The sequence below is a fragment of the Homarus americanus genome, unplaced genomic scaffold (assembly GCF_018991925.1).
Source record: "Homarus americanus isolate GMGI-L3 unplaced genomic scaffold, GMGI_Hamer_2.0 scaffold39618, whole genome shotgun sequence".
In the NCBI taxonomy this organism is placed as follows: Eukaryota; Metazoa; Arthropoda; class Malacostraca; order Decapoda; family Nephropidae; genus Homarus; species Homarus americanus.
The window spans coordinates 414,591-486,679 of record NW_024716984.1 but is presented as its reverse complement, the minus strand read 5'-3'; the positions used below and the strand labels follow the sequence as shown (position 1 = coordinate 486,679).

Genomic DNA, 72,089 nt, shown 5'->3' with positions numbered 1-72,089 from the left:
AGGTAGCTAGCAGGAGCACCAACACACCCGCCACCCACTCACACTACTGGAGCAGAGAACACACACAAGCCTCACACACCGCCAGGCACTACCACCACCCTCCAGCGTCGCCACGGACTCCCACCCACAACTGCTAACATTCCTCCATCACCCCTCCATCATTACTGATTCCCCTACATCACCAACGAGTACCTCTCTTCATCATCACCCACCTCGATCTAAATGATGAATGACATCTACAAGTATTATACAACGAACACTTAAAAATTAGCCTCAGTTTATTTCACCTGAAGATTAAATACCTTAACACTACCTGGGGGGGGGTCAGGGTAGGGTGTTTCATCTTCAGGTGGTCCCATATAACACTTACTCCCATTAAATTGTTGACCATTTACCTGGCAACACTGAGCAACACAGACACACACGTCAATTAGGCTGTAACAACTACCTGGTGATTAGTGTTCCATCTTGACCTTTATCTGTGTGTTAACTATCATGTGATAATGTCTGTATCATTATGACACACACACACTACTGTACACTGAATTGAACTTTAATTATTATAAATTCACATAAAACAGTTATATGTAAATTAACTGAAAACTCAATACTGTACAACAATGAGTAATATTAGCTTTTGGGGGAAGATATATGTCACATTTACCAGACAAATAGTCAGTACTGTAACAAGTTGTGTAAATAATTCAACAGAGGTAAAATAGAGTACAGTACAGTATAATTATATAAAATGTGTTATATTCTTCCAGACATACAAACACTTAGCTTAACCAACACTTCAATGTTACAATAAGAAAGATGAACATGAAATTGTTAGTACAGTATAATATAGTGTACTGTAGTACGGTACTTAGGTGTAACAGTAGAATGAAATATACTCTTCTAAGTAACTTGCAAGTCTAAATAAAACAAGTTTGTGTACACTTACTGTAACACAAAACACATATGTACAGTACTACGTTTTACCTCTCATGTCATATACTGTACAGTACCGTATACAGTATCAGGTTCACTGAACAAATCCCCTAAAAAATATTTACACAAAATATCCATTTCAAGAGGATGAAACACTGAGATTTGCTACGGTTATTGGCCTTCAAAATTGCATGTTTATTGTTTTAATTTACCCAAAAACTTGTACCTGTACAGTATCTCTTAAGTGTAAATAACTGAGGTTGCTAACTATTAAACACTACAGTACAGTACTACAGGCTGGTAAAGGGCATACAGTACCAGTCAAAACAGATGAAGGTCCTGTAAAGAGGCCCTTAAGTTTTGAGAGGGAGGAGAGAGCAAGGAATACCACAGCTTTACAGTCATAGTGAGAGTACAATGCTGGCCAACACAGTCAACTCCAAGCCTGTTAGTTTGATGCACACAAGATCACTGTAAACAAAGACAACAGGCACAGCCAACTTACCAGCTCTGGCACTTGCATATGTCCCTGTAAAAAATGGGATATGGCAATGAGTGTAAGCATAACATGCAAACGAAAAGCGGCACAAAGTGAGCGAGCCTTGACGTAGGTACACAACTCTTGCAGGTTAATGTTGCTAACTACTGTACAAAGCGTCAAGTATAGAGCTCAAACTGCCATAACATTATAAGCTAAAATAATCAGTACATACACATTTTCTATAAATATCATGGTGAACATTTCAATCAGAATCCTTATTTACATTAAACTATTCCTCTAAATTAAGATACAAATGTTGAATACCATCCTTACTCTGGTTAAATATCAATCTGTGAACTAACTCTTTTTATAATGAAGGAATAACTTTTTAAACAAAAGTTTAAGTGGACTTAAATAACACATCTTAAACAACCACCATTACAAACAAACCACCAATGATAAATATCACCAAGATACAGCACTGTACAGTACTGATCAAGAAAATTTTACCCAACATTATTAAGAAATTATTGCACGTTATTATGCCTGTACTGTATAACACCACAGATCTCACAACACCCCTTCCTCCCCCCTTGTGATATTCGCCTAAAAGTGCACATAACACAAGACAAAAGCTAGTATATAGCGACTGTAATAACTGATAATGCCATCTACGTAAGGTGAAATCACTGATATTTCAACACACATCAGAGATTCACAAATTTATTTATAATCATTTAACGTATAAAGCAGAGGAAGCAAAATAATTTCCTGTAGCTTATTACTTAAACTCTAAACACAGGTGATGTCTGTTAGCATGGCCAACTATACTGTACTACTGTAGGCAGCAAGAGAAGCAGAATATAAGGTGTTGTTACATGACCACAGTGACATTCCTCTGACCATGTAGCTACAGCGTGAGTGAGAGTGGGTAGCTAATAAAGGCATGGCTACCTGTTAGCTACAGTACTGTGCTGTTATCAACAATACTGCCACATATAAGGGACATCCTTGCCAACGTTGCTCTGGCTATCACTGGCATCTAGTGTTACATCACCTAGGTAACTCATAATGGATGCTTAAAGATGACACTGAGAAATACATCTAGTATTTGTTAGAGGGAACTGACCTTGTATACGTTCAGACACGAGCACTGTAAATTGGCAACACTGTAGTTATTAAACAACTTAAAAATACAGAAAGGCATATAAGAAACTTTATGGCATTAATAATGAAAGATTGATCCCAAAAACCCATTTTAAATCCAAACATAAACAATATCAGGTGATTCAAATATACAGTACGGTAATTATAAAAAGCCTATAGGTTGCAGGATCCCAGGACCCTGACATTGATGACCAAAACTAATTCAAACATTAGTTCACCTTCACATCACAGGAGGAACAAGTTAACACTTATGGTTAAAGGACAAGATGTTCATTATCTGATTCTGCCGTAAAGCATCATTTTGTGGGTCGACAATGAGTTCCAACTCGCCTCAGCAGAGATACAGTACAAGTTAACTTTTTAAAGCTATATCAGGTTTACAACTCCTTAAAAACTCTTGTGAGTACAGTACTGTACTGTACGGACAAGACGAAAGTGAAACATTCGCAGAACTGAGAAAGACAGAAACAACCAAACTACAGAAGTTGACGAAATAAGCTTCCAATTTTCTCCTCACACTTCTTGCTAAATCAATCATCTCTAAAATGAAGACACACACAACTTACTGTGTCAGACCAACTAACACTCACAAAGTTTACAATGGAAACCTCACAAGAAGTTGCCCAATCAGGAGTCTGTATGACACTCCCCAGTTCACAAGGTACAGTAGGCCTATATGAACTAGGAACCCTACAAGTGTTGACACAGCCTCTTTATATGGAGCAGCCTGGTCCTTCTATGTGTCCCCACACAGACCAAGGAAGGTTATGACCTTACAACAAAATCCTTCCCTGACTCACATACTATCAGCAGTTCTACCAGACAACTGTGACAACCTAAGGCAGGCAAGACACCAGAAAGCCTGTCAATATACAGTACTCACTCTTGGTAGTGAAGGAAACACAAATAAGAGATGGAGCTTTATTCCCAACATTTCGTCACAAAACGTCATGAGTCAAGAACAAAGCTCCACCTCATAGTACCGGTAACGTTTCCTTCACAGCACACTACCATCTGCCCACTATGAACAATGTCCATACTCATTCTCTACACTTTCTGCAATATGAAGGTGACCTCAGATCTTTACACGAATGGCACGAGAGAAAAGAAGTTCACACCAAACCATAGTCATGTACAGTCCCCCAAAAAGTATCGTTAGCCACGGGGTCAATATGATTCGAGGCTTCCGAGCAATGTTACTCGACCTGTTTCCGAATGGTTAATAGTTCTGCATCTGTGACCTTTGAGCATGAATGAGCATATAGTACTGTACTGTATATGTTTCTGAACAATACAATCTCAATACAGTACTGTATGGCTTAATGGATTTCTTGTTATATTGAAGTATTTAGAATGCAATATAAGGAAGACTCCCTCCCCTTATCCTACCCCAATCTCAAGCTGTTGCTGATATGGTGAGCAGGCAAACCAACTATAATGATGCACTGGGGATCATATCAAAGTATTTCATCTAGTGTTTCAAATTGCAGCGACGGAAAACCTAATGATAATTTTGGAGGACCGTACAGTACCAAATATAACTCACCTAATCATCCCCAGAAGTCCATATGTCTTTCAATGTTACTCTCAGATTAACAGTTAAAAGCAAAAGGCTTCTGTATTATTTAATGTTGTTAAACAAAAAATCTAAAGGAACCTGAACAAAGATTTTTGTAACAAGAGACAGACAGCCACAAGGCCTGTCGGACCAATCCTACCTCTACCCCCCCCCCTCCTCCCTCAACCCATTTTCTCAAGCAAAACAGGAGGATAGTTTGCTAAGATTCTTTTTCGAGCAATATGAATGGAAGGCAGCTAAATGGTTCACCAGCCCCACCTAGTAACTCTCCACTGAGTACATTTGAATAAGAATGGGACTAAACTACTGACTAATTTTCTTAAAACAGTAATATCCCCGTTAGTCGTACTTTCCTATAGCCAAAATTGAAATTTTCTGAGGGGCACATTTTCTGGAAAATTTCAATAATTTTTTTTCCGATACCCGGAAAATTCCGGGTATGGGGGAGTTTTTTCCGGGTTTGAGAGATGAAAATCAGGCGCATTTTCCCTGAAATTCCGAGAACATTTTTCCGTTACCCAGAAAATTCCGGGGACGAGGGATATTTTTCCGGCTTTGAGAGTCGTCTCGTTCCCGGAAATCTCTCATTCCTGGAAGTGCTCTGCACCAATTGTTCCGGCTAATGGGGATATCACTGTAGTTATAGTCAACAACATCATAGATCCTGGTTATAGAGTAAATGAGTTACCTAAGACAGACATCAGCCTAATGAATATGATATTGTACAAACACATACACAAAGGTACACTGATTTTATAACTCCTGATAAGAATTCCCATCAGGTCAGTACTGTACATTGTTTAAGTAACATAAACAATGTGCAAATGAATGCCTAAGGGGGCAAGTTTTAAGTAAAAAAAATTATACTAAAGTTATAAACATGATGAATGTCCCATATTTGACATAACAGACTAACTGTTCAATAAAAAATGGGGAAGTCTTGAAGCCGAATCATCACTAATTGAATACAGTATACTCTATTATTTTACCTCTTTTTCACTATCTGGAGGTGATATTCACTTATCTGAATGTTGGTCCGATTGAAAATTCAAATCATGTGCCAGGAATCAGCTAGAGCAGATATAGTGCTTAGTGCTACCTCAGATGCATAGAACATACAGTTGCTCAAGGTGCAGGACATAATTTGTGAATTTAGGGATAAAGACAACGAGATCCTTCAATTGTTTAAAGATCACGGCATTGTTCCTTTACATAGAGACTGTTAATTTTCTTACATTATTTTGACCAGCGAGTTCTGATATGATAATCATGTATTGTGGAACCTACCAACACAGTAAATCACTCCGCCACCCGGGGTACATAGCTCGGATGCGGCCATATCATCTCACGTCCAGAAAATGCCTCAAATTTCACCATAACATAATAAGTTAAGGCTAGGTAGGTTTGTTTGGTCAGGTTGGTTAGGTTTGTTTTTCATACCCACAAATGTTAAGTAACGTTTATTTTTAAAATATCCAATTTTTAACATATTTCCACAAACTACAGCAGTGTCCACTATAATATAACAGTGAAAATCTGGTGTTTTCATAATTTTTTTCAATCAATTTCACTCATTGGTTAGTCCTATATAATTACCCAGATTTTGACTAATCGCATCAAAACCCATCAGAAAAAACACTTTTTTCTTCTTCAAATTCCATGGTTGCTGTAATATGCACATTTACCATATTTTGTTTATTTACCAATGTTTTAATCATTTTCTCTATTAAATAATTAATATTCATGTATAATAACACCAAACTTCTGGAGTTGTCTGTATACAGTAAGTCCTCATTTAACATTGCCCCCGATAACGTTGTTTCGTTACGTCGCTATTCTTTAGATACCCATGATTCGGATAACGTCCCGCCGATTCAATATAACATCATCATGGACCACTTTGTACAGCGCATCACCCTCTCTCAACTTGGTGCGCTACGTTCTCACCCACGGAGCGTCATGGCGTCCCTAAGCGTCGCCAGTCTGTGTTAGGCTTCCACAGCGTTCGTGTGTGTTTAAGTGCTTTTGCTCTTAATACTGTACTCTAACCATTCAAAATGGCTTCAAAACGCCCATCAAGTGCTACTCATGCTAGTGTTGTGAAGAAGCAACATAAGACCATCAGCCTTGCAACGAAAATGGAGGTTTTAAACTGGGAGGAGGAACCTCCCGCCGGGTCTCAGTGACTCGCCACCCTTCTCCGCTCCACTATCCACCACACACTCGCTCCACCACCTCCGCCCATCAGTGAGTACAATACAAAATTATTTAGTTTATTTATATACAGTATAACCTGCCACAGACTACCCCAGGCTGATATAACACACTGACTAACAACCTGTGCAGAAAAAGGTGAGAATTTAGTAATGTGTGTAATTATGGTGTTGAGGGATAACATTTGTAATATTATTCAAGTAAATATTCCATAAGAAGAGCTGTAGATCACTTGACTTAACCTCTTGAGCACAATTACCTTTGGCCTGACCCGACACCAGACACTATACAGTACTGGGGCTATAAATTCTTAGAAAACTCGAGGTGTATTTGAATTTGGAGTCTAAACTGAACTCTCATTGTTTACATTATGAATACAGTACCGTTATTACCTAATAGATTCTACTACTATAAAGACCATCAGGTGCACCATGCTAAATACTGATAGTCACCAAAATGTTGATTTTGTCCAGTCTTTGTTCACCAAGATGTTTCTAAGACCGACTGGCACACTGGCTCACCGACCCATTGGCAATATGCAACTCCCGATAGGCCAGTCCGTCACTGGGTGAAGATATGTCATAAACCCTGATTAGCTGTACTTAAACCCTTGTAATTACTTTTAGAATATTTTCATTTTACACAAGTTGATTTAGTCACTTGTAGTTTTCATTTATAAATTGTACTTTTTTAAGAATATTATCTAAGGCAGAATATTTTGTTTCAGATACTGTGATGTCTACTCTTCAGACACATTTACTTGAACACAATGATGTGAAGGAGTTTAAATGTGAGGAATGTGGGAAACATTTGTCACCTAAGAGTACTCTCAAGAGAGACATTCTTGGACACAATGGTATAAAGAAGTTTGAATGTGAGGAATGTGGGAAATGTTTCTCCCAGAAGGCAGGGGTAGAAATTCACATACGCCCGGTAACCCGAGGCGACCAAAATATCAAAAGGACGACAAAATTTTACTATTTTGCTAGTCTGGAATTGCCCGATGGGCGAGTGGGCCGATGCCAGTAGTAAGACACACTCAATGTGTATAAGAGCTTCATATAGAGAATACACTATTAATGCTAGGTAAACTTTGTTGCTGTAAAAAATATTGAGAGGTGATGCTGTATCTAACAAGAAATGTGTTTGCTCTACAATAAATTCATGCTATGGCGAACTTGGAAGCAGAAGCTAGTTGGCATTGGTACAGTTGGGGCCAGCATTATGACTGGGTGCAGAAATGGTTTAGTAGCTCGATTGAGAAGAGATCTAGAGAAACCGAAGTTGGAAGGCATCCATTACACTGCACATAAAATTGAACTCGCTTACAAGGATGCAGTAAAGGATGTTCCACTAGCCAAAAAGGTTGACTTACTACTGCTGTTGATAGATAAGTGTTGCTCAACTCTGACGAGATATTCTGATATTTTATCTTGACTAAAATGGTTGGTAGTTTTGATTCATGTTTTAAATACAGTATATATTCTTTCACCACTTACAGATACAGGTGCTCCTATACTTAAGAAACGTTCAACTTACAAACTTTCAGAGATACAAACATCATCACTGAAGGGGGTTACCTGCCAGAACAGGTGTTTAATGCGGATGAGACTGGATTATTTTGAAGATAATTCCAGATAGAAGAAACATTACCTAAGAGGAGAAGAGTGAGCCAGGTTTTAAGGCTGTATTAAAGGGTAAAGCTGTACTAAATATTCATAATCTTTTAATTTTTTACAATACCTGTATGTTTGGTATCTACAAGAGTAAAGTTGGACCTACAAACAAGCCTCAGGAATGTAACTCATTCATAAGTAGAGGAGCACCTGTACAGTATACTGTATACTATTTTCTATACAAATGCCATTGAATTTCTGTAGAGGTATATGTAATATATTTTATGGGGCAAAGGGGGCTCAGGAACGTAATTCTTGTATTTTATATATTTCTTATGGGGAAAATTGTACATGTGTAATTTATATTCGTGTAAAATAATAACTTACAATTTGTCACTAATACTAGCGACTTAGTGGTGACGAAACGGATTGGTGAATTTATAATTTTACACCGGTCTTTCTTTCGCTGTTACAGTATTAATATGCATTTCATAATGTTTAGAACTTTAGACAATTCTTAGACATCCTTTTTCTATGATATTTCCACCAGAAATTAAGGATAACCGAGATCTTAATTTTTCAAGATTATTACTTTCTCTCATTCACAAGTGTCGCCCTGTCTTGTTTACATCTGGTGGAGGAGGTCTGACACCAGCTCACGCATCGCTCCAGACCTCCGTGTTCGCTTCTTAAGCGTCTACAGCGCATGTGCGGGAGGTGAAGTGGGAGTTTCTTATTGGATATAGCGATAGAGTATTTTTATTTGACAAGATTTTTTTTGTTTTAGCCAATGAACAATAAGTGGGTGGGTCGGGAGCGGAGATTTGAGTTGGAAGAGCTGTGCGGACATTGTGAGAATGATTATTTTGTGCCAATTGCAGAGTTACACCAGAAAAATAGTGAGGCAATATCTTTTTTTTATAAAACACGGTGTATTACAGAATATAGCTCTTTTTCACAGTGTAATAACCAGTGTACACTGCGTGAAGAACAACATTTTGGCGGTGCCACAATAGTTTTACAGATTAAGGCAAGATGTGGGGGCATGAAGAACAGGGGGGGGGGGATTAGGTTAAGTTTTATTGGTTGGTTAGGTTAGGTTAGGTTAGGTTTTATTGGTTGGTTAGTATTTTATCTATTGATTTATTAAGAAACGAAAGAAAATCCGACTCTCTCCGTTATGATTGTTGGGTTGGGGAGGAGGGATCTTTATATATATATAAAAGAGTGATTTCAAGAGGAATTGGATATCAAATTCGTTCGAAACTCATCAAAACCACAGAGAAAACCTATTTTTAAAATAAAAATAGACAGGTAGTAGGCAGGTACCAAACAGGGAGGTACTACCGCCTGGGAAGATATTGGAAGCATAATGTGTTGTCTAATGGTAGACCCTGTGTGACCAAGTCCCAGGTTGATGATCTGCTTCATTTACACACAATTGCAGGGTCTCAATTGTTTCTCTTACTAATAGCAACACAACATACATACTGTATATTGCTTCTCACTATTGACTTATTTTTTCGGTTTTGTATTTATTTATGGTTATTATTATTATTTTTGGTATTTTATTTTCATTTTTAGAATTTTAATATTTTTTATGAATTATTAGAATAATAATAATAGTTATTATTATTATATCCCCCCCCAGGCCCTGATGTGGGTCAGTGACCTGTGCCCTGGTGGGCTAATCCCCGTAAAAAAAATATATATATAAATTGACCAACGGATTTGATATTGGTGACGAAATGGGGTGTACCAGTACATTATGCTCCTTCAGATATAACATTCTTCAGCAACTCGTGTCAAAATAGTAAAGACCACCTCTAACCCGTCTACAGTAATATGTCTTATATCTGAACATTACTGAAATATAATTAAGACTTGAGCCGAGACAGTAATAATAACCTGCCTCACATAACAGATTAAAGATAACGTCCAGGACCCAACTAGACCTTTCTCTTTCTCTCAAAACCCATCCTATTTACATCTATTAAACCATCTCACCTGTGTTCCTCTCTTGTTAAACCCCCCATAAACCGTGTAGAGACATGAGAGACACACAGACATACCTGGTTTACTCATATTGTGGAGGTAAGTTTGGGATCACCGCCAACGATCGACACGACAACTTGTTATGTTTATACTGACACGTGAAGACTGTCGAGCGCCGCCACCCACACCCACACACCCGCAGACCCACACACCCACAGCCACACAGACCCACACCCACAGACCCACACACACACACAGACCCACACACCCACACACACAGCCACACACACAGACCCACACACCCACACACACAGACCCACACACCCACACACACACACACCCCAGCCCACACACACACACACACAGCCACACACACACACAGACCACACACACACACACACACCCACAGCCACACACACACACCCAGCCACACCCACACACAGACCCCACACACACACCCTGGCCAGACCCCACACACACAGACCCACACACACACACAGCCACACCCCACCCCACAGCCACACACACACACCCAGCCACCCACACAGACCCACACACACACACACCCACAGCCACACACACACACCCAGCCACACCCACACACAGACCCACCCACACACACACACAGCCACACACACACACACACCCAGCCACACACACACACAGACCCCACACACACCCCACACACACACACACACAGCCACACACACACCCCAGCCACACCCACAGACCCCACACACACACACACACACACCCACAGCCCACACACACACACCCAGCCACACACACACACACAGAGCCCACACACACACACACACCAGCCACACACACACACACACCCAGCCACACCCACACACAGACCCACACACACACACACACAGCCACAGACCCACACACACACAGGCCCCACACACACACACAGCCACACACCCACACCCACAGCCACACACACACACACCCAGCCACCCCACACACACAGACCCACACACACACACACACCCACAGCCACACACACACACACACCCAGCCACACCACACACAGACCCACACACACCCCACACACACACACACCACAGCCACACACACACCCAGCCACACACACACAGACCCACACACACCCACACACACCACACACCCACAGCCACACACACACACCCAGCCACCCACACACCCACACTCACAGCCACAGACCCACAGCCACACACCCACACCCACACACCCACCCACAGCCACACACTCACACACCCACAGCCACACACCCACACACACACCCACACACACACACCCACACACACGCCCACATAGGCCCACACACCCACACCCACACACGGGTCAGATGAGGCTCCTTTAAGTTATCCTCTTCTTGGGCGAGGTCAACTATCCTTAACTCTTTCACAGCGAGAGGTTACCCTAAGCTGAATAAAATCGTCTGGCTGTAGTCACAATCAAATGGCAAGTGCGTGACACGCGGTGAAAGGGTTAAATACTTCACTTTATCCTCTTCATGAATGATCGGTCTGTTTCCCAACCAGTTGGGCGATAGGTCACGTTTGTCACGCACTGTTGGCAAGTATTGGGCATGACCCAAAGACCTTGTTGTCCAGTTTTAGTACAGGAAAAAATCGGAGTACCTAAATAAACTTTTTTATAGACTGAAAAATGGCGAGCGTCGCCAGCTCCAGGTAGGGGCACTCGACTGAGTAGTGACTATTGAGATGTTTATACACCTCAATTAGGTCTCCCAGTGCCCGTCTGTAGTATAAGCTAGGTAATTGCAGGCACTCTAATCTTTCTGGGTAGCTGAGGTGCCATACTGCAGGCACCAGTGAAAATGTCCAAAGGACATTTTCAATCAACTGGCAGTCTTAGCATGACAGGAAAATAGTTCTTGGACCTGTGGTGCATTTATGCAAATTTACTGTAATATCATTTTGTAGCCATTAGGTTTACAGTGTCGCCTGTTTTGACCCAAAATTCGATTTTGTTCAAAATCTCAGTATAGTATTACTAAGCATGCTAATTCCGAATTTGTAGTCCACGATTTGATTGCAGTGTAGTGGACGTCTTCCCTACAAACTGCGTAGCAGCCACCAGCTGCTACCGTCTTCCCTAGCAACCAAGCGTATCCGCATTCCAATGCCGCCGTATCCTAGCAACCGAGCCAAAAGACCGGCGACTTCTCGGGTTTTCCCAACATGACTCATAGCGGCTGCTGGGTATATAAGCTCTGTCTCTCCATTGAGAATTCAGTCAGACCATTCTTCTTGAACAAGCAACACCTCCTCCTCCGCCGCTGCCTGGCTGCCTTAGCTCCTCCTCGCCTGCCTGGCGGCCCTCGCTCCCGCCAGCGAGCATGGCGACCCACCAGCTGTCCTTCTCTGAGCTTCCTCACCAACCAACTCTCATTCTGCCCAACTTCCTGAACAAGCAACACCTCCAGCACCAGACTGTCTATAATATAACTTATATTATATAAGAAAACCACATTAGAGTTTCCTTCCATCCTGAGTGCTAGACAACATTAATATCTCGATACCCCTACAATGGTGACTCCCGGAGATTAGCACTCACACAGGATGGAGGAGACACTGATCACGCTCCCAGTCTTCAAGCAGACACCGGCTCCTCTTCCTGCCCCAAGCACCACATCCTACGACCCCAGCACACCCGTCCTGCCCCAGACGCTGACCCAGGCCCCCACACCCCAGCAGGCGCATCTGACGACTCAGTACCTGCCGTGACGGAAGCACACAACATCCATCGCCTCCAGACCCCCCTCTTTTCTCCCTCAGGTACTCCCTGCTAATGTCCTGCACCCTGCTGCTGTCGTGGACCCAGCTGCTGTCACGAGCCCTAATCCGCTTCTGCTGACGCAGCCTCTGCTCCTGACCCAGGCCCACACACACCCCAGCAGGCGCATCTGACGACCCTGTACCTTTCGTGAGGGAAGCACAACATTCATGCCTCCACACACCCTTTTTCTCCCTTCTCCCACAGATAGTGTGTATCTAGACAGTTGTATTTCAGCGATCGGCTCATCACGCCATCGCCGTTGTCTCACATGAGGCATGCACCGCCCGGTCTGCCTCACATGTGCTAAGCAACTCTACAGACAACAAGTCTCCTACACCGCCTGGAGGGAAGGGGGAGTATTGTAGTGGACGTCTTCCCTACAAACTGCGTAGCAGCCACCAGCTGCTACCGTCTTCCCTAGCAACCAAGCGTATCCGCATTCCAATGCCGCCGTATCCTAGCAACCGAGCCAAAAGACCGGCGACTTCTCGGGTTTTCCCAACGTGACTCATAGCGGCTGCTGGGTATATAAGCTCTGTCTCTCCATTGAGATTCATTCTGACCATTCTTCTACAACAAGCAACACCTCCTCCTCCGCCGCTGCCTGGCAGCCCTCGCATCTCCTCGCCTGCCTGGCGGTCCTCGCTCCCGCCAGCGAGCATGGCGACCCACCAGCTGTCCTTCTCTGAGCTTCCTCACCAACCAACTCTCATTCTGCCCATCTTCCTGAACAAGCAACACCTCCAGCACCAGACTGTCTATAATATAACTTATATTATACAAGAAAACCACATTAGAGTTTCCTTCCATCCTGAGTGCTAGACAACATTAATATCTCGATACCCCTACAGCAGGGTAATTAGTGGTCTTAATGGCACTTGGAATATTTTAATGCATTTACCTCAATGCTAATTCTCAATGGCTTAAGAACATGTAGACAGAATATATATTTTTCTCTTACAATTAGAGTTTAATGGGTTTAACTAATGAAGTACTTCCAGAATAACACAAAGCACAAAAAGTTACCTCAGAAACCCATACCTGGCAAGTACCTACAATAGTTTGGCTCAGGTGAATTCAGTGGGTTTGGGGGCCAGTGGAAGGCTGCGCCATGAGTTTGGTGGTTGACCTGTAGCCAACCTCACAATGCTACCTGGGCTGTGGGGGGAGCTGGAGGTAGAGTGGTACCGCTCTTGCCTCGCAAGCAAGATGTCACAGGTTCGATTCCCGGGCCGGCGGAAGTTGTTTGGACACTCTTCCTAGTCCCCTTGGTCCCTGTTCACCTAGCAGCAAAGTAGATACCTGCTGTAAGTCGAAAGTTGCGAATTCGCATTCAGGGACAAGTTGTTGGAACTTCCAATAACTTGCTCAGGCATAAACCATTGACTCTTCAGGCTTCTATGCCCTCGACTCTTCAGGCTCTTACGCCTCACTCTTCAGGCTTCTACCCTTAACTCATGAGACATAAGGCAAGCATGAACTTATCATGCTTCCCTGTTGGGCGCTGTAAACGCTTCTGCGCTTCACCTTGCACAAGGATGTAGGGGGGTGCCCAATAAATGAAAAAAAAAACCCTGGGCCGTGGGTCATCCACAGATTCCTCACTTTCGCTACTACTTCTGTGATACTCCACGAGTATAGTAATTTCCCTTTCACAGGCAGTTTCTTCCTTCCTCTTGTCTTTGGCCTTGCACCACAGCCAGTGGAAGTGGTAGGTTCAGTGACATCATTACTGGATGAGGGCGCACATCTTGCCTCTATCGTGATTGCTTTTTTGGAAGGCGTGGGTGAAAGCATTCCATATGTCCTTGCCTCCAGGAGATAAATAAAACATTTTGAATGCTGCATTCAAAATGCTGTGAATTCCAGAATGTATATCGCACTCCTCTGCTAATCATTCGAGAATGTATGTCACAATGTAGGAGTTAAATGAGCTCACAGTCATTGCCATTACACCACTCTGAAAATTTTGGCAAGAGCTCACAGCTCTTACTCTTTAACTTGAGTCTATATCCTCTTGTGGGATGGGCATCCACTTGCAGCTGATTTGGACCTCTTGACCGATAAATTCTTTTGACATTGATTTCATGCCATTAATTATGACACTCTGCTTGTTGTAAAAGTCTATAATCCAAACTGGGATGTTCTTTACCTTTGTATACACTATTATTTGAATAAGATATAAATATTTTCAATTAAAACTCCAAAATAAGGAATAATACAAATTTTAACTATAAGAGTTTTCAAGCAGTTTAATTGACATTATATAATTTAAAAACATTTCTCATAATCAACGAGGACACGCAGTACAGTACACTGGTACAGTACTGTATAAAGTAACAGAAAAGGAGTAATGACAGTACTCCAGATGGGAAGCACTTCACTCTTGAAGATCGCATGCAGGGACGGACCATCTAGATATCTGAACGACCTTCTTATAAGACCCAAAATTTATTTGCCTGATTTACCTTCTTCTCACAATGGCCCGAGAACTTCAGCTCATTGTCAACATACACACCTAGGTCCTTCTCACATTCAGTCTCAACTAGTGCAGTTTCTTCATCTCGTTGGGACATATGATACTTACCGCTGGTATGCCCCAGGTGCATCCTCTACACTTCGTGACATTGAATCTCAACAGCCATTTCTTCGACCATTCCTGAGCTCACAGAAATCCTTCTGCAGCTCTTCACAGTCCTTCTTGGTTCTTCCCGAAATAACTTGGCGTCATCGCAAACATTTGTATGGAGGAGTGTACAACGTCAGGCATGTCATTTATGAAACAAACAAACAACAGCGGGCCCAATACACTGCCCTGTGGTCCCCCGCTAGGACAGGTACTGATGATGATTTCGTGCCATTAATCACCACACACACACGGTAATGCAGAGGGAACAGCATAAGAAGCTCCTGCAGGACTTGAAACGGAAGAGGAGGAGTCAAGGAGGAACGGGGACAGGTGTACATAGGTTATATTCAGGGGGAGGGTAGTGGAAGCAAGTGTGCCGACACAGAGCCAGGGGGCAGCAGTTCACCCTCCACCCGGGGGTTTCTTTCTTAACTCAAGCAACACAAGCTCCCCTCCTTGTCTTACTTATACTTCTCTTGTCTTAGTTCCTTCAATTGTTCTTTCTACTTACTTCAGTTCAATGGTTACTTCATAACCTCAGTTCTTTGGTAGTTTGATTGTGCAAGTGTTACAGTAACGTAGTTGGTGTGCTTTGAGTGAAGTATTTTTACGTCCTTAACGTCCCTTTGAAACGTTGTTGTTCGTTATCAACAGTCAGTGAGCCTTCCTCACTCACACAGGTCCCTATCGCAGCCTAGGCCGTGTCTGTAGCGTGGATGACGCATCCACTAGTCTGGGGCGATGTCTGAATCCCGACCGTCAGAAGCTCCACTACCACCTATGGGCCCCATAGCTGGCCAATCTTCCCCTAATGCTTTGCCCACGTAGACCCCAGATCATCAAGCCCCACAACTACCAGCCCCCATCATTGGTGGACGAGTCCATAGCTCAGTAGGGCTATTTGTGTGGTTATGTTATTCCATCGGAATCCTCGGAGTTTGTTAGAAGGTGCCACGTGGTGATGAGACTCCCATGGCGGCCGCTTGAGTATTGGCCCTGGGGTATTGAGTGTTGTACTGGCAAGTGACACTGGTTTTAATGGTGCTAAGGTGCTGTGAGAGTTTATGTGTGTTGTTGTTTGTGTACATCCAGTTGTGGTGTAAGTAAATTGAGCCTGAGGGCATGGTACCAGGAGTTCCTATTTTGGTGCATATAACGTCTTTTCTATAACCATTTTTGTGTTTTAATAAACAATGTATTTGTATGTTGGGTCTATTATTCACCTATAGTATTCACCGTTGTTCTTTTCCTAATGCTTGATACTATAATTACATGTACCATGAGTTTTCAGGCCACGCTACCTGAGGTAGCGTGGACGCGAGAGAAAGGCCTGGGTCCTTCATTTACAAATGTCCGACTTCCAAACGCCCGCCAATGTGAACGGGGTTAAACTTGAAATTCACAGTATATTATTTACCTGATGACTTATTTTTTATTTTCATTTACTGTATTTTGTCATTCAATTTCTTTTGTCTTAAATTGAGTGATTTTAGATGTATATAAGGACCTAGGCTATGATATATTGAGATTTTAAACATTGTTCTGTAGTACGGTTTGCACATAGCATGTGTTCTGACTTACGAACAAATCTGACTTAAGAACGTCCTCAAAAACGGAACCCATTCGTAACCCGGGGACCCCCTGTAATTGTTGTATTTTCTTCCTGTCAATGTGTCAAGTACTGTAGAGTGAGTAACAAGCAGCAAAATTTGATTCTCAACAAACGGGAGCCAATTTCCCATACAATATCAAATTAAAAGCAAAGATGTATTCTGCCCCCAAAATTTCAACCCCATAGACCAGCTATAAACTGAGTTGTTCTCCAGCCTAAAGAATTTCAACTCCCAAACCTAACTTTATGTTATTAATCTTGATGGACACTGGTGTGACAGCTATACAGCAAGGTTAGGTCAATTAGGTTCATAAACTTACATTTTTGTAAAGTAAGCAGTCAAGATAATAAATTTAACTTTTAGTTCAACTGTAATTTAGAAGATTGGTTAACTTAACTGAAATTTGGCCAAATAACCTGTTTAACATCATATCATAAGTGCTGACATGACAACATTGTGTCCTGGCATCAACTTCAGCAGCTACAGGTTACACGATACATAAAGGACCTCCAGCACCAGGCCAGAGGTCCCTATAATGTTACTAATGTAGTGAAGATGATTACTACTGTAATGCAGTGCATACAGTATGGAGTATTTATGTGGGTATATCATAGGTTTGCAGGTACAGTATCTACCACTTAAGTTTGCTAGCCATTCAGACGGTCAATCTGTTTTTTGCAACTTTGTTATGATCTTCATTGTCCAGTTTTAAGGTTGAGGAGAACAAGCAACACATATTTCATTTTTTTCTTTTACAATTTAATCTGCAGGAAACTTGTTGGGTTTTAGTCTTATGGGCATGACCTGTGGTCGACCCCACCAGGTCGGACATAATTCCTGGCTGCTCACTTCCGCTGCAGCCCGTCCACAATGGGTGGCCTCCAACAGAATTTTCTTTAAGGGCTTAATTAACAATGCTGAACTTGTTTGAGAGGACTCAGTACATCTTCTGATACCTTCTTTCACAGTTTCTGGGGCCTTCTGCATAGGATCATGGGTGACACTCCTGTCAACATCATCCTTTAGAATTACTGAGGTTTTTTGTGAAGCATCCTGGGTCCCGCTACATTTAATGTCGTCCTTCAGAGCATCTGCACTTCCCCTCCAAGGATCCTGTTGGATAATCTTTCCTATTCTCTCATCTAGAACCTCCTTCAGGTAACTTTTAGGAATACCTGTACCAGTATCCCTGTTACTGATGCTGGTGACTGGCGGACCTGCCATTGTGACATCCTTCATATCAACATCATTACTCAAGTCACCCACAAGGCCAAGTTGTGTGGTGCGTCACCTGTATATCTAAATTACTGGAGGTTCGAGCTTCTGTTGTGAATGACAGAAATTGAGGCCTCAGGGAAAAATGTTCATGTGAGGACAGATGAGTGCCGAGTACTGGAAGAAAATTAAGTGGTGTGTTGGGGACAGGCTGATGTTCACTGTGTTTAGTGTAAGTCCTGGGAGAAAACTGATCACATAATGAATGTGACTCAGACTTAGCATCAACAGATAGTGTAATAGTACCTGGAGAAGGTAGACTGTTAGCATAATGGACACATTGAGTATCTAGGGTAAGTTTAGTATTTATGACAAGGCAAGTGGTTGGAGCAGGTTGACTGGTTGGAGCAGCTTGACTGGTTGGAACAGCTTGATTGGTTGGAGCAGCTTGATTGGTTGGTACAGCTTGATTGATTGGAGCAGCTTGACTGGTTGGAGCAGGTTGACTGGTTGGAACAGGTTGATTGGTTGGAGCAGGTTGACTGGTTGGACCAGTTTGATTGGTTGGGGGAGGGTGTGGAGATGGTTTAACACGAGGGTCACAATGATCTTCACTTATTGCTCCACCATTTCCTACACTCTCTTTTGAGCAAAAATTTTCAGTAAGAGTAGAAGTGTTTTCCTTAATATTTTGAGGCCCTGAGATTTCAGCAGTGTCAGCAAACTTTGGAGAAATTGAAGTGTCAGCAGACTTTGGAGAAGTTGAAGTGTCAGCAGACTTTGGAGAAGTTGAAGTGTCAGCAGACTTTGGAGAAGTTGAAGTGTCAGCAGACTTTGGAGAAGTTGAAGTGTCAGCAGACTTTGGAGAAGTTGAAGTGTCAGCAGACTTTGGAGAAGTTGAAGTGTCAGCAGACTTGGAAGTTGAAGTGTCAGCAGACTTTGGAGAAGAAGTGTCAGCAGACTTTGAGAAATTGAAGTGTCAGCAGACTTTGGCATAGTTGAAGTGTCAGCAGACTCTGGAGGAGAAGTTGAAGTGTCAGCAGACTCTGGAGGAGAAGTTGAAGTGTCAGCAGACTCTGGAGGAGAAGTTGAAGTGTCAGCAGACTCTGGAGGAGAAGTTGAAGTGTCAGCAGACTCTGGAGGAGAAGCACTAAATGTCTTATCCAAGGATGATGTAGTGCCTAGTGATGGAGAAGCATTAACACCCTCACATTTGTGGTTCTTGAGAGACACCTTGTGGGTGTATGCAACACCACACATGGAACAGTGGAAGGGTTTCTCACCAGTGTGGAGTCTCATGTGCACTTGGACGTGATCCTGCCGATTAAAACCTCGGCCACATATGATACACTTGAAAGGTTTCTCGCCAGTGTGAATGCGAACGTGAGATAAATACCTGTGACGTCGGTTCTTGGGGAACACTTTGTTACATGTTTCACATTTGTACTCCTGGGTCTTCTTTATGACTCTGAGCCATGTAAGTGTGGTCGACATGGCCCTGAGAGCTGATCATTTCCTTGTCAGCCTCCTTCCTTGGTTGCCAGCGTTGCAGATGACACTCACTTTCTGAATCAACTGTTTAATTGCCTGAGGTTCCTTGTATATATCATGATTGTGCTTTGTAATGTTCTCAAGAGCTAACCAGGCAGGTTCACTGAAAGGCAGAGTCCTCAACACCTCAGGAGAAAATGTAGGACATGGCCAATTGTCTTCTGGTAAAGTGTCCTCTATGGAAACATCCTGCTGCTGTTGGTCCACCTGGCACAGTGGACTACTTAGGTCTCTTACTTCTGTCTCTGATCCTCTCTTAGTCTTTTTGGCTGGACTCAAGAGCAAAGCTTCAGTGCGAGAGCTTCTTGAAGGTAAAGAGCAAAGTTTTGAGTCCCTTGAAGATAAATTGTCAGAACAAAACCTTTTGAAGTGCAAGGGATCAATTTCTGGGTTTCTCGAAGACAGGGAGTCTATGTGGATATATTTTGAAGAACTTCCTGAGCCTGAGGGGTCGATATTAGACCTTGCTGAACCTGAGGGATCAATGTTTGAGTTGCTAGGTGATAAGGAACCAGTACTAGAGCTGTCTAATATGCAATCGAGATGAGCTCTTGAGAACAGGGTACTGCACTGAAATCTCCCTGGAGACATATGGTCCAGACTTGATCCTCCTACACATGAAGTATCACTATGAGAGACTCCAGAATTATCAGATTTGAGTTGGTCCTGGGAGGTATATGTGTTCTCTGAGCCATGACCAGGGAAGGACATGGTGGGTTCAGAGCCATGATCAGGGAAGGACATGGTGGGTTCAGAGCCATGACCAGGGAAGGACATGGTGGGTTCAGAGCCATGACCAGGGAAGGACATGGTGGGTTCAGAGCCATGACCAGGGAAGGACATGGTGGGTTCAGAGCCACGATCAGGGAAGACATGGTGGGTTCAGAGCCATGACCAGGGAAGGACATGGTGGGTTCAGAGCCATGACCAGGGAAGGACATGGTGGGTTCAGAGCCATGATCAGGGAAGGACATGGTGGGTTCAGAGCCATGACCAGGGAAGGACATGGTGGGTTCAGAGCCTTGACCAGGGAAGGACATGGTGGGTTCAGGGGTTAGTGGGATCATGGGTTCTGTCTTGATATAAGTCTTGTTGGCGTAGAGTGAGGGGTTGACACCACTACCTTCTGCCTCAGCATCTCTGCCATGTATATCCTGTCAAGGTAAAAAAATCCTAGTAACTGAAATTTAAAACAAGAAAATGAAAAGTAAAAATGTTGAGGCAAATCTTTGAGTTATGGAGAAATGTGCATCGCCCAGTACTGTACAGTGCAGTGCTACACAAATGCTAAGACGACAACACACACTCTGTAAGTAAACTGTTGTCTTTCTGAGGACAAATGTTGAAATGATACTAAACGGTAAAACAAAATTATGCATTTTAAGGAAAAATTTCAAAGTAAAACAAACTTTTAAGGAATCAGGTGACAGTACAAGTATATAAACAATAGCAAACAGTAAGTTAATTTAACCAAGAATACCACAAGAAAGATGGCAGTAGTTTATTTAATGAAACATTCAAGGTTTCTCAGAATAATGTACCTGTACTGTATAATTATACAGTACACTGCCTTACAAATTTTCATAAAGATTACACAAATGCTTGTACAGTAAAGCACTGTACCTGTATTACAACAGTACCATTGTGTTGACTAGTTAATGCTGCTCTTGTAATACAGTATTGTATGATCATTGACACTAAAAATCTATAAGGTATAGTGTATAATTTTTCTTTGAAACTCTGTATGTATGTCTTAAAAATAAAATTAAATTCAAAATATGTAAATCAATAAATAAGATGCAATTAAATGATAAGAGGTCGGAAGATAACACACACATACAGTACAGACAGCAACAACCTGGTTTTATTTGTGTCCTCTCTGAGGCTGTGGCTTCCAAAAACACAACAAGAGGTGGTACAGTTCCCATTGAAAGATATAATTGTGTGTTTAATCATCTTTAAGTAATTTATAAGGAATACATAAACAATCTTGTTGAAGTATTAAACATGTTTAACTCACCTTATGTTCCTGGTGCAGAAAATGGAAGGTAGAGAACATTGTACAGTACTGTACTTAACTCTAAATTACTTCTGTAACCCGACACTAATGTCTGCCACAGAAAACTCTAAATCTTATAACAGTAACTTCTCTAAACATCTTAACATCTGACTAATTCAAGAGCAATTCATCTAAAGCCTTAACTTTGCTGCAGTAAGCATAAATTCTCTAAAAGCAAAAGCTAACTTCTGTTTGTAATAATACAAAAATAGAGGAATTTGTTTTTCAACCGGTAATGTTGAATAATTGCAAGAGTTCCAAGTGGCTGGAAGAAGCTTAGGGAGCTGTCATCTTCTCATTGTGTGAAAGGAAAGATATATGCAACTGAGGTTGACGTACAGTACATAGGCTGGAGTGAGTTGAAATGAGAAGTTTGAGGCAGATGTGCAATGTAACAGTGAAAGACAGGAAACATTGGTCAGAGCTACTATGGCATCTGGGTATTGAGGATACAGTACAGAAATTGAAAAAAAAATTCAGTAGAGGCAGACCAAGATGGTTTAGGCAGATAGAGAGTATGGATGAGATCAACCGGGTCAAGAGATACACAAGTCTATATGTGGAGGGAGGAGAGCCAAGAATAACATGGGGAGAGGTTGTATTAATGATGGTCGAGTTAGAAACCTGACGAGAGACTGAGAGAGACCGTGCAGCATGAAGAGCTGCCATTAGGTAACTACAGCTAACCTGTGCAAGTGGAAAATGGATGTAAAACAATGATGATGATGATGCTGACACACTTGACTCCTGTGTTTGAGCAGTAATTGGAAGGAAGACCAATGACGGAACTAATTTTTTATATCTGGATGTGTCTACCATTATTTTTTTGGATAAATAAAACTCTCAAGAGTCAGCTCCTGGAAGCACAGTTTATTCTCTTTCAGAAATGTTGATTACAAATGATGAACCACATGGCCGCCCCCCAGGTCATCAGCCCATTAGGTCATTTGCCCTTATTCCCAGGTCCTTCTGGTCATCAGCCCTTTCCCCAGGTCCTCCAGGTCATTAACCATTATTCTTATAAGTCCTAAAACCCTAAATCCATACTCTTAGGTCCTAAAACACACAAGTCCTTATATCCTGGCTCCAAACTCTAGTGCACCTCAGTAAGTGAACCACCAAGGTCTGACAACCACTTTTACTGTTACCTCAGAGGATTCTGTTAATAAGTTATTCTGTATGTTGAAAACTTGCCACATGTTGGTAGAGTTGACACATTAGATGCACATAGCCACAGCATCAAAGAGATACCTGTATAAATAAAATAAAATATTGCACTAAGCAACATAATATGTCAATCTAAGAAAATAAAGGACATTGCAACCTAATAAGTCACTTAAATTCAACAGAATATTGCACTATGCACAACGAGAAGTCATCTGAATTCAACACAACATGTAACTTGAGTGAAATTATTGTATACTATAGAACATCTATATTGATCAATGCTGTACTAAGCAATACATAGCCGAGCACTTCATCCTGGACAAGTCATCTGGTGAACCTTGCCATCACTGTCAACTACTGTACTGTAACCTGGAAGACTGACCTAAAAAACCTCTAGGCAGAATTATAACCCCAAGGTCTCGTTCTACTGGAAGGACATTTTTTACGACCACAGTCAGAGCGGACCAGAATGGCCTCCAACACTAACACTGGACCGTTTACTTAAAGACTGGGATGATGATACTACCTTAATGATCAGTCACAATGGAATAAAAATTCAGCTCGGAATTTCAACCCTTGAATGTGTTATGACTAGGCTGGAATACTCTTAATGTACAGTACTGGAATGGTAATGCAAGAATGGCTTAATTCCTGGATGATTGCCCTTGAAAATACAATACAGTATAGTCTCTGGAAGGAACAACTCAACTGGGATGACTTAACTGCAATAACAACACTACAGTATAATGATTTACTACCCTGGAATGGTACCAATAGCTTAACTTGTTGGGTTGCAAAGATATTACAATGACTGAGTACAATGAACAACTCACTGTGCTGATATGATATACTTAACTGATAATAAAATAATATAATAACTAAAAAGACTTATTATTAGACTGGAATGATATATTTGGCTGGAATGATTATCAAGAATGATGACGTTAACTGGAGTGATCACCAGCAGATGATAAGTGGTTGTCAGTAAGTCCCACTTGGAGGTCTCAGAATAAATGTGGTGGTGTTACTATATACTGTCATGCCCCTGGCTACTGTCATGCCCTTGGGTATAGTCACACCCTGGTACTGTCATGCCCCTGGCTACTGTTATGCCCCTGGGTATTGTCACACCCCTGGGTACTGTCATGACCCTGTAAGTCATGCCCCTGGGTACTGTCATGCCCCTGGTGGTGGTGGTGGGGAGGTAGTAGGTGGCAGGGTAGGGAGGCACGATGACCAGTTGACCCCCATGCTGAGTCTCGCCCTCACATCCCAGTTTAATATTGTTTAATCACAGCAGTGGCTATAGTACTTGTATCATGGTAACATCAGTTTTTGTATCATGGTACCATCAGTGGCTATAGTACTTGTATCATGGTACCATCAGTGGCTATAGTACTTGTATCATGGTACCATCAGTGGCTATAGTATCTGCATTATGGTAGCATCAGGTTTAAGTACAATGGTTTGAGAACAGGGACTGATTAAGATGTGTAGAAGTTTTCTATTTTAAGTACAAGGATGGAGAGTGAGGGCGAGGGGGCAGGGGGTGTAGGGGGCGGATCCCTACAGTAGTTGAGCAGGACGCATTTTGTTAGCACACGCGTCACTAACACCTGCTAGGTACACAAAATAGACTCTCAAACATACATACACTTGGGCAAACACATGCAGCAGCCGCTAAACTGGCAGCAGCAGCAGCAGCGATATTTTGTCTTCCGTACAATTAATAAAAATTACGGTAAGTTTTACACAACGGGGCACACCGCTCCAAGTGGATGTGCCTGATCCGCTGTGGGACACGACCTGTACAGACAGCTCCCTATTTGGGGAATAACTGTACTGAATGAACCAATTTTTTTCTCCCAATAAGGGTTAAGTGATACACTTGCTGTTTACAATTAAAGTGAACTTAATGGCTAATGAACTTCCGTGACAACCAGTGTAAATACTCTTATATACGTCAAGTTAAGTACCAAGGCAGCGTGAGTGTGTGGTGTGGTGGACCTCCCGCACCCCATACCAAGCCTACCTCAGACCTGGTCTCTTCTCTCTCTCTCTCTCTCTCTCTCTCTCCTAACCCTTCACTCCCACTCAATATAAACATTAACAAAATAATACATTATACATAAAAAATAGTGCGGGAGAGCACAGCCTTGGGGCAGTGGGACAGAGGCAACACTCCAATGTTTACATCATCCCTGTCAGCCATGTTGGGGAGTCAGGAGCTAAACTGGCAATAAATAAAATAGGTAACATGGAGAGCCTCACCTCTGCCCCATGCCAGGCTGTCGGACCCTCACTGATTGAAACTGAGATCGGTGACTTAGAAAGGGTGCAATTTGAAACACTTAAAACTTAATGGGGTGCAACTGAGACAGGTGCAACTATACATAGGTATTGTGGTGTGGGTGAGGCGCTGCTTTCAACCACACACGGGTGGGTCTCTTCCTCCATTTGTTTACAAGTGGTAACCGAGTCTATTTAAATTGTTTGCCTTGGCACAGGTATTGGTCATGTTTACCTTCTACCCACTTTGACTTTCCCAAAGAAATCAGGGTGAGCTTCTCATATAACTGACTACATTGAACACTAAACTAAACAACATCACTTCTAGAACTGAGGCTGGGTCATGGAACTCTTGTGTGGCATAAGGCAACTTCTCACATAACAACCAAATTAATAATTGACTCTCAGGGAACCAGAATGACAAAAAGTATATCTCTTGCTGTGTTATGGATGAAAATATGTTTATAATGTAAGAAACAAAACAACTGACTTTAGAGACTGTGGGGACGACACAACAGAATTCTCTTGTTCCATAGTGAGTGTGAACAGATGGTACCAGCAGCAGAGAGGGGTTGGTGGAGGAGGACCTGACCTGTGTGTGGCCAGGCAGGTCAGCTCTCACCCGGTGCGTAAGGAGAACCTTCAGGAGCAGGTGAGACATCCCTTCACTCATGGTTCAATACACCATTGACAGCTGGGAGGGGCAAACCTCCTCCATACACTTATAAAACCAAAAAAGCTGTACACAAAATAATAGACACACCAGTAAAATTATTATAACATATAACAACCTGACTCAAAATATTCTAAATGCTGCAATAACATAAAATAAAGATGATCTGCGACACAAGGGACATAACACTAGCTGGGAGCTCAGTGTCTCGTGCGGCATGGATGTGTTGGGGGACATAAGGACAGTGGAGTACAGTACAGGCAGAGGAGTGTCTTGTAGTACTGTACAGAGGTCAAGTCAAAATAAAAAATGGAGATGAACCAAGGGAAAAATGAGAGAAAACCACACCACTACATGTTGTAATTTAAGAGAAGTTCTCATAAGACTTAAACCTTTCATGGCCTGAGCGATGAGCCTAAGTCTGTTCTGTGTGTGTGTGTGTGTGTGTGTGTGTGATCAACAGCCTGTCAATGAGGCAGTTTGATGAAGTTTCTTGATACCAACAAGAAAATTGTGACTGCAAGTATTATAAGACTGTGACTGCAAGAATCAGTTTTGGGACTCGAATCTGTCCTCTGCTTTTGCTGAGCTGAGAGACAGCAAAATTTTGGGATCAACCCAGCTTAATAATATTGTATTAAGAGATTCAGTCCTGTAAATGTGTAGTTAAGGTCCTGCATGACTATCAGGGTAAATAAGAGCTTGAGAGACCCACATGACTGTCAGGGTAAATGAGAGCTAGAGGGACCCACATGACTGTCAGGGTAAATGAGAGCTAGAGAGACCCACATGACTGTCAGGGTAAATGAGAGCTAGAGACCCACATGACTGTCAGGGTAAATGAGAGCTAGAGGGACCCACACGAGATTCATAATACAGTGCTGGGTGTGGTGGCCCAGTACATCTACCAGGAAGAGGATGACGGTTCAACAAGACAAAAGAAATAAAACTGTGATGACATGTGAGTGTTTGAGAGCTGAGGGAAGATGCTCCTATGTTGTGGCATGAAATGTGTTGTGAGTGAAGTACTGTTTAGTATTTAATAGATGGAATACATCCTGAGGGCATAGCCAGAAGACTGTCTAGAGGCACATGAAAAACTTTGGGAATGTCCACGAAGAAATAGAACAGAAGACACATTAGATGAACATTAAGAGAAGTGAGTAGACAAGTGGGAACTAACATGAATAACTGGAAAGACAATGTTTTTAATTATGATCCAAGTATGGAAATTAACAGTGTTTTGTAGAGAGGCCAGCAGGAGGGAACAGGAGGCAAGGAATGTTTTTATTAATCACAAACAAAGGGACAGCCAGGGGCAGATCCAGGAATATCAAAAGAGGGGTCCAAGAAGTTGTGGGTAGGGGAACCTGGAGAGCACAGTGAACCCACCCAGCTTTTAGGACAATAAGCCCCCTTACCTTGACTCAGTAGCATGGCCAATTTGAGGCCATTTTTAAGTCATGTGCAATTGATATTAGAAGATACTCTGAAGTCAAAAGAAAATACTGTTTAAAATACAAAAAAGCCTTTGTAGAATACTGCATTAAAGAAAAAATATTGGAATTTTCTGATGAAAATGGGGGTCCGGACCTACAGGACCCCCTTCCTGGATCTGCCCTTGGACAACTTTAGTGAATATATTTGACACTGACACTTATCTGATCTCACTTCACTTTTGTTAAATAAAAATAAATACTGCTATGTGTTTTTTAAGGTCAAGACCGAGAGAAGAAAACTCTTTCATTAGACAAACACAAGGAAATTATACTGCAGGTTTCTGGTGAAGTGTCCATATTTATTAAGACAAAAGCAAGAGCAGTGTTCCATGTGTGTGAGCAGAGCCGTTGTACCTGGCAAGACAGGACTCCCAAGATGGCGGGCACAGGTGAGGACTAAGTTATCTCTGTCTTCAACCCATAACTATTTCCCTCTGTCAAAACCTAGATGTACAAAGACTCCATCCTAAGTTTGTCTTAAGTCTTAGGAGGTTAAGTCTTTGTTTTGACTAGTGTTGACTGTACTGGGTGCCAAGGAGGGAAGGTTGAGGAGGTAAGGTGTTGTGGAGGTAATACAGTACTGACCTTCCTGTGTAGTTCAATAGGGACTGTGAGGGGACACAAACCTGTATGTAGAGAGCTTGATATTGTATTGGACTTTATAACCTGAAGTTCATGATGGGTGTGTTGCCCTGGTGCGCCATGAGACATGAGGAAGGTACTGAATGATTCAACCAAAATTACAATACAAGACGGACAATTTAACCCGAACTCCCTGTCAGGTTGTACCGGCCTGGGGAAGGTCGGGTCACACGGGAGGAGTGCCGAGGTCAACACATGTCCGAACACAATCCTGAACCATTAATTCTATTTTCTGTGGTTTATAAGGATAAGGTACAAAATAAATTCTCTAAAAAATAATGTAAAAAAAAAAGGAAACTGCCAATAATGGTGCCGGCTTAAAAACTAATTAAAGATTCTCCTATCACAGTTTGTGTTGTAGAAAAGGAAATCAATAAATATACAATTATAGAATATATATAAAAAAAATGATCATTACGCTAAAAACCATAATAACTGGTACAGTACAGTACAGTAAACTAAGGGAAACAAACCCAGAATACACTCGGGAGCCAGTGGAAGCGTCCTATATTTAAGTACACACAAGCTTTGGTAAGAAGTCTTTGGGGCCAGAGGTGTCCACTCTGACGTCTAGTGTTGCGACTTAAGTACATAACAATGACTAAAAAAAAAAAAAATAAAAAAATAAAAAAAAATATTCTCCGCACATGATTGGTAGTACAGTAGTAAACACATTACATCTATGACTCGTTTGAACTCAATGGGTTAGTGATTAATGGAACGTTAGTGGTTAAAAAGGTTAGTCATTATAAGGGGACTTTGGTAGCATTTTAACCTGTAATGTCTTTGGACTGGGGAAAATGCTGGGAAGTGCAGCACATTATACTACTAATGTTAATGTCATGCTGCAATTAGGAAGCCCCCAGCCTGAGGCAAGTGGTGGGGCCGTGTTGCTGAGGAGGAGGGACGTGGTGGTGGTGGGGCAGGGTGTGGTCGCCACCGTGCCTCCTCCCCCACCCGCACCATGCCCTCACGCCAGGGTGGTGGCCGAGGTGTTGATGATGAGCGAGAGGTCCCCCTTGGACGGGGCGGTGGGCGCCACTATGTGCTCCTTGAGGCGGTACTTGCGGTTGAAGCCTTTCTGGCAAATGGGGCACTTGAAGCTGTTGGGGGCAGTGTGTAGCCTCTCGTGGCGGCGGCAGGTGCCCGTCTGAACCTCTTGCCACAGTAGCGACAAGGGTAGGTCAGCTTATCCCTGGCCATCCCCAGCAGCTCCTCATTGTAACACCCGGCCTGCAACCACCGCCACACGTCACCTCCTCTGCCCGCACGCCAGCCTAACTTGCTTCTAACTACAAATGCCCAGTATCACTAAGGCTCTACCTGGCTACAACAAGTCACCACTAAGATGCTACCTGGCTCTAATTACACCTGTTGGTCACACTTAGACTCTACCTGGCTCTAAAAACACCTACTAGTCACCACTGAGACTGTACCAGGCTTTAACATCACTTACTGGTCACCACTAGACTCTACCCTATCTTCACTGTTTGTTTTTTTTAGTTCCCAAATGCTCAAACAGATCAACACCAAGACAAACTGGCTCACACTTCTGCACAAGTCACTGGTTCTCACTTACCACAGAGTTCCCCATAAAACCTCTAACAATGCCCACTGATTATAGCCAAGGTTGTAACTGGCTTTCTAACATATGAGGCTCTAACTGCTCTTAAATCCCATCACCAAACCTCTGTTAAGGCATCATCTTTAAAATACAGTTACCATGTGGTAATTATTGTATCCATGTTTTATACTGTGATGAGGTTACTGAATTAACATCTAGACTCTGAATATTGACTTATTTCCCAATTAACAACATGACTCAAGTACTCTAACCAGCTCTACATACAATCAAAAAGTCATTGTTATTGTTACCCTTAGCTCTAAGTTCCAGAGTTAACTACCAACACTCCATCTGGCTCTGTCTCAAAGGTTTTCATAAAACATAATTCCATATAAACTATCTGGTTCTACTTATCACCCAACTACATATAATCCATTTGGCTCTAAATATCTATTAATACCAAAACAGAAGGTCATGATCCAATAAACTATTACTAATAGTGAAAGTGGAACTGGGTCTCATAGGCATGCCTGCCCATTAGGTACAAATGTGGGTATTGTACAACACACTATAAGAAGGTAACATGGCCAGCTCTGCTCTAGACAGCATTCACTTCTCCCGAGCTGTAAACTTAGGTACCCATTTACAGCTGGGTGGACATGTAGTGCACTAACTCTAATTTCTCAAGAGATTATTACCACTGATCTAACTGACATTATAATGTGAACAAGTACTGTGAGCTAATCTATATTCCCTCAGGTGTCAAAATAAATCCCACTAACTTGGTATTACTTTTTTGTGTGCACATTAGCTACTGTTGTTTTAATTTAATCTAATTCCTGGTTCTAACACAACTAATGTTCGTCTAAGTCACACTAATTTCTCACTTAACCTTACTCTAATATCTTGCTCTATCTCACTAATTTCTTCTTCTGACAAAGTTTTGAAAAATATGAAGTGGTGGAAGTCTAGTGAGCAAGAGACAGTTGTTGACCGAGTTTGTGGAACTGACAATGCACTTAGTATTGCCAAGGTCTGTGGGGACACTTTGCCAACAAATTATATACATAATACTGGTGACAGTATTTATTGATATATTATTACATTTACAATTTACTCATGCAAAATAATAGCGCCGGAAAGCCATTGTGGCGCGTTCCGGCACAAATTAAGCATTGCTCTAACAAACTCACTAATTAACTGAAATTTCTCAGGAGTTTGTCTCTCACTTGTCAAACAGATACATTCCCTAACCGGTTTTAATTTCCAATAGATGTTAAGACCAGTGCAGAATTAGACAGTTAATAAAGACTGGTGCCAAAACTAACTGGTCCACAGACTGCTTACAAATGTTCCTCAGTAATCTCATACAGTTTTAACTAGTTACTCAATTGGTCCAGATTATTCAAGTTTAGTGGCTCAGAAAAGTTGTAACAGAGTGTTGTGAGTTCCTGTGAGGTTGTTACCAAAGTTCTAACTGACTGTTTTAGTCCTACAAGGTAACTAATATGCTTCTAACTGGTTGTCACAATGCTCTCGACTGTAGCTGTTCCCTTAAGTTACTATTATAATGATGTGACTTGTGGCAATTTTCACATTTATTATTCAACCAGGATGAACCTCTTAACATTGGTTTTAAATTAGACAAATTAAGATTTAGGCTCGAAATAGGTAAACACTGGTTTGGTAACAGAGTAGTGGATGAATGGAACAAGTTACCAACTATCATCATTAACTCGAATACGCTGGATAGCTTCAAACATAGGTTGGATGGATATATGAGCAATAGGGGTTGGGTGTAAATGGGACTGCCCAGTATGGGCCAATAGGCCCACTGCAGTTTCCTCCATTCTTATGTTCTTATGCAACTCTCTGGCTCACAAACACAGCCAGTGGCCCCTCAGGCAATTTAGTCCATCTATCATACAAGTCTAAGGTGGCCAGCATGAACTACACAAGCTTCCCTGTGGCCGCCTGTAATACTTAGGTGCACAGGTTGCCAGGGGTACCTATTAACCTAACCTAACGAACAATTAATAAAGTCTTTCAACATGTCAGCTGGGGCTAAAAGGTGTGTAACTTGATGTGAGATAAATATCAATCTTTACATGTACAGCATTGTGTTGATGATAAGATACAACAGTGAGTATTGACTCAGTTTGTGTACTTTTAATATTCTAACACTATACTATACTGTACTGTACTGTACTGTACTGTACTGTACAATACTATACTATACTGCACTGTACTATACTGAACTGTACTATACTGTACTGTACTGTACTGTACTGTACTGTACTGTACTGTACTATACTGAACTGTACTATACTGTACTGTACTGTACTATACTGTACTGTACTGTACTGTACTGTGCACTGTACAGTACTATACTATACTGCACTGTACTATACTGAACTGTACTATACTGTACTGTAATTGTACTGTACTGTACTGTACTGTACTGTACTGTACTGTACTGTAATTGTACTATACTGTACTGTACTGTACTGTACTACTGTACTGTACTGTACTGTACTGTACTGTACTGTACTGTACTATACTGAACTGTACTATACTGTACTGTAATTATACTGTACTGTACTGTACTATACTGTACTGTACTGTACTGTACTGTACTGTACTATACTGTACTGCATTTCTGTACCTGTACTATACTGGTGTTACTATGTTGACCTGATGTTTAAATGTACACTAACCCTGACTGAAGCATATGTGGTGTTAAGACATGGACAATATTACAGTATATTTGTTCTGTTATTGTGATGAAACTCTGTACCTTTTACTGAACCTTGACTGTTATCTATGCTGGAGTCGCTGTACCCAGACTTGTGGTGTCTCCCATCTGTGCCGTTGTTTCTATATTACCTAATAACAAAATTACTTATAGACACTCCACCCTTGCCTCCTATCACTGCATCATGGGTTGGATGTGAGGAAGGTACAGTATTACCCAGCGTGACACTACCAAACATGGGAGGTTTTCTCTGACAAGTGGTGGGAATAATAAATTAAATAAAGATAATCTGCATCCTTGCTTGGAGAACTTTACCTGTCTTATTAGTTAAGTGTGAAAATGAAACCGTAATACAGTACAGGTTTACGACAACTAGTTCGGGCTGCACAGTAGTTGTAACTTTGACACCAACACATGTCAGGAACCTTTTAACAACCCGGTAAAAAGTGACCAGATACACTAATTATGCCTAACAGAAGCTAATGACTTCAATGCTCCCAACTAATTAAGAAGACGAATTAATACACTAAATTCAGGTTCTGAGGGAATTTATCTATGAATGAAAGTAAAAGATTTAATTGATCCTAACATGCTAACAACCCTTACACTTCAAACTTTTAGTAACTTGTTAGCTACACATACCAACTACAGTAACTCTACAAGAACTAATAACTAATCCCAACCTAATGTCCTAATTAATGGAACTAAATATTGAATGTGGTAATTAGTTCACCTCTTGAACCATTCATACAGTTAACAACCCAACACACAGGTCAATATTCACTAGAAAATGGTGAATTATTTGACTCATGACTCAACTAACCCAGGATGGACTGACCATTGCCAAGTTTGTCTAATAACTAGCCTGAAGATCATAACCTCTGGTGACTGTTGTGGCGTACGGGCAACATATGTTAGTTATCTACACTACATACATACACACATACAAGGCTGAGTTATATTAAATAGTTAGCTCATGTTAACTTGTTATTTTTCAGTTAGTTGAGTTTTAATTAATAATATTTCACAATCAAATAGCAAATAATGTTGGCGAGTAAAGCAGAAATTAATTACTGTACACCTCAAAAAGGAAATATTTAACTCTGTACAAATGACTGTTATTTGCAGGAACCAAATTAAGCTTTATATAGAATTGCTAAACTCGCCAGAAATAAACTAAAATATTATGGTAACTGGAAACCATCACCCATGCAGCAGGCAACCGGCAAGACAACATTAATTTATCAACACTAAAACTGAAGGTAAAAACATGCACATAATATGCCTAACTGGTAACTCTCAAACAAATTGCTAATTATGTAGATTTCAAGGCCGAATTTAACATTAAATTATCCTCAATAAACGTTCAATTGACAGCCAATCATTCACATTGTTCTAGTATCATTATGTATACTGTATGGGATTTTAACCCTTTATAAAAAATATTTTATATTATTATTATCATCATTACCGGTATTAATGTCCCTTTTTAATTTTTTTCAGCTGATTCTTTTGTAATGATCTACCGTCACTAACCAATCACATGAAATTTTAGTGACTTGATCAATCAGAAAGTTGGAAAAATCTTTTGACTGTCAACCACTCGGAAAACTGACCAAAACATTTGCTTTGGAAGTCAATCAACTAATCAGTGATTCTTCTGAGTCACAACTGACCAATGATGTGACATAAAGGGTCATCTAAAAGGGGATCTGAAGCAACTCAGGCCAGATAATGTCAGCAAGAAACATCTTTCATAATGTATATGTTAATGATGCACTGTCAGGGAAGGTGCAGTGACGGCCTCGTGACCATAATTCAAGGCATGGATTACCGCATTATCAAAATACTGTATGTACTTAGGGCAAGACACTGATTTCAAAGACGCATTTATCTTAATGAACAATGGCTCGGAAACTTTAATAGTACAGTACATTACAGTATTAACACCATGTTATCTTTACTAATCTGGATGACAATAAATGTACAGGTACAGTATATCAGGTGTCACTCAGGGGGCTCAGGCCCTCAATTGTCTTGGCCATGTTACTATTGTTATTATTGTCAACTCTGTATATCTTTTTTTCTGGCTAAATAAACTGTTTCAATATCAGTGTGGTAAGCTTAAAATGCCGGCCAAAATCCCAGAGTGCACTGTGACCAACGGTGCACAAAATAATAGAAAGGACAATAGAGAGACGACAACAATCTCAACAACTCAATATGCCAGAGTGCACCACCATCACCCACTGTGCACCACCATCACCCCACTGTGTACCACCATCACCCCACTGTGTACCACCATCACCCCACTGTGCACCACCATCACCCACTGTGCACCACCAACACCCCACTGTGCACCACCATCACCCACTGTGCACCACCTCACCCCACTGTGTACCACCAACACCCCACTGTGCACCACCATCACCCACTGTGCACCACCATCACCCCACTGTGCACCACCATCACCCACTGTGTACCACCATCATCCCACTGTGCACCACCATCATCCCACTGTGCACCACCATCACCCACTGCACCACCATCACCCCACTGTGCACCACCATCACCCACTGTACCACCACCATCACCACTGTGCACCACCATCACCCACTGTGCACCACCATCACCCACTGTGCACCACCATCACCCACCTGTGCACCATCATCCCACTGTGTACCCACCATCACCCACTGTGCACCACCATCACCCACTGTGCACCACCATCACCCACTGTGCACCACCAACACCCACTGTGTACCACCATCATCCCACTGTGCACCACCAACACCCCACTGTGCACCACCAACACCCCACTGTGCACTACCAACACCCCACTGTGCACCACCAACACCCCACTGTGCACTACCAACACCCCACTGTGCACTACCAACACCCCACTGTGCACTACCAACACCCCACTGTGCACCACCAACATCCCACTGTGCACCACCATCACCCCACTGTGCACCACCATCACCCCACTGTGCACCACCATCACCCCACTGTGCACTACCAACACCCCACTGTGCACAAACCCATATACGACAACTTAACCCCAAAATGATCACAGGCACACACCCCAAGCCACCATCTGCCAAGGTCCCCCTCCTACTGGTGCCTTGAGAGGACCAAGCTGGGTGGTGGGGAGGGTCTGGGAGGGGGGTGGGGGGCCTCTTACCATGGATCCCTCGTCGTTCTCGCCAGCGCCTGAGGTTGGGTCGTCACTGAAGGAGTTATTGTCGTCCAGTGGGTCCTCCTCTTCCACCTTGACGTCGTGTGAGGGGGTCGAGTTGCCCGAGGTGACGGTGGCTGCCACGCCCCCGACGCTGGACACTAAGTACACCGGGTGTGGCGAGTCTCCGCTGATGTAACCCTCCTGTAACATGGTGTATACTGTGTTAGTTTATAATACTCAGTGTCGCTAAACAATGCTGTATTTACACTCACTCTTGTACTGCTGCAATACACCCTCTGTTACACTGAGTTCTACACTGTTCTATCCTTGCTGTATGAGGATACACTCCTACACTCACACCTAATGTACACTGTATAATCATAATCTACACTGTTGTTATACACCATCATCCTTTACTTCCCTACACCACTGTAAAAGTTTATATACACCTTTAATTACACATTTGACATACACTACTACACTACTACAATAGACACATAAAGCTTTTACTATAATACTTACAAACAACACCGTAAATTAAAACAAAACTAAATACTTTTTCTAGAACAAAACAACATGCAAAAAAAAAACCAAGAAAAGAAAATGATGGAAACTTTGACCAGAGACTCGAGGCGGCAGAACATTAAGTGTGAACAATAAATATTAATATAATATAATGTAACGAAGCAGGAAATAAACGAGCATAAGAACTGTACACACACACACACACACACACACACACACACACACACACACACACACACACACACACACACACACACACACTTAACAGTATAATCTAAAAAAAAGAACACGACAAAGAATGCATTAAAAGGTTGAATAAAAACAAAAATAAATAAATAAAACTAATAAAATGAAAACAAGAGAAAATTACGATAACTAGCAAGCATTAATGGAGGATGATGAGGGGGGATGGAGAGGGGAGGTGGGGGAGTGAGGGGATGGAGAGGGGCGGTGGGGAGGGAGGTATGATGGAGAGGGAGGTGAGGTAAGGTGGGAGAGTGAGGGGACGGAAGGAGGGAAGGTGAGGACGGAGGGGGGAGGCGAGGGGACGGAGGGGGAGGTGAAGGATGGAGGGGAGGTGAGGGGGGAGGTGAGGGAGGGGACGGAGGGGGAGGTGAGGGGACGGGGGTGAGGGGACGGGGGGAGGTGAGGGACGGAGGGGAGGTGGAGGACGGAGGGGAGGTGAAGGGATGGAGGGGGGAGGTGAGGGGACAGAGGGGAGGTGAGGGAGGGACGGAGGGAAGAGGTGAGGAGGGAAGAGGTGAGGGAGGGGACAGAGGGGGAGGTGAGGGGACGGAGGGAGGTGAGGGGAGGACGGAGGGGGAGGTGAGGGACGGAGGGAGGTGAGGGGATGGAGGGAGGTGAGGGACGGAGGGGAGGTGAGGGGACGGAGGGGGAGGTGAGGGATGGAGGGGAGGTGAGGGGACGAGGGAGGAGGTGAGGGGACGAGGGGAGGTGAGGGACGGAGGGAGGTGAAGGGATGGAGGGGGTGAGGGACAGAGGGGGAGGTGAGGGGACGGAGGGGGAGGTGAGGGACGGAGGGGAGGGGAGGATGGAGGGAGTGAGGGAAGAGGTGAGGGACGAGGGGAGGTGAGGGGACGGAGGGGAGGTAGGGACGGAGGGGGGTGAGGGACGGAGGGAGGAGGTGAGGGATGGAGGGGGGTGAGGGGACTTACAATGAACGTGGTTTTGGGAGTCATCTTGGCCGCGGTCAACCTCGATCACGCTCTGCGGCACCTAGAAAGTCCCCACCGTCAGTCCCTCACCACAGTACCCACCATAAGTACCTACTACAGTCAACAACATGAGTACCCACCATAAGTACCACTACAGTCAACAAGAGTACCCACCATAAGTACCCACCACAGTACCCACCATAAGTACCCTACAGTCAACAACATGAGTACCCACCAAAGTACCCACCACAGTACCCACTACAGTACCCACCATAGTACCCACCACAGTACCCACCATAAGTACCCACCACAGTACCCACCATAAGTACCCACCACAGTACCCACCATAAGTACCCACCAAAGGGATATAGATAAAGTTCTTATAATATCCGAGCAGGATAGGACTCGGACAACGGATTCAAGTTGGATAAGTTTAGGGTTTAGAGGAGATAGGAAGAAACTGGTTCAATAGGGTGGTGGACGAGTGGAACAAGCTTAGCAACTTTGTAGTAAGTGCGGGAACTCTGGAAAGTTTCAAAAGGAGGCTAGATAGATTCATGGATTAGAGAGTGGTAGTGACTCTCGACAGGAGCTGCCATGCACAGGCCAACCGGCCTACAGACTCCTTATGTTCTTATGTTCTATGTGGTACCCACTACAGTCAACAAGAGAGTGTACTATAAGTACCTACCACAGTACTCCACCATAAGTACCCACCACAGTACCCACCATAAGTACCCACCATAAGTACCCACCACAGTACCACAGTACCCACCACAGTACCCACAGTCATACAGGTACAGTAGAGGTACAGTCATACAGGTACAGTACAGATAGTCATACAGGTACAGTAGGTACAGTCATACAGGTACAGTAGAGGTACAGTCATACAGGTACAGTAGAGGTACAGTCATACAGGAACAGTAGGTACAATTAAACTAACGACATCAAGATATCCCCGTCTGCTGCCCACAGTTCAGTAGTTGATACACTGCATTAACTGTGTGTGTGTGTGTGTGTGTGTGTGTGTGTGTGTGTAGTTACTTCATGTCCCCTCCCCTCCTCTCCCCATCTCCCCAGAGAAGCACCTGACGGAGGGGCTGGGGTGGGGGAGGTGGTGGGGAGAAACCTCATAATATAAGTGTTGAAGCTTAGTAAACGAGCGATGGGTAGTGAGTGAGAGGGTGTTGCTATGTTACACACACACACACACACACACACACACACACGTTGGAGGGGTGTGTCGAGGGGGAATGTTAGGTGTTGACGGTGGGAGGTAAGGAGGAGAGGTGTGTGTGGGGGTGGAGGGAGGGCGGGCGCGTGTAAGTGGGGTGTTGGGGGGGAGCAGAAGCAGGTGTGTTGAGGACTGTGTGTGGAGTGTGGGGAGGAGGGGGAGGTTAGTGTGGGGAGGGAGGGGAGGTTAGGTGTGGAGGGAGAAGGTAATGGGGATGGTAAGGGTAGTAGGAGGTGAGGGGAATGGGAGGTGAAGAGATTGAGGGGAATGAGGGACCTGCAGCTTCCTTGGCACGCGTCACCAGCCCTCCTCCTCCACCTCGCCCTCACCACGACACCCCCCTCCCCCAGCTGCTGCCTGCACCCATTCGATCAATACACTGACCACGCGGGGCGCCTGACTGACTCTAGCACACCCTAGCTTCAATTTCAGTACACCCGAACTACCTCAGCACACCCGAACTTGCCTTCCTCTAGTACACCCCAGCTTACCTCAGTACACCCCAGCCTACCTCAGTACAACCGAACTACTCCCTAGTACACCCCAGCCTACCTCAGTACACCCGAACCTACCCTAGTACACCCCAGCCTTCCCGGTACACTTCCCAGTACACCCCAGCCAACCCCAGTAAAGACGTTAGCAGGATATTGAAGGACAGTGGCGTCGTGCTGGGTAAAATACCTCCTCCCTTTTAATATTACTTCAAGGTAAAGTCTGGGAGGAGTTTGGTGTGTGGGTGTTGTGTGTATGGTGTTGTGGTGTATGATGGTGTTGTGGTGTATGATGTTGTGGTGTAGTGGTGTTGTGGTGTATGATGGTGTGGTGGTGTATGATGGTGTGGTGTATGATGGTGTGGTGGTATGGTGTTGTGGTGTATGATGGTGTGGTGTATGATGGTGTTGTGGTGTATGGTGGTGTTGTGGTGTATGATGGTGTTGTGGTGTATGGTGTTGTGGTGTATGGTGTTGTGGTGTATGATGGTGTTGTGGTGTATGATGGTGTGGTGTATGATGGTGTGGTGGTGTATGATGGTGTGGTGGTGTATGGTGTTGTGGTGTATGATGGTGTGGTGTATGATGGTGTTGTGGTGTATGATGGTGTTGTGGTGTATGATGGTGTGGTGGTGTATGATGGTGTTGTGGTGTATGATGGTGTTGTGGTGTATGATGGTGTTGTGGTGTATGATGGTGTTGTGGTGTATGATGGTGTTGTGGTGTGTGATGGTGTGGTGGTGTATGATGGTGCTGCTGGTGTATGATGGTGTGGTGGTGTATAGTGGTGTGGTGGTGTATGATGGTGTGGTGGTGTATGATGGTGTGGTGTGGTGTATGATGGTGTTGTGGTGTATGATGGTGTTGTGGTGTATGATGGTGTGGTGTGATGGTGTGTGGTGGTGTATGATGGTGTGGTGGTGTATGATGATGGTGTTGTGGTGTATAATGGTGTTGTGGTGTATGATGGTGTGGTGTATGATGTGTTGTGGTGTGTGTTAATTGTTGTGGTGTATGATGGTGTTGTGGTGTATGATGGTGTGGTGGTGTATGATGGTGTGGTGGTGTATGAGTGTGTTGTGGTGTATGATGGTGTTGGTGTACTGATGGTGCTGGTGGTGTATGATGGTGTTGTGGTGTATGATGGTGTGGTGTATGATGGTGTTGTGGTGTATGATGGTGTTGTGGTGTATGATGGTGCTAGGATGAAAGTATTGTGTTATCGATCACTTCAGTACACCATCACACGGCGTCTCTCACACTGTATTGATTTTCGGGGTAGAAGTGCAAGTGGTTTAAAAGGCCTGGGGGAGGGTAGGGGTGTAAGGGGTAGAGTAGGGGTGTAGGGGGTGTAGAGTAGGGGTGTAAGGTAGGGGTAGGCAGGGTAGGGGTGGAGGGGTAGGCAGGGTAAGGGTGGAGGAGGAGGATAAGGTTAGGAGTGGAGAGGTAGTAGAGAGGTGGTCAGGGGTTGGGGTGAGGGAAGGGTAGAAGTCACGTCTGGAAGTGAGGGAAGGAAGGGAGGCAGGAGCGGGCAGCAGGCGTGGGTGCATGCATGGTGTGGTGGTGGGGGAGGGGGCGTAAGGGGGGAGAGTTGGCACGTTCCAGGCACTGCTGTATTGCTGTGTTGCCGCTGTTACTACTGCTGAGGTGACACTGGTATTATTAATGCTGTTTTTGTTACCGGTACTGCCGTTACTGTCGCCGCCACCAATAACTGCTACTGCTGCTGTTAATGGTGGTGGTGGTGGTGGTGGTGCCCTCGTGGTCTCACATCCCTTCAATCGATATCTGCAGCACCATCTCGCTTCTGTATACCCGGGCACACGTGTACACCTCCCCCCAGCACACCTTCCTGGCCACACACTCTCCCAGCCCACCCACACACTCTCCCAGCTCACACACTCTCCCAGTTCACACACACACTCTCCAGGTCAGCAGGTACATTACTGACGTATTTCAGACCCAACAAAAACATGGAATTTCTTGAAGATTTTTATGTGTTATTTTTTAATCCTCGTTGGAGACATGAGAGATTTTATTACTGTCTCACACACAAGAGATAATAATACTGATGGAGCCCGAGAGATGTGCGAGAGGTTAGGAGAAACATCTGAGAGACAGACAGGTGTACTGAAACGGAGGATTACTATGTTAACACGAGTATAATGGTACTGTTGGACCCTGGAGGTGTTGTAGACCAGGAGGTTAAGGACGCTCCGTGGGTGACAGCCAAAGGGGAACGCAGCCGAGTGGGTTGTTTTCGTGGCGCCCCTGTCTCAGATGACTCGCCCACTCTGCCAGGCCCACTCCGAACCCACCCGATGACACCCACCTCGTTCATCTTGTCAGGCCCACCTCGCCCACTTTTCACCGCACATCACTGCCACACGTGAGCTACCTGACAGTACAATACCAGGTCCTCCTCCACCCTCAGGAACCCACCAGGTCAGGTCCTCCTCCACCCTCAGGAGCCCACCAGGTCAGGTCCTCCTCCACCCTCAGGAACCCACCAGGTCAGGTCCTCCTCCACCCTCAGGAGCCCACCAGGTCAGGTCCTTCTCCACCCTCAGGAGCCCACCAGGTCAGGTCCTCCTCCACCTACATTCTCAGAGGTTCTCACGAGTATTATTCCTCAAAAGTGAAGATAAGAATGTAACTAACTATTTAACTCGAGCTGAAACACAAAAATAATGTCTACTAATAGCCTGAGACTTAAGCCGAGACTCTGCCTTAACTGGATACTTTCACAGCTCCTTTAAGAGATAAAACTAACGTACAGTCACCTACACTTATACCTGGTACAGTGGCTGGTGCGTTTTGTGAGATGTGGCAACTGTGTGTTTGTTTACATCGTATTAAAACTCCCAGAATGACCTTAAAGGAGCCTCACAATAGTAGCCAGACTAAGGAATCTAAATAAACATTCCACACAGTTGCCATATCACACAAAACATGCCAACCACTGTACCAGGTATAAGTGCAGGCGACTGTACGTTTAATATCTGGTACCAAGTGAACGTGTCTAGTCAAAGTAGAGTCTCAGTCAGGTTTCGACGTCATATTGGCCGTGATTCTTGTAGCGTCGTTAAAGAATAAGTTGGAGCCTCTAACTTGACGATGACATGAATGAGAAATAAAACACTTTCTCATGACTATTATCTTCTGTGTACGTTTATGTTAAGAACTTGATTTAAGAACACGATATTTTGATGTAAACAAGACACACACACACACACACACACACACACACACACACACACACACACACACACACACACACACACACGTTATAAATCACTACAGTTATAACCTTCTCTCTCCACGTATGAACTGACTCTTAATTTGCATTTCTGCCATGACGTGTTGGGTGATAACGAGTACAGCACCTGCCTCATTCCCTTCACCTGGTCAGTCCCCTCACCTGGTCAGTCCCCTCACCTGGTCATTCCCCTCACCTGGTCAGTCCCCTCACCTGCCTCACTCACCTCATCTAGATACATTAGCATCATGAAAACTGTGAGTGAGTGAGAGAGGCGGCACAGGAGGGTGACAAGCACGCGTCTTACCAGGGCCTCTGAGATTCCACACAACAGTCTCTTTGGAATAGGTATTTCAGGGTGAGGAAGGGTGAAGGAGGTGTGGGGGGAGGGGTGTGGGTGGTGAAGGGAAGCGTACCACTATGGGGGAGGGGTTGAGGAAAGTAAAGGAGGCATGTTCTCACCCCATCTCTATCCCCTCACCCCATCTCTATCCCCTCACCCCACTCCCCCTCCTGGACCCTGAGGAGGCAGTACAGTGTATGGAGAGGGTGTGAGTGAGCAGGAGGGGAGGGAGGGTGGAGGAGGGGTATTCTGGGCGTCACTAGATGGGGTGTGTTGGGGGGGTAGAGTGAGGGGTGCAAGAGGGGGTAGAAGGGAGGTGAGCTGTACCCCTCGGTGATCAATACTGCCCACGCGTCAGGCCAGCCCGGCCCCAGTGCCACCTACACACACACACACACACACACACACACACACACACACACAAAGCCTCCCCCACGCCACGCGCCGCCATGCCCACTTCTACGACTTCAGCCCAAGAGGCACCCATTAACCCACCACCCTCACAGCCCACCATCCTAACAGTGACCCACCACCCACACACTGACCCACCACCCTCACTGACCCCCCACCCTCACACTGACCCACCACCTCACACTGACTACCACCCCCTCACACACTGACCCCACCACCCTCACACAGACCCACCACCCTAACAGTGACCCACCACCTCACAGTGACCCACCACCCCTCACACTGACCCACCACCCTCACACTGACCCACCACCTCACACTGACCCACCACCCCCCTCACACTGACCCCACCACCCTCCACACCCACCATCTCCCACTGACCCACCACCCTAACAGTGACCCAACACCCTCACACTGACCCACCACCCTCACACTGACCCACCCTCAAAATAGCTCACCAAAAGCTAAGGCCTAACCTAACTTAACCAAAGTACAGTACAGTATTTCAAGACATTATTTCACAGGTTGTTGTTGAAGGTAGTGGGGCGTGGGGTTGGGTGACTCAGTTCTCGGTGAGTCAATGGGAGTCACAGGGAGATGGAGTGTGGATAGTCGGTGAGTCTGAATCACTCTCTTACTCTCACACACACACACACACACACACACACACACACACATCATGATCATGCAAACATTTTAAGACCTCTCAGTTAGGTCAGTCTCGAGTGAATCATAACGTATAAATTTTGTAACATCTGTAATAATTACTTTTATATCAATTAATTTGTCGGCTATATTTGATCCTAAAAAACGTGTGTGTGTGTGTGTGTGTGTGTGTGTGTGTGTGTGTGTGTGTGTGTGTGTGTAAAATAATATAACAATGTATGAATGTATGTATGTATGAATGTACCTTTACCCAATACACAGCATCTTCCTCCCTCCCTACCTCCCACGCTGTATGAGAGATGGTGAGATCAGCTGAAAGTCCCCTCTACCATCTTCCCCTCCCACCCTCACCCCTCACACTACCCCCACCTCACCCCTCACTCTACCCCCCACCTCCACCCCTCACCCACCCCACCTCACCCTCACTCTACCCCCACCTCACCCCCCCCCCCCACTCACTACCCCCACACCTCACCTCACCCTCACTCTACCCCCCTCACTCTTCACACCCCACCTCACCCCTCACCCCCTCCACCTCACCCTACTCTACCCCCCACCTCACCCCTCACTCCTACCCCCACCTCACCCCCCTCTACCCCCCTCACCCACCCCCCATCACTCACCCCACCTCACCCCTCACCTACCCCACACTCTACCCCCCACCTCACCCCTCACTCCCCCCCCAACCACCTCTCCCCTACCCCACCTCACCCCCCACCTTCCACCCCACCCCACCCCCTCTACCCCCCCACACCCCTCACTCACCCCCCCCCACCCCTCCCTCCCCACCTCACCTCACCCCCCTCACCCAATCAATACTGCCCACTCCCTCACACAAGATCGAAATGCTGGCGTCAGAGCTGCCCTTAGTGGTGGTGGAGGAGGAGGAGGAGGAGGAAGAAGATAATGGAGGGAGGAGGAGGAGGAGGAGGAGGAAGAAGATAATGGAAGGAGGAGGAGGAGGAGGAAGAAAGACACGGCACAATCCAACTCAACAAATTCCATAATATTACGTTTTGTGTGAGAGAGAGAGAGAGAGAGAGGTCAGTAATGATCACCAGTTAACGATACACCTGGTGATATTGTCAGGTGAAACTGGACCAGTCCTACAAGACCCCAGTCCTAATAAGCCCCGGTTATTAGGCACCGATGTATTATTATTATTATTTTTATTATACATAATCTCAATAGTTACAGCACAGACAACGACCTGGACTTACAGACGACACAGATATGGCGTCTGGAGAGAGAGAGAGAGAGAGAGAGAGAGAGAGAGAGAGAGAGAGAGAGAGAGAGAGAGAGGAAATAATATAAATTGACTGGTTGACTTCAAGGAGAGTCAGCTGAGTGGCGTCATCAAGCATTACACCCCCCACACCCCCCAAGCACGTCACGGTTGCCACTCGTGTTTTTTTTTTTTATCTGCAGCGTTGCTCTAAACATACAGTAAATCCTCTCTCTCTCTCTCCTTTTTACACACCAGAGAGAATTTCGCTACACACTGCCTTTTGATAATAAAAAAAATTATGAGAAATTACAGATAAGGTGACAATGTCGCGTAAAAATAATATAATAATAATTCGACACCAATATAGTCCTTGTAGAACGCATCTAAAAATCTCTCTTTGCTGGAAGTATATATAAAACTGTCTTAACCACTTGCTCAAGAGGTTTGCTCTACTTTCTCACATTTATACTGACAAATAATTACGTGGCGAGGAATAACATGGCAGGCACCAAGTGTTACAGAAAGCCACCATGCTGGAAACTGACCATAAAACACTAACACGCAGATTTATCAAGACGCACACTTCAAATATTTCCAAACAAACTATCGAAACATTATATAAGGAAGACTAAGAGGTAGAGGAGGAGGAGGCAGGAATAGTGTCGACCGAAATAAAACAAAATACAAACTAGGGCAAGTTGTCATGGTGGCTGAGTAGCATCTTACCACCAACTGCTATCTTAAACATCTCCTTCGCTGCGAGTTCCACATATCTCCCTAACCTCCCGGATCACCTTACACCAATAAATTTACCGCATTTCGTATTATTAACATACTAATGTAGAAGAGAAGGAAAGATTGGCGTGTGTGTGAGCAGAAATGTACGGGTATAGTGTAAGACTGTGGCGTAGTTTTCCATGCACCAATAAGCTCCAGGAAGACGGTGGTGCAACACTTGGTTATTGTGGAGCCTCGAGCGACCACTGCAGGCTCTGGGCACCACTAGTGAGAGCTAAACTACCTCCTGGTGTACACTGTTAGGGGTACACAGTTTACAAATTTCGTGGTATACCCGTACTGTCTGTAACTCATGAAACAATGTAAACTTGTGTGGTTAAGTTTCCTGAATCGTTATCTATCTTTCTGTATATCAATCAGTATGTTTTACCTACTTTATCTTAAGCCGTCGCCATGTATGATTTACCAGCAATGAGTACTGTAGTAGTAGTAGCCTTTATCACCCCCACCTCCACCGCCCTCCACACCCAAGTCTATCACTCTCTCCCTCCCTCTCACTCTCTCTCCCTCTCACTCTCTCACTCTCTCTCTCCCTCCCTCTCACACCACGCCACGCGATAATTACAACTTTAAAGCCAGGAAGGAGCACCTTATAAGTACCGTATACTGTATCCCTCACTGCTGATGATTTGTATATGAAATTGCTTCTAAAAGTAATGTTTTAAAGATATCAAATAAAATATCAAAAGTATTAAGTAAAGTTTTAAATGCATTAAGTAAAGTTTTAAAATATTAAGTAAAGTTTTAATATTAAGTGAAGTTTTAAAGTATTAAGTTAATTATTATATAGTCTCAAAGTATAAAAAGAATGCATTAAAATATTCAGTAAACTATAAATAAAGTTACAAAAGCAGTAAGAAATGTTTTAAAGTATTAAGTCAACTATTATATAAAGTTTCAAAGTATTAAGTCAACTATTATATAAAGTTTCAAAGTATTAAGTCAACTATTATATAAAGTTTCAAAGTATTACGTCAACTATTATATAAAGTTTCAAAGTAATAAATAGTATTCTCCCCCCCCTCCCTCCCACCCCTTAAAATAAGTTACGACCCAATATTCTTAATAACTTTACGGCTGTTGGACGATTATGTCAACACAGTCCCGTCCATCCTCTATTTAACGGACTGTATGGAGTGGAAAGTCCGTTATATTGACGGTCCGTTAGATGTGAAACCTCCAACTAATGAATTATAGAGACGAAAGTCCGTTATATGGAGGTTTCATTGTAATGAGATCAAACTTAAATTTACTAGTTGTCTTAAGTTAACTTTAGCTTTCATTAGCCTTTTCTTGGGTTGATTTAGCTGTTGATAGTGGAGCAACATGGACAACACGTGACTAAATCAAAGCTCAGCTACGATATGGTTATACTCAATAACATCAACCAGGCCTTATCAGATACGAGTTTGTTTAGCTGTTGTAAGTTAAAACAAAGTTATACCAAAGCTAACATTTGGGTTGGTTTAGCTTAATCACATACTGGATACACAAGGCTATATTTTATCAACAAACTTTTAAAGACACCTGACAAGCTATGCTAAAGTTGAGTACAATATTTTTTATCTGTTGTTTAGAGATGTTAAGTAAAGCTACGTTATGTGTAGACAGTGAGATGTGAAGCTAAAAGGTACTCTGTATGCGGGTATCTGTTAGCTGTAGAGTGACAAGTGAAGCAAAAGTTTTAAGCTACATGTAGGTACTTTGAGGTGTGTCCAGTGAGAGGTGGGAGGCAGAGATTGACACACACACTGAAGGCAACAGAGCTCACCTTCTTTCTCTCTTTGGGCGGTGTTGAGGTGTCAGTGGTGGGTGAGGAATTGGTGGTCTCTGGCGTGGGCGGACTGATGTGGGCGTTCTGAGCAACGTGGGCGGCATGGGCGACGTTCTTCATGACGGTGGCGGCGAGGGTGATGGGCGTGAGGAGTCCTGGTACAGGCGTCACCAGGCCTGGGGGCGTGGGCAGGGGCTTCATCTTAGGCAGGATCCTCGGGAGGTCATCCAGGGATTTGAACTTCTTGGCTGGGGGCGTGGGGGACTCTGTGCTGCTGGTGAGTGTGGGCGGCACTATGGTGGGCGTGGTGGTGGCGTTGGTTAGGGGCAGTGGGGGCAACTGCTTCTGTTGGTGCTGCATGGTAGGAGTACAAAACTTTCGTTCCATGGCCTCCAGGATCTTGGAGGACTCCTTGTGTCTCTCCGACGAGTCAGACAGCCCCTTGATCTGGAGACACTCTGCCGTCTTGAGGAAGGAGGAGAGGTCGTGCTGGTGGACGTTGATCTCCCCCCGGTACATGAAGGAGAGCAGCGCCTCCAGGTCCCCGGCACGCACGTCCCTCATGAAGATGATGGGATGTTTACAAGGGTTGCCGAGGAAGAGCGCCTGGAAGTAGGGGCTGCACGCTGACAGGATCACCTTGTGGGCGGCGAAGGTGCGGCCGTCACAGGCGAGGGTGACGTCGGTGAAGGCCTCCTGCTCGTACAGCTGGTCGAACACCGTGACCAAGTTACTCTGGTGGTTGTTCCACTTGAGAAGGAACCGCTCGGCCTCCATCCTGCCGCTGCCAGCTGGCCCGGTAGCTGGTCCTGCAACACAAACATAACAAAATTAACTATTTGGTCCTGTAACACAAACACACCAATATAAATCATCTGGTCCCGCAACACAATATATAGTTATAAATATCACCGACATTTTTTAAGCATTTCCACCACTCTTATAAAGTTAAACATATATATCAACACACATAAGCATCCTAGGTAGTGATGAAGCCACCACACAGCACACCTGCCTTACCTAGCGTACACCAGATCAGGTCCATCCTTCATACAGGAGACAACCTCGCTACCAACACCTTGTTCAGTAAGACCTCAGAGGACCTAACGATTTCCCTGAGTTTGGGGTCTTAAAGACAGACCTCAGACTCTTCTTGGACACTTTAGGGACTGAGAACATGTCCTTAAGTATCCAGAGGTCGACCCTAAAAAGATTCCTGCAGCGAGCCCCCCAAGACAGTGTCAGCCAGCGAGCTCCTTAACTACGTCCGCTGGTACAGTCCTGAGAAACACCACCAGCGACTACCTCCTGCTCCGGCCAGCTCCCTACTGCACCCGCCACTACCCTCCCTCTCCACCACGTAAACTTGGGTGATGGTGGAGACACATGCCCACGGGAAGCCTCCAGGGACCTCACTCACCCCACCACCAGGAAAGTCTTGCCTGATATACACACAACTTAGCTGGAGGCAACAACTCTGTACCCAGATGGTAAGGTGGCCAAACTGTACCCACGTGTCCTCAGCCTCCCAATGTGTCATCAGCCCCCACGTGTCCTCAGGCCCCATGCCCGCGTGTCCTCAGGCCCCGTGTCTACGTGTCCTCAGGCTCCCTGCCCACGGGTCATCAGCCCCCTGCCCACATCTCATCAGCCCCCTGCCCACGTGTGTCCTCAGGCTCCCTGCCCACGGGTCATCAGCCCCCTGCCCACATCTCATCAGCCCCCTGCCCACGTGTCATCAGCTCCTCTGCCCACGTGTCATCAGCCCCCTGCCCACGTGTCATCAGACCCCTGCCCACGTGTCATCAGACCCCCTACAAAGAAAGATACACCAATATTGAAGTGATAACCGCGGTAACATTATGAGATGTTCTTATTACCACCATGCTATTGTACTATTCCAGATGATACTAATGTTACATAATACTTCCTTGAGATAAATGTATAGTATATATCAGGTGCCTCAAAGAGAGTTCAGGTTCTCAACTGGCTCAGCCATGTTAGTATTGTTATTATTAGCCACTCTGTATCTGTGTTTTTCTGGCTAAATAAACTGTTTCAATTAATCAATCAAACTAAAACTTTCATATTTTCCGGGTAGAAAGTTTGTGGAATTGTGTGTGCGGATGCCGTAGAGTTTATTGAGGGGTTAAACGGGAAACTTTTATATACTTAATGAAAGTTTTAATAGCAAACTTTGGCGTAAATATTAAAAAGTTTTGATTTGGACTTTGACTTTAAAGTAGAGTGAACAACTGTCCACAATCTTGTAATATTTTTTATTTGTATACACATTGCCATAAAATATCCCGGTGTGGAACAACTTACCCCCACCCATCCCAGCAGACTACGCTCCCTTCCTTTAAATCATCTCTTAAAAAATATCTATTGTCTAAGTATTAATATTTCTTGTAACACCTACTATATTTACAGTACCTGTTTTTATTGTACCATCAAAACCGTTTTATCGGAAATTATCATGTAAATAGATAAGTAATTACCATTGCAATAAACATAATTGCTAACTACAGTAGACATAATCCTGACAGCTCTGTCCTCTTGTTCAACCTTATTACTGTACACCCCAGGTTGTACTGCTCCCCCATTATACTTAGGTTCTTCAATTCCACTGTAATTTATGTATATGCCTATAATATAAAAAAAAATAAACTAAAAAAATATATATTAATAAATAAATAAAATAAATATTGAAGTGATAACCGTGGTCATATTATGAGATGTTCTTATTGCCACCATGCTATTGTACTATTCCAGATGATACTAAATGTTACATAATACTTCCTTGAGATAAATGTATAGTATATATCAGGGGCCTAAAAGAGAGCTCAGGTTCTCAACTGGCTCAGCCATGTTAGTATTGTTATTATTATCCACTCTGTATCTGGGTTTTTCTGGCTAAATAAACTGTTTCAATTCAATTCAACGACACCTATCATAACACCCCTCACATGACAGCCATCATAACACCCCTCACATGACACCTATCATAACACCCCTCACATGACAGCCATCATAACACCCCTCACATGACACCTATCATAACACCCCCACATGACACCCACACATAACACCCCTACATGACACCCCCACATGACACCCCTACATAACACCCCCACATAACACCCCTACATAACATCCCCACATAAGACTCCTACATAAGACCCCCACATAACTCCCTCATAACATCCCCACATAAGACTCCTACATAAGACCCCCACATAACTCCCTCATAACATCCTTGACCACCGGAGGGTCAAGACCTATCAGGCACTCTGCGCAGCTGTCTCCCTTGGCAAATGTTCGGCCCCGTTCCCCAAGTCCTCTCCCCGACCCATCCTCACCACCGGGATATCAACATAATCAAAGGTGACAATTTCGCTTCGGAAAGAAGTGGGACCAGTGTTGAACAGTGATGAACAGTGTTTAAGCCAGTGAATTTAGCACTAGACAGTACCAGTGAGAGCTGTGACCCACCAGTGAGATAAGCACCCCTGGGAACCATCCTCTGACCAGACGGTGTTAATCCGTCCACCCTGGGAACAACAGTGGGTCGGCTTTACACCTGACTACGAGATAACACAACACCACCGAGCAGAGAGAGTGAGGCAATGTGAAACCACCCCACCACCCGGTGTCTCCATGACCACGTGAGGTCCTTCATATCAACACCCGAGGACGAGTCACGTGAACACCACACCACGCGGTGTCTCCATGACCACGTGAGGTCCTTCATATCAACACCCGAGGACGAGTTACTATACCACGTGAACACCACACCACACGGTGTCTCCATGACCACGTGAGTCCTTCATATCAACACCCGAGGACGAGTCACTACACCACGTGAACACTACACCACGCGGTGTCTCCATGACCACGTGAGGTCCTTCATATCAACACCCGAGGACGAGTCACTACACCACGTGAACACTACACCACACGGTGTCTCCATGACCACGTGAGGTCCTTCATATCAACACCCGAGGACGAGTCACTATACCACGTGAACACTACACCACACGGTGTCTCCATGACCACGTGAGGTCCTTCATATCAACACCCGAGGACGAGTCACTATACCACGTGAACACTACACCACACGGTGTCTCCATGACCACGTGAGGTCCTTCATATCAACACCCGAGGACGAGTTACTACACCACGTGAACACCAGTGTGAGGTAACAGTGTGAGGTAACAGTGTGAGTGTCTGAGGTAACACCTACCTGTACCCAGACACTACACCCACCTGTACCCGGGCACTACACCCACCTGTACCCAGACACTACACCCACCTGTACCCGGGCACTACACTCACCTGTACCCGGGCACTACACTCACCTGTACCCGGGCACTACACCACCTGTACCCGGCACTACACCCACCTGTACCCGGGCACCACCCACTCACCAGACACTACACCCACCTGTACCCGGGCACTACACCCACCTGTACCCGGGCACTACACCCACCTGTACCCGGGCACTACACCCACCTGTACCCGGGCACTATACCCATCTTTGTGTACGTGGTGTCCATAGGGTGTACTTGCGGTAGTGTGTACAGAGTGTCGTGTGTATGTACATTATGGGTATCCGGTTTTAACTACAAAGTCACAAAATACGTCATGTGCGTGTTATTTGTGCACATGTTGACAAAATACGTACATGGCATCCTACTTCCTGTACATGTCGACTCCTGTACGTCAGTTGTGTGTACGTGTTTTATGTGCACATCATTGATTTCATAATACGTACACGTCAGTAGTGTGCACATAAAGGATCCCAAGATACCGTGAACGTTAGGTGTGTGCACATTATACACTTCCGTTTTTCGTGTACGTAAATATGTGCACATACAACCAAGCCTTCTGTATATACAGTTTAGCCGCACATGTACACGTGACCGTAGCGAGCTGCCGGTGTTGACCGTGGAGCCACGTACGTTGTGGCCGGTGCCTGTTGTGACCGGTGCCTGTTGTGGCCGGTGCCTGTTGTGGCCGGTTTCTGTTGGGCTGCTGGTGCCTGTTGGCTGGTGCCTGTTGTGACCGGTGCCTGTTGTGGCCGGTCTGTTGTGGCCGGTCCTGTTGTGCCTGTTCTTGCCAGGCTGGTCTCTGCCAGGCCGGTGCCTGTTGTGGCCGGTGCCTGTTGTGGCGGCCTGGTCCCTGCTGGGCTGGTGCCTGCTGGTGCCTGTTGTGGCCGGTTCCTGTTGTGGCCGGTGCCTGTTGTGGCCGGTTCCGTTGTGGCCGGGCCTGTTGTGGCTGTGCCTGCTGGCTGGTCCCTGTTGTGGCCGGTGCCTGTTGGCTGGTCCCTGTTGTGGTCCCTGCAGGCCGGTGCCTGTTGTGCTTGGTGCCCGTTGGCCGGTTCCCTGTTGTGGCCGGTGCCTGTTGTGGCCGGTGCCTGTTGTGCCGGTGCCTGCTTGGGTGCCTGTGCCGGTGCCTGTTGTGGCCGGTGCCTGTTGTTGTGCCCGGCTGGTTCCTGCCAGCCGGTGCCTGTTGTGGTCTCTGTTCCCGTCCTGGCGGCCGGTGCCTGTTGTGGCCGGTGCCTGTTGTGGCCGGTTCCTGTTGTGGCCGGTGCCTGTTGTGGTGCCTGTTGTGGCCGGTTCCTGTTGTGGCCGGTCCTGCTGTGGCCGGTGCCTGTTGATGGTCCTGTTGGGCTGGTTCCTTGCCGGCGAGTGCCTGTTGTGGCCGGTGCCTGTTGTGCCGGTGCCTGTTGTGGCCTGTGCCTGTTGTGGCCGGTTCCTTTGTGGCTGGTGCCTGTTGTGGGCCAGTCTTGCTGGGCCGGTTCCTGTTGTGGCTGGTGCCCTGTTGTGCGCTCATGTGCCGTGCCTGTTGTGGCCGGTTCCTGTTGTGGCCGGTGCCTGTTGTGGCCGGTTCCTGTTGTGGTCCCTTGTGGCCGGTGCCTGTTGTGGCCGGTGCCTGTTGTGGCGGTTCCTGTTGTGGCCGGTGCTCTGGCTGGTGCCTGTTGTGGCCGGTCCTGTTGTGGCCGGTGCCTGTTGCACCTCTCACACCGGCTTATCTTACCCCCTGTGGTCCTGTACCAATAGCTTTACCCGGTACTGTACTGTGCTGTACTGTAATTGTACTGTACTGTACTGTACTGTACTGTACTGTATCAGTTGTGCTACATACATTATCTGTCTCTCACAGGTGGTGTGGTTACATCAAGTGTAGCTTAGTTTAGGTTCAGTCTCCGGGCTCGGCTATCATTGACGCTTTGAACACTGAAGCTTCGCTGAGCCACGGTTGAGGCTTCACGGTTGAGGCTTCACGGTTGCTTGGCTGTGGAAGGCCATGGGAAGAAGGTGAGGTCGTGGTACAACTTCCAACATTGTCAGGTGATCATGACTGCGGCACCTGAGTTAAACATAACCTGGTGATGGTGACGTAACAAGCCATGATGACGTAACAAGCCATGGTGACGTAACAAGCCATGATGACGTAACAAGCCATGGTGACGTAACAAGCCATGGCGATCCCAGAGATTTAAATACCACTTTCCCACTGCCCGAGGCTGGTGACTGATGGCTGACTGACAGGTGTCTGACTGATGACTGACTGATGACTGACTGGTGACTGAATTGATGACTGACAGGTTAGAGCAATGAGCCGTCACAATTACGTTCAGTCAACACATGTATTATAGTGAGTTTTTTCCCAGCTGACAAGAGATACCCGCCCTCCTCAAGAGTTACAGCTGATTGTCTGTTCCAAATTGTCCTGCAGTAATGATGTTTAGCTAAATTATATAGATACATACATTCATTATTTCAAACATAAGCTCGTAGGAAGTTTATCAGAAGTATTATACAGGAATTAACTGTGGTAACAAATGCTTATATGAGCGATAGGGGTTGGGTGTAAATGGGACTGACCAGTGGTGCTCGCTGCAGTGTCCCCCGTGTTCATAGCGTCACTACACTCTTAACTAACCACAGACACCACTAATATATTTCATACAATGGCAATAACTTTCTCATCATCTTGCTCAACACACACACAGATACACACACATGTAGACACACTTAAAACACACACACACACACAGACACACTTAAAACACACAAACACACATACACCCACACACATTCACACAAACACACACACATACACACAGGCAGACACACTTATAACACACACACACATGCAGACACACACATACACACAAACACACACACACACACATGCAGACACACTTAAAACACACAAACACACACACACACACACACACACACACACACGTTACAGGCATGGACTACGGAGAACAAGGTCACCATCAACCACACCAAAACCGTAGTCATGCACATCAATACCGCCACCACTCCAGTGCAAGCTCCAGCAGTCACAGTGGGTGCCCATCCTCTCCAGTTGGTGCAGTCTGCCAAACTCCTGGGTGTTACCATAGACCACCAACTGGACTGGAAGGCCCATGTAAACAACACAATCAAGGCAGCCTCGTACCGACTCTACATGCTAAGACGACTCAGGTCACTTGGGACACCCACGCCAGAGCTGAGGACCATCTACAACGCCTTTATTCTCTCCAAATTAACGTATGCGTCACCAGCCTGGTCGTCTTCTCTCAACTCTACTCAACAACGTCGGCTAGAGAAGGTACAGAAGAGGGCCTGCAGAATCATGCTCGGAGCAGACTACTCCTGCTACAAAAACGCTCTCTCCACCCTGGAAATGCCATCCCTCAGTGATCTCCACCACCAAGCACTAGCAAGGTTTGGCAGTGGACTACTGCACCATCCTCGTCATAGCCACCAACTGCCACATGCAGTCCCCGCCCACCTCACGCAGTCCGCCACTACAACAAAATTCAGCCACTAAAGCCCGCACTGATAAATAGACAACACCATCCATCTATTGTTAAAATAATAAAAACCTGATTTACTATGTACTGTACAGCCCTGTAAATGTATTGAACGTATATTATTATGTCTAAATCACATGTAAGTTTGTATATTTTCAGCCAGCAGCTGCAACTCTATCAATAAACCATTTATTATTATTATTATTATTATTATTATTATTATTATTATTATTATTATTATTACACCCACACACACCAAACACACACACACTTATAAAACACAAACACCCACCCACACTGAAGGGTCAAGACGTACCTGGTCAACTGTTAGTGGCCCATATAACCAGAATATCAACAAGTTCTCGCCAGGAGTTACAAGTTCATTTAGGAAAGGAATGGATTCAGTGTTGAACAGAGGTGAACAGTGGTGAACAGTCCTTAAGTCAGTGAAAAACAACTCGGCAGTAACAGCTGAGTCGTACCCAAGTTAACCTTCACACAGTGAGGTCCCAGGTACCCAGTGATAACTGCCCGTGAGACCCAACAACAACCAGCAGGATGTGTTAATCCGTCTACGATAGGAAGGCCTGGGACCACACCTCACTCATATAACACCATCTGTGAGGGAATTACTACACCACGTGAGGCCCCTCATAACACCATCTGTGAGGGTTACCACACCACGTCAGGTCCCTCATAACACCATCTGTGAGGGAGTTACTACACCACGTGGTACTATAACACCATCTGTGAGGGAATTACTACACCACGTGAGGCCCCTCATAACACCATCTGTGAGGGAATTACTACACCACGTGAGGTCCCTCATACTCTCTTACTAAATATTCTTCCTATATATATATAAATATTCTGGTTAAATTCGTACCATTACACCATCTGTGAGGGAATTACTACACCACGTCAGGTCCCTCATAACACCATCTGCGAGGGAATTACTACACCACGCCAGGTCCTCATCACCACGTCTGTGAGATATTACTGCAGTTCCTCTACCATCTGGGAGGGAGTTACTACACTACGTGTTTGCTGTTCAACACCTACATTAATCTGTATGTTCACTGGATGTTCCTTTACCTTTCTCTAATGAAGGCTTTTGTTAAACCACCAATTTATGTAATAAGTCATTTATGTCCAATGTATATTTTCAGCCTTCGGGCTGCAGAACTTTTTCAATAAACCGTTTATTATTATTATTATTATTATTATCATTACACACACAACTAACCATAACACTGTTCGATACATACTGACCTACCCTGAGCCATCCAAAACTGGCCTAATTGACCTGACTGACTGTGTTCTCAGGTAAGAGCAGGTGATGTTTATCTTACCGAAATCACCTGAAGATTAACCACCAGCTTAAGATTATTAACCTAACACTAACTCAACCTAACCTAACACTAACCTAACACTAACCTAACCTAACACTAACCTAACACTAACCTAACCTAACACTAACCTAACACTAACCTAACCAACACTCAACCTAACAACCTAACCTAACACTAACCTAACACTAACACTAACATCTAACAAATCACACATATACACAAGTCTCAGAGAGAGAGAGAGAGAGGAGAGGAGAGAGAGAGAGAGAGAGATTTCACCACACACACACAATGTCCTTCAACTATGTGACTCCATCAGCAATGACAACATTAATCCTCGCCACACAAGTCCCTCCTCCAACAACAGTCCTCCTCCAACACCAGTCCCTCCTCCAACACCAGCCTCTCCAACACAAGTCCCTCCTCCAACACCAGTCCCTCCTCCAACAACATTCCTCCTCCAACACCAGTCCCTCCCTCCAACAACAGTCCCTCCTCCAACACCAGCCTCCAACACCAGTCCCTCCTCCAACACCAGTCCCTCCTCCAACACCAGTCCCTCCTCCACACCCTCCTCCCACCAGTCCCTCCTCCAACAACAGTCCCTCCTCCAACACCAGTCCCTCCAACAACAGTCCTCCTCCAACACCAGTCCTCCTCCAACACCAGTCCCTCCTCCAACACCAGTCCTCTCCTCCACCCAGTCCCTCCTCCAACACAAGTCCTTCCAAACACCAGTCCTCCTCCAACAACAGTCCCTCCAACACCAGTCCCTCCTCCAACAACAGTCCTCCTCCAACACCAGTCTCCTCCAACACAAGTCTCAACACCAGTCCTCCAAACAAGTCCCTCCCAACAACAGTCCCTCCTCTCCCACCAGTCCTCCAACACCAGTCCTCCCTCCAACACAAGTCCCTCCTCCAACACCAGTCCTCCTTCCTCCAACAAGTCCCTCCTCCAACACCAGTCCCTCCTCCAACAACGTCCCTCCACCACCAGTCCTTCCTCCAACAACAGTCCCTCCTCCAACAATGGCCCTCCTCCAACACCAGTCCCTCCTCCAACCAGTCCTCCACACCAGTCCTCCTCCAACACCAGTCCCTCCTCCAACACCAGTCCCTCCAACACAAGTCCTCCTCCAACACCAGTCCTCCTCCAACAACAGTCCTCCCTCCAACACCAGTCCCTCCTCCAACACCAGTCCCTCCTCCAACACCAGTCCTCCTCCCAGTCTCCTCCAACACCAGTCAGTCCATCACGTCCGACGTTAACAAAGGTTTTAAATTAGAAGTCCAACTGCTCAGTCATCCGCCTCCTCACCCCACCACTACAGTGAAACTACAGTGCCACGGTCTACAATCAGTGCCAAGATCTAAAACTACTACAGTGCCACGGCACCTCATGCCACGATCTAAAACTGTCACACAGTGCCACGGTCACAACTACAGTGCCACGATCTAAAACAGTGCCACGGTCTACAACTACAGTGCCACGATTCAAAAACAGCATTGGTTCATAACAGTGATCTAAAAATATGCCACGGTTCAAAACTACAGTGCCCGGTTCACAACTTACAGTGCCACGATCTACAACTACAGTGCCACGTGTCTACAACTACAGTGCCACGATCTAAAACAGTGCCACGATCTAAAACAGTGCCACCGTAAATTAAGTGCACAGTCTACAACTACAGCCGCCACATAAGAAAGTGTTAAGGAGAATTATGTTAAAGTAGATTCTTAGTGTAAAGTTAATATGTTAGTTTAGTGATCTACCTTAAAGTTAATAGTTGGGTACATTTTAATATGATCAGTTAAGAGGAATGTTAACTTGTGAAACAGTAGACAAATCACAGTGACGGAAGTAGCATGTAAGTGAAGGATATATTTTATACTGCACAACAACAACAACAACAACAACAACAACAACAACAACAACAACAATAACAGCAGTACTGGTGTAGATACCTTTTCCTGTGTTGTTTTAATAATTGTCTGATGATTCATGTACCTGTGGTAAATACATGTTTACACACACACACACACACACACACACACACACACACACACCATAACTATAAAAGCACTTTAACATATCATTAGGATAATATTCCTCTCTCTCTCTGCCATGCACACACAGATAATAATTATGGACAGCAGTCCGTCATGCACAAGGAGTGCTGGTGCATGTTGCCCACACACACACACACACACACACACACACACACCACACACACACACACCCACCACCACACCCACAAACGGTACCTTCACAAGAGCGTGGCCATCCAACAGCGCGTGCCAGGGCCATGTAACTGTCGGCCCGCCACTTGTTAGTCCGCGGCCAGTAATCACACTATAATCTGAAGGAAAATTCGTTCAGGGGCAGATTGATGGACTAAAAGTGAAAAAAATAAAATGTTTGATTGGTGGTCCACACAACACAAGCTTATCGCATACAAGGTACAAGTTGTCTTAGCCAGTATAGCGAGGGGTTGTGTGTGTGTGTGTGTTAGGAACTTTCCCTCATCAAACATAAGAGGAGACAAATTCTCGACACCAATCATTATTTACTAAGCTATTTCCACGTTATATTTTGATGTATTTATTTTTTTATTTTTATCCGACCTAACCCATGAAATATTTTAGTTTAATATTAAAATAACAAATAATAAAAATCCTTATGAAAAATATGTCTGAAAAGTGATTGAAAATGACCATAGAGGAAAGAAGGGGTGTTGGCTATTGCTGGTCGACGTGTGTTACTTCTTTATCATTGTCTGTGAGTATACCTGTCCGGTCTATGTATACCTGTGTTGAGAGTGTACACGCTATAGTCTGAACTAATTGTAAACCTATAACGATTTTAATGAATAAAGAAATATCTATCAATTGTATGTTAGATACCAGAGAGAGAGAGAGAGAGAGAGAGAGAGAGAGAGAGAGAGAGAGAGAGAGACTGCACCTCGCCACAATGTAAATTTACACTTATATAAGTTCAACCTGGCCTGTAGAGGCGGTGGGTGGCGTCACTGTAACCCAGGAAACCATGTCTCACCACACACCTGTCTGTCACCCACACACCTGTCTGTCACCACACACTGTCTGTCACCACATACCTGTCTGTCACCACACACCTGTCTGTCACCACACACCCGTCTGTCACCACATACCTGTCCACCACACACCTGTCTGTCACCACACCTGTCTGTCACCATACCTGTCTGTCACCACATACCTGTCTGTCACCACACACCTGTCTGTCACCACACACCTGTCTGTCACCACATACCTGTCTGTACCACACACCTGTCTGTCACCACACACCTGTCTGTCACACACCTGTCTGTCACCACACACCTGTCTGTCACCACACACCTGTCTGTCACCACACACCGTCTGTCACCACACACCTGTCTGTCACTACCACCTGTCTGTCACCACACACCTGTCTGTCACCACACACCTGTCTGTCACCACACACCTGTCTGTCACCACACCTGTCTGTCACCACACACCTGTCTGTCACCACACCTGTCTGTCACACACCTGTCTGTCACCACACACCTGTCTGTCACACACCTGTCTGTCACACACCCTGTCTGTCACACACCACACCACACATTGTCACCACACACCTGTCTGTCACCACACCGGTCATCATCAGCCCACATGCACGAGTCTTCCCTATCTTACGTGTGTGTGTGTGTGTGTGTTACAAAAATAAGACCTAACTTAATATAAGGTCCACCATGTTAAACTAGGTTAGGTTAGGTTGGATATGATAGTGTGGAATCCAATGTGGCCAAGATGTTCAATATGCCAGGTAAGGTACAATACACAGGTAATGGGTCACACACAGAAGGTGGTAACATGGCCAGGTAAGGTGGTCAACATGGCCAGGTATAGGTCAACATGGCCAGGCAACATGGCTCAGGTAAGGTGGTGTAGATGTCAACACAGTAAGATGGTCAACATGGCCAGGTAAGGGTCAACATGGCCAGGTAAGTGGTCAACATAGCCAGGTAAGATGTCAACATGGCCAGGTAAGATGGTCAACATGGCCAGGTATGGTCAACATGGCCAGGTAATGGTACACAGGTAGGTGGTAACATGGACAATGTAGTAATATATTGTGTATGTAATAACATAGTAGTATAGTATCAACATGTAGTAGGTAATAAATAACATGGCCAGGTAAGATGGTCAATATGGTAGAAGATAATGGCCAGGTAAGATGGTGCATTGGCCAGGAAAGATGGTCAACATAGGTCCAGGTAAGATGGTCAATATGGCCAGGTAAGGTGGTCAACATGGCCAGGTAAGATGGTCAATATGGCCAGGTAAGATGGTCAATATGGCCAGGTAAGGTGGTCAACATGGCCAGGTAGAATAAAAGGTGGGAAACACTGCATTATTTCCGACTACGAACTGGCTAAATCAGCACAATTTTCCGCTGCTGTAACAACTGACTCCTCGCTTCTGTGAGTCACATGTTTATTCCTCCTACCTGGTTGTTCCTGCTGTCTCTACCTGCTTGTTCCTGCTGTCTACTTGTTCCTGCTGTCTGCTATCAGGCCATAGGATAAGTTAGATCAGGTCATGGTTGAGTTAGGTCAGGTCAGGTCAAGACCCTGACTGGTATAACGTATCACCTGCCAAGAGACCTTTAAACCCCGTGACACTAAGAGTAGTTTGACCTCGACCAAGCAACAGGAGGTCACCAAGTACCAGGTCACCAGGAGGTCACCACATGGACGTAAATAACTACAGTAAGTGTTAAAGTTGACGGTACAATATATACAGTATACTGGTGAGAGAGAGAGAGAGAGAGAGAGAGAGAGAGAGAGAGAGAGAACTCACTCTCACTTTAACTCTCCCCCGAGGAAGAAATACGTCGTTTTTCATTTGTTTCCCTGACCTTCACCTTTGACCTTGAATATACAGGTGCGTAGACTATAAATTACATGCTTGAAATTTTTATGTTTTGTTATATTGTTAATATTTTAAGTAGCATACAAACAAACAAACAACCAACGCAGCAACAAACACGAGATATATTCCAACGTTGAGAGCAAACAAAATAAATTGGTTAGATAAACATAAAAAATAAACAGAGGGAAAGGTACAGGTGAGGGTACGGGTGAGGAACACAGGTGAGGAGAATAGTAGAGGTACAGGTGAGGGAAGAAGGTACAGGGGTTGAAGGTACAGGTGAGGAGAATACAGGAGGGGAAGGTACAGGTGAGGGTTATACAGGAGGAAGGAAGGTACAGAGTGAGGGGTGAAGGTACAGGTGAGGGAATAAGAAGGCACAGGGAATCTATAAGGGTGGAAAGGATGAGAACTGAGGATTGATGTAAACAAGAATTTAAAATCCCTTCCCGCCATTAAGTTAAAGGTCCCATACATGATGGTGTGGTTAGGTTAGGTTAGGGTCAATCAGCTGATACCGTCAACTAATAGCAAAGAATAGTGTGTGTATATGTGTGGTGTAGACAGGTCACTGACTGGAGAGAAGAGATAAATTGATGAGTTTCTGAGGTCCAGGTTACACCTCCTCACCCCACAGCCACTATTCTCCCGCACCTTCTCCCACAGTCACTATCTCACCCTCCCAGTCACTATCTCCCCACCCTCCCAGTCACTATCTCCTCACCTCCCAGTCACTATCCCCCACCTCCTACAGTCACTATCTCCCCACCCTCCCAGTCACTATCTCCCCACCTCCCACAGTCACTATCTCCCCACCTCCCAGTCACTATCTCCCCACCTCCCAGTCACCACCTCACCTCCCAGTCACCATCTCCTTACCCTCCCACAGTCACTATCTCCCCACCTCCCCACAGTCACTATCTCATCCTCCCATACTTCTACCCTCCCACAGTCACATTCCCTATTCCCACAGTCACTATCTCCTCACCTACAGTCACTATCTCTACCTCCTTCAGTCACTATCTCTCACTCCACAGTCACTATCTCCCCACCTCCCCACATCATCTCCCCACCCTCCAGTCACTATCCCCCTCTCCCCACAGTCACTATCTCCCCACCTCCCACAGTCACTATCTCCCCACCTCCCCAGTCACTATCTCCCCACCCTCCACAGTCACTCATCTCCCACCTTCCCAGTCACTACTCTCACCCTCCCAGTCACCATCTCACCTCCCAGTCACTATCTCCTCACCTCCCAGTCACTATCTCCTCACCTCCCACAGTCACTATCTCCTCACCCTCCCACAGTCACTATCCCCCACCCTCCCACAGTCACTATCTCCCTCACCCTCCCACAGTCACTATCTCCCCACCTCCCACAGTCACTATCTCCCCACCTCCCACAGTCACCATCCCCACCCTCAGTCACTATCTCCCCACCTCCCACAGTCACCACCTCCCCCACCTCTGCCTATCCCCACCTCCCCAGTCACCATCTCCCCACCTCCCACACGTCACTCACTCCCTCACCTCCCACAGTCACTATCTCCCCACCCTCCCACAGTCACCATCTCCCCACCTCCCAGTCACCATCTCCCCACCCTCCCAGTCACTATCTCCTCACCCTCCCACAGTCACTATCTCCCCACCCTCCTTCAGTCACTTCATCTCCCACCCCATGTCACCATCTCTACTCCCACAGTCACTATCTCCCCACCTCCCACAGTCACTATCTCCTCACCTCCTTCAGTCACTATCTCCCTCCCCTCCTCAGTCACTATCCCCACCTCCCACAGTCACTATCTCTCCTCACCCTCCCAGTCACTATCTCCCCACCTCCCCCACAGCACTTTCCCATCTCCCTCCATACAGTCACTATCCCCTCACCTCCCACAGTCACTATCTCCCCACCCTCCTACAGTCATATCTCCCCACCTCCCACAGTCACTATCTCCACCTCCCCACAGTCACTATTCCCTCACCCTCCTTCAGTCACTATCTCCCCACCTCCCACAGTCACTATCTCCTCACTTCCCACAGCACTCTCTCTCATCTCCTCCATCCAGTCACTATCTCCCCACCTCCCAAGTCACTTTCTTCCCCTCCTACAGTCACTACTCCCTCACCCTCCTACAGTCAATGTCTCCCTCACCCTCCTACAGTCATATCTCCCTCACCCTCCTACAGTCACTATCTCCCTCACCCTCCCACAGTCACTATCTCCCTCACCCTCCTTCAGTCACTATCTCCCTCACCTTCCCACAGTTAATTTCTCTCATCTCTCCCCTTCCATACAGTCACCACTCACTATCTTGCCGTGAGAGGGAGGAATACAGTGAACCTAAATAGCTATATGCTGCACCATCCTAACTCTTACCTCACTATCACCAACACCTAAAGATCTCCCTCAATATCTCCAACACCCTGACTGTCACCCTCAGTATCTCCAACACCCTGACTGTCACCCTCATTATCTCCAACACCCTGACTGTCACCACCAGCGTGTGAGTAGTCAGTTTGGCATGCCGGGAGTTTCCATGATTCGGTTGTTAACCTTGGACAAGTAATGGTTAATGCTGGTCAATGTTTTACTTTATATTATTTTTTATCTAACACGGGAGAAAGTAATGTATTCTCTCTCTCTCTCTGGGGGAAATTGACGTTTTTACTCTGGTTTTATTCTGTGGAAATAAGTTTGTTATGAGGTACAATATTGTGTGTCTGTGTGCGTGTGTGGGGCTGGACACTTGCACAACACACATACTGTACTGTACACACACTGAGCCTGGCCAAACATGCTTTAATACACACGCGCGCGCACACACACACGCAGAATATGTTGGTATCTCTTGTACGCTCGTATGAGGAGTGTGTTTGGATTCATATACACAGCGAGTGTAGCTCGGTAAACACATGAATGCACACACACACACACAGGTAGGAGTGTGCTTGACTCACACACACAAGTATAGTAATATATTTGACTAATAAACATGCACATGACACATACACACAAACACAAGTATAGGAGTGATCTTGATTCACACACACACACACAGAGTGAGCGTGGTAGTGGCGGCGTCCTGATACACTCTAGGGCACTGGGAGGCATGTGGGGGGGTGTTATCAGTGTCACGGTGTGAGAGGGGAGAGGGTACTGTCCTGGGCCCGCCGTGTGGTGCCCGGGGTGCACTAAGTCCCCGGGCAGCGTGGTGGGCAGGGAGACACCATGACAGTGCCACCCTGCTGAAGTGAGAGATACGTGCCATGCTGCGTCATGCTCAGGCCAGGCACTCATCTCTATAGTGCCAGTACTGTTGATGGGTTACCTTCTGGGTGTAGCTGGTGGTGGTGAGGTCCCAGGGCGTGTGACGTACCGCTGGAGGTCCCCGAATTATGTAGAAGCACTAGGAGGTTCCCGACTTGTGTGGGAGCACTTGGAAGTCCCCGACTTGTGTTAGTATACGAAGGTGTCCCCGAATTATGTAGAAGCACTTGGAGGTCCCCGACTTGTATAGGTGCACTATGAGATCCCGACTTGTAGAAGTGCACAGAGGAGGTTGCCGACGCGTGGAGGTGGGGTGTGCGCGGCACGTGAGCTACACGACAGGTGTTACACTACCCTCCACACTGGCCTGGGCGTGCCTGACGTAGCACCACACACACACACGGGCTTGCTCTACCCGGCCCTCCTTAACACACACTGACTGCCCAAGGGCCGCTCTCAGTAAAATGGCTGCCCACCGCCTCAAAAATCGATACGGGAGATGTTAGTGGTAACGTAGCCTGCTGCCTGCCCACCACCGCACTGTGCCCCGTCGCCTCCCGCACTGTGTGGCTCCAGTGCTCGCCCACCCCTGCGCCTCCTCCCCCCTCCTCCTCACCACTCAACCTAGTAACACTCACTTCCTCTCGCCTTAACTCACGGCCGTATTAATTGTTATTATTTTTTTTAAGTGTACACTAAATGAACGTCATATACCCCAGTAGGCCCACACCGCCAGTGTAAGGGAAGCGGCCTCGTTCTTACCCCAGGCTTGCTACACACTGCTGGGTGAATGAACCACCACTGAAGCATACAGTGGCAGCCACCCCGCGCGTCAAGCGAGGCTCCCTAGTCAACATTCCCCGCCACTATCTTTCCCTCTCTAAAATCAACCAAACAACTTATCACTTTCAATTTAATTCTAAATAATTTTAAAGATATTTCATGATGATATTGTATGACCATTTAATTTTTTAAATGAGAGTTACGAAGAAAAATTAATATAGTTTCACCTTTGAGAAGTCCCAGGCCAAAAAGCGCGCCTAAGTTGAGGGCAGACGAATTTTCCCAGCAGCAGGGCCGCGGCGGTGGACTCTGGCGTTCCTCTCTCATTTCCGACTACTTCACTCGTCCTGTGACCGTCCACCACCGTTAATGGCTTCCTCCTCCTCCTCATCTGGCCACTACCGCCCCGAACGCTCTACCGACGGATACATGTACCTACACGCCATGGCAGGCACTCACACCCTCGCCTCACACGTAAACACAAACAAATCGTACAATGACGTTAAGTTATTTAGCCTCGTCTCTACAACACCCTCATCCTGCATCTAGCTACTATTAATACTATCTAGTACTATTTAAATACATGCATGAACATTAAAAAATCACTAGAAAAATAAATTTAAGAGGATCCATTTAATACCTCGCCCGCGCTCCACGTGTAAGGGTGAGGGGGAGGGAGGTATTTAAATCCCAGGGAGAAATGAATGAATCAATCCCCTCCCCCTCCCACCCATTTCTTCCTCGCTCTCTCCCTTGCATTACCTCTTCCCCCCCTCGCCTCCCTCCCCTCTTCCTTCCTCTCACAGAACCCCCACAACTCTCAATTACTTTTACCCCCCCTCCTTCCCTCCCTCTACCCCCACCCCTTCTTCACCTATTCCTCCCTTCTCCCCACCTCTCCTCCCCCTACCTAACCTCCCCACCCCACCAAAGGAGAGAGGGGGGCGTCAGCTACTGTGCCAGGAACGTCAGCCCGACCACGATGACTCACTCGTGTCAGGAGGGGGGGGACAGACTTGCTACCCCCCCTCCCCCACCCCAGGTACCCCTCCCTTCCGACTGCCCGTCACGGACTGGTTTCATCCCCACTACCTGTTGTGGTGGTGGTGGTGGTAGTGGTGGTGATGGTGGTGATAGTGGTAATAGTGGTGATAGTGTTAGTAGTAGTGATAGTGGTGGTAGTGGTGATAGTGGTGATGGTGGTGATAGTGGTAATAGTGTGTAGTATAGTGGTGGTAGTGGTGATAGTGGTAGTAGTAGTGATAGTGGTAGTGGTGATAGTGGTGATAGTGGTAGTGAGTGGTGAGGTAGTGGTGGTAGTGGTGATAGTGGTAGAAGTAGTGATGGTGGTAGTGGTGGTAGTGTTGGTGAGTAGTATTAGTGATGGTGGTGGTGGTGGTGGTAGTGGTGATGGTGGTGATAGTGGTAATAGTGGTAATAGTAGTGATAGTGGTGGTAGTGGTGATAGTGGTAGTAGTAGTGATAGTGGTAGTGGTGGTAGTGGTGATAGTGGTAGAAGTAGTGATGGTGGTAGTGGTGGTAGTGGTGGTGATGGTGGTGATAGTGGTAGTAGTGTGGTAATGGTGGTGTTGGTAGTGGTGGTGATAGTGGTAGTAGTGGTGATGTTGGTAGTAAGATTACAAAATCAATAAAAGTTTTATTTCACATCATTATTACGTCAAACATCATACACAAGCTAATCTTACTCTTACATCCATACATACATACATCCATACATCCATACATACATCCATCCATACATACAGTGTGTACAACTGCGTGAGTGACAAGTCTCTGTGTGGTAGTACCCTGTGTAACTTTTTAATTCACTTTATATTTTTTATTTAGTTCTCAAAAAGTTTGTTGAAAATATATAATATATGGAGGGTGAGGATACTTAACACTGTACTGTCACTTAACACTTTACTGTCACTTAACACTTTACTGTCACTTAACACTGTACTGTCACTTAACACTGTACTGTCACTTAACACTTTACTGTCACTTAACACTGTACTGTCACTTAACACTGTACTGTCACTTAACACTGTACTGTCACTTAACACTTTACTGTCACTTAACACTGTACTGTCACTTAACACTGTACTGTCACTTAACACTTTACTGTCACTTAACACTTTGCCTGTCACTTAACACTGTACTGTCACTTAACACTGTACAGTCTTAACATACTGTCACTTAACACTGTACTGTCACTTAACACTTTACTGTCATAACACTGTACTGTCACTTAACACTGTACTGTCATAACACTGCACTGTCATAACACTTTACTGTCACTTAACTGTACAGTCCTTAACACTGTACTGTCACTTAACACTTTACTGTCACTTAACACTTTTCACTTAGCTTGTTTGTGTCGCCTTAACTGCTGTCATAACACTGTACTGTCCTTAACACTGTACTGTCATAACACTTTACTGTCATAACACTTTACTGTCATAACACTTTACTGTCATAACACTGCTGTCACTTAACACTGTACTGTCATAACACTTTACTGTCATAACACTGTATGTCACTTAACACTGTACTGTCACCCAACACTGTACTGTCATAACACTGTACTGTCATAACACTGTACTGTCACTTAACACTGTACAGTCACTTAACTTGCTAATACTGTCACTTAACACTGTACTGTCACTTAACACTTTACTGTCACTTAACTGTACTGTCATAACACTGTACTGTCACTTAACACTGTACTGTCACTTAACACTGTACTGTCATAACACTTTACTGTATAACACTGTACAGTCACTTAACACTGTACTGTCATAACACTTTACTGTCATAACACTTTACTGTCACTTAACACTTTACTGTCACTTAACACTGTACTGTCACTTAACACTTTACTGTCACTTAACACTGTACTGTCACTTAACACTGTACTGTCACTTAACACACTTTACTGTCACTTAACACTTTACTGTCACTTCAACACTTACTGTCACTCTTAACACTGTACCGTCACTTTCAACACTTTACTGTCACTTCTTAACACTGTACTGTCACTTAACACCGTACCGTCACTTAACACTGCACACTGTCACTTAACACTTTACTGTCACTTTCAACACTTTACTGCTTACCTAACACTCTTACTGTCACTTAACACTGCACTGTCACTTAACACTGCAATTGTCTGTCACTTAACACTTTACTGTCACTTAACACTGTACTGTCACTTCAACACTGTACTGTCACTTAACACTTTACTGTCACTTCTAACACTCTTACCGTCACTTCAACACTTTACTGTCACTTAACACTTCTACTGTCGCTTTAACACTTACCGTCACTTAACACAAATTCGTCACTCTTACCGTAATTGTCACTTTCAATTACCACCGTCACTTAACACCACTGTACTGTCACTTAACACTGGTACTGTCACTTAACACTGTACTGTCACTCTAACACTGTACTGTCACTTAACACTTTACTGTCACTTAACACTTTACTGTCACTTAACACTTTACTGTCACTAACACTTTACTGTCACTTAACACTTTACTGTCGCTTAACACTGTACTGTCACTTAACACTGTACTGTCACTTAACACTTTACTGTCACTTAACACTTTACTGTCGCTTAACACTGTACTGTCACTTAACACTGTACTGTCACTTAACACTGTACTGTCACTTAACACTGTACTGTCACTTAACACTGTACTGTCACTTAACACTTTACTGTCACTTAACACTTTACTGTCACTTAACACTTTACTGTCACTTAACACTGTACTGTCACTGTTTACACTTGATAAAGATTCACTATGTAACTTTGTATGGTGCCACAATAACTCTGGTATAATGTTATGGTGCCAAGAAAAGTGTTGTGGTGCTGGGTATGGTGTTATGGCTCCACGAATTGCATTATGGTGCTGGATAGTGTTATGTTGCCAAGTAGAGCATTATGGTGCTGGATATAGTGTTATGGTGCTGGATATGGTGTTATGGCTCCATGTATAGTGTTATGGAGCCAAGAATAGTGTTATGGTACTGGATATAGTGTTATGGTGCAGGATAGTGTTATGCGCTGGATATAGTGTTATGGTGCAGGATATAGTGTTGTTGATGGATATAGTGTTATGGTGATGGATATAGTGTTATGGCGCTGGATATAGTGTTATGGTGCTGGATATAGTGTTATGGCGCCAATAATAGTGTTATTATGCTGGGTATAGTTATGGTGCTGGGTATAGTTATGGTGCTGGATATAGTTTCAAGGTGCTGGATATAGTGTTGTGGTGTTGGATATAGTGTTATGGTGCCAGATATAGTGTTACGGTGCCGGCAGGGAAGTGAAAGCACTTAACCACTAATATCACAATACTTACCCAAGACACTGCAGGCAGAAGGCGGGCGAAGCTTGTGTCTGACGCTGTTAGATGGATAAATGTGCGTGTGTGTGCGTGTGTGTGTGTGTGTGTGTGTGTGTGTGCGTGTGTGTGTGTGTGTTTAGTTAAGAAGGTACACACATATATATCCTCACATAACCCCCTCCACACACACTCACAATCTAATAACATAATCTAACCTAACGTAACCTAACATAACCTAACATAACCTAACGTACAACAACGTCAGAGTAACAGTGGATAGATACAAGAGCAACAGAGACATCAGGCAACAACGGTATCAAGAGAAGGGTGGTGGCACACACAGGGGGTGAGGGGGGTGAGGGAGGGGAGTGGAAGGGGTGGGGGGAGGTGGGGCACAGCCTGGGCAGGTGTTCCAAGGGGAGGGAGAGCCTTCCACCTGTGCTTCTATTGTCCTCCTCCTTTCACCCTGGTCCCCACTCCTCCCTGCCCCCTCACCCTCCCCCCTGCCCCTCACCCTCCCCTGCCCCCTTACCCTCCTGCCCCCCACCTCCCCTGCCCCCCCTCACCCCTGCCCCCCACTCCTCCCTGCCCCCTTACCCTCCTCTTGCCCCCCCTCACTCCTCCTGCCCCTCAACCCCCTTGCCCCCACCCCTCCCTTCCCCACCCCGCTGCCCCTCACCCTCCCCTCACCCTCCTTGCCCCTCACCCTCCTTCCCCTCACCCTCCTGCCCTCACCTCCCCTGCCCCTCAATCTCCTTCCCTCACCCTCCCTGCCCTCACCTCCCTGCCCCTCACCCTCCTGTCCCTGCACCTCCTGCCCTCTCACTCTGCCCCTCACCTCCTGGGTCCCCTCACCTCCTGCCTCACCTCCTCCCCTCACCTCCTCCCCCTGCCCTCCCGCCGTAACAACACCGCCAAATGCAGGTGGGGAGGAGAGAACTGGCTAAGGAGGACTGACGCCATGATGGTGTCAGAGGTGTCGTGTCTCACCAGTTAGTCACACACACACACACACAGACACACCCACACACCCACCCACACACACACACACACACAGACACACACACACACCCACACACAGACACACACACACACCCACACACTCCAGACACACACACACAGACACACACATCCTTGACCACCGAAGGGTCAAGACGTACCTGGCGCTCCTCTCGGAGCAGCCAGGTCAACTGTTATGTTGGCCCATACCAACTCCCTCCCCTGAACCCTCCTCCCCACCGGAATATCAACATGTTCTCGCCAGAAGTTACTATTTCATTTAGGAAAGGAATGGAACCAGTGTTAAACAGAGGTGAACAGTGCTTAAGTCAGTGAGAACAACTCAACAGTAACAGTCGTACCCAAGTTAACCTTCACACAGTGAGGTCCCAGGTACCCAGTGATAACGGCCCGTGAGACCCAACAACCAGCGATGTGTTAATCCGTCTACGATAGGAAGGCCTGGAACCACACCTCACTCATATAACACCGTCTGTGAGGGAATTACTACACCACGTCAGGCCCCTCATAACACCATCTGTGAGGGAATTACTACACCACGTGAGGCCCCTCATAACACCATATGTGAAGGAGTTACTACACCACGTGAGGCCCCTCATAACACCATCTGTGAGGGAATTACTACACCACGTGAGGCCCCTCATAACACCATCTGTGAGGGAATTACTACGCCATGTGAGGCCCCTCATAACACCATCTGTGAGGGAATTACTACACCACGTGAAGCCCCTCATAACACCATCTGTGAGGGAATTACTAGACCACATGAGGGCCCTCATAACACCATCTGTGAGGGAATTACTACACCACGTCAGGTCCCTCATAACACCATCTGTGAGGGAACTACTATACCACGTGAGGTCCCTCCAACACCATCTGGGAGGGAGTTACACTACGTGTTTGCTGTTCAACACCTACATTAATTCCGTATGTTCACTGGATGTTCCTTTTACCTTTCTCTAATGAAGGCTTTTGTTAAACCACCAATGTATGTAATAAGCCATTATGTCCAATGTATATT

General features: G+C 45.3%; 2 protein-coding genes across 2 annotated transcripts; both read right to left on the bottom strand.

Moving 5' to 3' along the window:
- Positions 1 to 18,842: 18,842 nt before the first annotated feature.
- On the bottom strand, positions 18,843 to 48,856 carry LOC121858769. Its single transcript, XM_042355396.1, has 6 exons — positions 48,540 to 48,856; positions 47,517 to 48,328; positions 35,619 to 35,816; positions 20,682 to 20,940; positions 19,799 to 20,397; positions 18,843 to 19,744 (listed from the first exon to the last, which is right to left on the bottom strand). The coding sequence occupies exons 1-6, from the start codon at positions 48,562 to 48,564 to the stop codon at positions 18,869 to 18,871; spliced, it is 2,769 nt and encodes a 922-aa protein (XP_042211330.1). The 5' UTR covers positions 48,565 to 48,856; the 3' UTR covers positions 18,843 to 18,868.
- Positions 48,857 to 52,422: 3,566 nt separating this feature from the next.
- LOC121858768 (mucin-5AC-like) lies at positions 52,423 to 54,008 on the bottom strand. The gene is made up of 2 exons (XM_042355395.1): positions 53,911 to 54,008; positions 52,423 to 53,530 (listed from the first exon to the last, which is right to left on the bottom strand). The coding sequence occupies exons 1-2, from the start codon at positions 54,006 to 54,008 to the stop codon at positions 52,423 to 52,425; spliced, it is 1,206 nt and encodes a 401-aa protein (XP_042211329.1).
- Positions 54,009 to 72,089: the final 18,081 nt, after the last annotated feature.

Bases quoted from the DNA above. Each gene is read 5' to 3' on its own strand.
- LOC121858769 (XM_042355396.1), bottom strand. From the start codon at position 48,564: ATGGACCTGATCTGGTGTACGCTAG. The intron at 35,817-47,516 runs GTGAGCTCTGTT...ACCATGTTACAG, and splicing joins CGCCCAAAGAGAGAAAGAAG to GAGGGTTACATCAGCGGAGA. The intron at 19,745-19,798 runs GTGAGTGTCATC...ACAAGGAAATGA, and splicing joins TTAAACAGTTGATTCAGAAA to TCAGCTCTCAGGGCCATGTC.
- LOC121858768 (XM_042355395.1), bottom strand. From the start codon at position 54,008: ATGGCTTGTTACGTCACCATGGCTTGTTACGTCATCATGGCTTGTTAC. The intron at 53,531-53,910 runs GTTATGTTTAAC...GAGGTGCAACAG, and splicing joins TGTTACGTCACCATCACCAG to GCACCGGCCACAACAGGACC.